Raw genomic sequence first — 72,089 nt, 5'->3', positions numbered from 1 at the left:
CATAAGATCAGAATGATATCACCTCAACATAGAGATGTGGAACACATCATGAATCCAGTCCAACTCTAGAGGCAACTCAAGTTGATAGGCAACCGGTCCCCCACGCTTCAATATACGGTAAGGCCCAATGAACCTAGGGCTTAACTTGCCCTTCTGACGAAACCTCACTATCTTTTTCCATGGCGAGACCTTGAGAAACACTAAATCCCCTACAGAATACTCAATCTCCTTACGCTTCAGATCCGCATATGACTTTTGTCTGTCAGATGCCGCCTTTAGTCGAGCCCGAATCAATCTAACTTTATCCTCAATATCAAAAATTAATTCAGGGCCCAGAACACACCATGCCCAACTCAGTCTAACACGTAGGAGTACGACCCGTACGACCATATAGTGCTTCATAAGGTGACATCTGTATGCTAGACTGGTAGCTATTATTGTACGCAAACTCTGCAAATAGTAAGTAGTCCTCCCAACTGCCTCAGAACTCAATCACACAACCCCTTAACATGTCCTCAAGTATCTGAATCACCCTCTCTAACTGACCATCAGTTAGAGGATGGAACGCAGTACTGAAGTCCAACCTCGTACCCAATGCCTCATGTAACTTCTTCTAGAATCGAGAGGTGAAATAAGGATCTCTATCAGATATTATGGAAATTGGTACCCCATATAGTCGTACTATCTCAGACAGATACAGCTTAGCTAGCTTCTACAACAAGCAATCAACACGAATAGGTATAAAATAGGAAGACTTGGTCAATCGATCCACGATGACCCATATCGAATCCTTCTTAGTAGGTGTTAGAGGCAGCCCACTAACGAAGCCCATAGTTATTCTCTCCCACTTTTGAATTGGAATCATAACTGGCTGAAGTAACCTTGAAAGTAACTAGTGTTCAGCCTTAACCTGCTGGCAAGTCAGACATTTGCTCACAAAATCAGTAACTTCACGCTTAAGGCCTAGCCACCAATACAACTCATGAAGGTCTCGGTACATCTTATTCCCGCCAGGATACATAGCATAAGGACTACTATGCGTCTCTTGCAGTATAGACTGTCTCAGATCTGTATCCTTCGGTACACAGATTCTCCCACGAAAATAGAGTACCCCTTCACTATTTAGTCCAAAATCTACAGTTTTCCCACTATCTATCTGTGAAATTGAGGACCCAGTGACTCATCCTCCAACTATTTACCCTTAATCTGTTCAACCCACCTCGGTTTTACTTAAAGTTTACCAATAGACTACCATCATCGAATAAGCTGTGTCGTGCAAACATCGCCCTTAGATCAGTCACAGCCCTACGGCTCAGTGCATCGGCTGCCACATTATCCTTACCAAGATGGTATTCAATCGAACAATCATAATCCTTAACCAGTTCAATCTACCTACGTTGCCTAAGGTTTAGCCCTTTCTGAGTGAGGAGATACTTTACGCTCTTATGATCTGTGTAAATGATACACTTCTCACCATACAAGTAATGCCTCCAAATTTTCAGTGCAAATATCATCACAGCCAACTCCAAGTCATGTGTTGGATAGTTCACCTCATTCATCTTAAGCTGACGAGACACATATGCCACTACATTTCCCACTTGCATCAGCACACATCCCAAGCCAACATGTGATGTATTATTGTAAACAGTGAATTCCTTCCCAGATTCTGGTTATATTAAGATAGGGGCTTCAGTCAGAACTTTCTTAAGCTTCTCAAAACTTTCCTGCTACTTATCAGTCCAGTTAAACGGTTCCCTTTTATACAACAACTTAGTTAGATGTACAGCAATCAATGAAAGCCCTCAACAAACCGTCTATAATATCCTGCTTGACCTAGAAAACTCCGAATCTCAGATACCAACGTAGGCTGCTTCCAATCCAAAGTAGCTTCAATTTTTCAAGGATCAACCCTAATCCCTTCGGTTGATACCACATCCCAGAAATGTTACCTTTCATAACCAAAATTCACACTGGCTAAACTTAGCATACAATTGTTTCGCCCTCAAAATCTTAGAACAAATCGAAGATGTGCATCATGTTCATCTCCAGTTCTTGAATACACTAGAATATCATTTATAAATACCACTACGAACCGATCCACATAAGGCTGGAACACTCAGTTCATCAAATCTATAAAAGCCGCTGGTGCATTCATCAGTCCAAACGGCATCACTAGGAACTCGTAATGACCTTAACGAGTCCTAAATGTTGTCTTGTAAACATCAGTCTCCTTGACCCTTAGTTGATGGTACCTTGATCGGAGATCAATCTTAGAGAAGATTGAAGCTCCTTGAAACTGGTCGAACAAACCGTCTATCCTCGGTAGAGGTACTTATTCTTAATATTCAATTTGTTCAGTTGCTGGTAATCAATGCACATACGCACGGTTACATCCTTCTTTTTCACAAATCAAACTGGTGCTCCCCACGGAGACACACTAGGGTGGATGAACCCTCGGTCCAGTAACTCTTGAATTTGAGCTTTAAGCTCCATAAGCTCCTTCGGTGCCATTCTATAAGGGGCGATAAACACCAGAGCTGTACCAGGCAAGAGCTCTATCCCAAACTCAACTTCATGGTTAGAAGGTAACCTACACAGTTCATTGGGAAAAATATTAGAAATATCTTTAACCGTTTTAATATCTTTGATAGAAGGAATCTCAGAACAGAATCGGAAACACTGATATAGGCTAGATATGCCTCACAACCCTTACGAACTAATTTCTCAATCCTAAGTGCAGAAATCACATTTGACAAATAATTCCAGTGCTCCCCAATCACAACTACCTTGTCACCATCCACAGTTTTCAGTATCACCCGTTTAGCAGTACAATCCAAATTCACTTGATGCTTAACTAGCCAGTCCATGCCTAGTATCAAGTCGAATTCTCCAAAAAGAAGTTCATTAAATCTACCAAAAAGATCTCTCCTTAAGCCTCTAAGGGTACATCCCTAAACAATTTATTCACTCTTACTGACTGCCCTAATGGACTTAACACAGTAACCTCAATCGTTGTATTTTAGCGATCACACCCAAAGTCTGAGATACAGTGTATGCTATATAAGAGTGTGTAGACCCTTCATCAATCAATGCAGTATAAGGTGCATTATGGATAAAGAATATACCCGTAATAACATCTGGAGCCTCTCCGTCCTTTCAGCTACGTGCAGCATAAAATAGAGCTGGCTGCCTCGCCTCTTTATGAATAGTACCTCTGCTCAGTGCTCTACAACCATGGCCCATACCATTTCCACCTTTGGCCTGACCACGGCCTCTTGGCGGCTGCTGAACACCTCTCGGCAGCTGAACAGTACCCATACCAGTAGCTTGCATCTAATCGGGCCTCTGTGGACAATCTTTGATACGATGCTCTATAGATCCGTACGTCAAACATGCCTCTAACATTTTCTAGTATTTTCCCTGATGGCGTCTACCACAATCAGCACAACACTGCGGTCCAATAACAACAACAGGTGCCCCAGCTCTAGCCGACTCATCAAATCTGGCCTTCTTTTTAGCCCCACAGCAGAACTTGAGGGCTCCCAAACCCTCTTGCTTCTTCCCTTATCCTTCTCACTATTCTGGCGCGCTTAGCGCACTTCACATCTTCGGTGCTCTTCGCCTTTTCCACTAACACAGTGAAATCTCGCTCCCTCTGTGGAGCTATCAGAACTCATAGATTATCTCTGAGGCCGTCCTCGAAATGAACACATTGCTCATATTCATTTTCTACCATCCCATGTGCATAGCGGCTCAGTCGCAAAAATTTCGCCTCGTATTCGAGCACAGACTTACCCCCTAGGTCAGATTCAGAAACTCCATCCTCCGAGCATCCACATAACTAGCGCCCACATATTTCCTTTAGAATACATTCTTAAAGAATTCCCAAGTCAACCAGTCAGACTGAGTGCCCTCTTTCATTGTAAGCCACCACTAATAGGCTTCATCTCGTAACAACGACACTGCACTTTTTAATTTCTGCTCTGAGGTGTAGTCAAGGTCATCCATGATCCTCTCTGTGCCCTCAATCATATATTCAGCCACATTAGGGGCAACCCCAGCGATACCCTAAAGATCTCTGCCCCATTAGACCTGAGTCATTTTGTCACCGACCCACGGCACACAGTACAAGTATTAGGCCCAGCGACCTTTTCCAAAATTCTCAACATAGCTTTGGACAGTGCGTCATCACCAGCTACACTATCGTGTGACCCAGTTTCAGTTACAGGTGAAGCCAGTGCCTCTCTAGCTTTATTGTTAGGCATATGGCTCGACGACAACGATCCAGCCCGAGCACCTCTACGGCCACCACCGCGGCCTCGTGTACCCCTTCCACGAGCACCTCTGGTGCTCATTATTGAATTACGTTTCATCTGTATTAACAGTTTTATGCATCAGTTTTACAATTCTAATGTTTATTACAGGATATTTTATGGAAAATATTATCAGTAATCTAGGATTTTGTTTTCGAAGATCAGAGTTTCACTACAGTTTCAGTTTTCCCTAAACAGAGTATTTTGGTACACCCTATTGCTCACAGTAGTATCACTATCAAACAAACAGTAGTTTTAGAGGACTTACAGAATCGGCGCCGGAGACTCGGTAGACCACACATTCAAAAAATAACACTTCAAAAATACTTTTCAACCATTTAAAACAGTTCTTTTGGAAATTTATATTTTTAGAAAATCCAAATCCACAACCGAGTTTTACAAACCCGGCTCTGAAACGACTAAATGTAACACCCTATACCCGGCCTAGACGTTATGGCCAAATCTACAATGTCCCATTGAAGTGTATTTTGAAAAGCGTCATTTTGTTCGAAAAGTCCGTACTATATAAAAATCCCTCATAGTGATCTTTTACAAAACTTTTAAGTGAAAAGCTCCAGTAGGTTTAGCAAAAGTTTAATCATTTTAGGTTATTACACTTTGAAGGCATTGTTTATTGTAGTAGCTTTTGAAATATATTGCAATGGCGTGGTGTTTTGAAAACATTTATCTTTTGAAAATTCGCATCTTACTACTAGCAGATATAAAACAAAGTGAATAATCCCAAATCAAAGAAAAAATTAAAGAGCCCTATTACATAACAAAAACCCAAATAAAATAGCTTAAAGATTAAATGTTTGAAATAGTAGCAAAAGCGGTTGTGTGGCCTCTATCGAGTCCCTTGCAGTACTGACCCACCTGACGATTACCTGTACAGGAAAACAGAAGGGTGAGTTTATGAAAACTCTGTATGTATTTCCTTTACAATAATCAGTCAAAACGTAGGCAAACACAGTTTGGGCCTCAGCCCATTTCAGTGACAGTCCAGTAAGAGTGTCGGCCTTAGTCCATTATAGTAACAGTATTAGTGTGGGCGTTAGCCCATTACAGCAATAGTAATAGAAATGTAAACAGAAGTCATAGCCATCCATCCTCTACACTCCACTCCGTCCAGTCCTACACTCTATGTGGGGATAAAATCAAGCCACCCATCCCTACACTCCAAATATAGCACTGGTTGCGGCATAAAATAGTATTTGTAGCAGAGCTTCCAGTACAATATACTTCCTCCAAATATATCAAACCCACCTCCATGCAGTGTGTTATGTCATAATATCATACGTGTATGCAAAATGTCACGCTCGAATATAGTTAAACATATCATAGAGGTATATCAGTCATTTTACCTCTAAGGGGTATAACAGTCATTTCATCAGTATGGGGTTTAAGTGTACTTACCGACCCAACAGTAAGTCCACAGTCATCTCAGGCGACCCGTGCAACCTTAACGATCAAACAGTAAAAATGGGCCCAAGGCCCATAACACGGCCCATGAGGGCCTACACGCCTGTGTGGCCCAATAAGCCCAGAAATGGTATTGGTCGTAGAACTAAACAACCTGGTCCAATAATCTCCACACGTCCGTGTGGTTTACCCGTGGGGGCCCACGAGCCCATGGGGCCCACACGGCCTATTTCGGCCCAACGTGGCTGAAAACGGGCTAAGCCCAATGAAATTGCTCATGGTGGCCTCTAACGTCAAACGCCTATGTTTTATTCGTTCGGATCACCACAGAGTGAGGGCACGCTCGTATAGCATCTGTGGACATGTTTTCCGGCTTTTTCCATTTAGTAGTTAGTGAGTGTGATTACACACCTGATTACGAAGAGTGCCAAAAGTCCACAAGCACCACAACCTACATTCATACATGACATACAATCAATGTTTTAAACACTAGGGTTAAAAACCCTCTGAATAACACTTAATCCCAACACGGTGATTATTACCTACCTTGATTGACAAAAGTGTTTCAGCCTACTTATCTCACTGACCAAGATTAACTTCAAGATCCTTAGCAAAAATCTACATTTAAACCTAATCTGTTAACTATAACTCTAAATGTAAACAACTTGAACCCAGTACGCAACTTACCAAAATGTAGAACTAAAAGTGGAGGGTAGCAGAAATTGACTTACACAAAGTACACCCTAAACTGAGGCACAAGATGGTGCAATCACCCCTGACAGACTGATAAATAGCAAATGTTAGAGGGGAAAGCTATTAACAAAGAACAAAGAGAACAAGCAACTATACTTACTCCGGCAATGGAAAGTTCGGCTAACCCTACAAAGTGAAAAGAGAAGAGAGCCGAAAGCAAGAAGTAAAGAACAGAGAAGTCAAGATTAAGAGGAAGAAGGAAGAGAGAACGACCAAAGTATACTAAACAAAAGAGGGAAGTAATAATCTTAAGAAAATTGGGAGGGGACAGAAGGCATTCGGCCAAAAGGGGTAGGAGAAAGATTGATGAAAAGAAAGGCAAGGGACCTCCAAACGCTAACCCGAAACGAACCAAAACACAGCCAATAAACCTTGCACTTGATGGTCTTCAACAAATAGGGAAGAATAAAAATAAAAATAAAAGTGATAAAAACGAATCAAAGAGTGAAAAACCCAAAACCAAATCCCAAAACTCCCCAAAATCAAACTCACAAGTCACTACATTCCCAATTCGGCTCCAACACTCTCTTTACTTCCCATCCCCTTGACTTTCTCCTAATATCTCTCCAAAAAACCCTCAAACCAAACACTACCCAAATCCCTCTTTTTCCTCCTAAATTTCGGCTACATGATCCCCTACTCCACTCAAACACCCCAACCATCCAAGCAATAGAGTACCACTAGCATACAACCATCCACTTGACAATTAGCAAAATAAAACACACTTGCACACAGCAAGACTCGAACCCCAGTCTCCTAGCAACAGTAACATGCCACTATCCCCTAAACCAATAGACTTTTTATGACTTGATTTCCCTGCAATTATTTTAAGAACCCACCATCTAGCAGTAAGGGTTTGATTCAATTAAAACAAAAATTTTGCTAAAGCCCAGGTTTGAACCCAGGACTTCCCACACTTCTCAGGACACTTAACCATTAATGTAAGCAGGCCAATATGAAACATAACACATATATTTACTCACTAGAGATTTGAGGCATTACAGCTTGATCTTACATTCTGAGTCTTAACTTTCTCATCTAGCTGAAGAAAATCCCAGATGAAATATTCATGCAAGCTACATCTAAAGCAGGCTTTATCATTCAATCTACACTGTCCAAAATGTTATTTTCCACATCGTCCACAGTCAGGTTTATTTGATCTAACATTACCTACACTGGCTATTGACACAGCTAGAGTTTTTAAACTCGTAATTTGCTCCCCACGATCTCTATTAGAGTATTACATTGGTGTATTTGATCAACTAAACAAATCTCAATATTTCTTTTATGAAGAGTGATACGGCTTACTCATTGATCTTTTTCTCGAGTCTCTAGCTTCTGAATCTGTTTTTCTTTTTTCTTTGCTAAGAACCTCGGCTCTACAAGCCCTTTCAACCAGAACTACAAATTCTTTCAACTCTAGAATTTCAACTAATAGTTTTATATATTTGTTCAGGTTGTCAACGAACCATTTACACATAATCTCCTCAGTAAAAACATACTCACGTGCATACTTGCTTAACCGTAAAAACTCTCTCATATTCAGTGATAGTCAAGCAGCTTTGTTTTAACTCTAAAAACTCTTTTTGTTTTTGATCAAGGAATCACTAGCTTATATATTTCTTTTGAAACTCCGTCTGTAAATATCCCCAGCTCACTCATTCCCTCGGTATTACAGACACCAAGGTATTCCACTATTGATCTGCAGTGTCTCTCAGCAAAGATACAACACATTTAATACATTCCTTAAAAGTACAAGACAATTCATCAAATACTCAAATCATATTTTTGAGCCAAAACTTGGCTTTTTTAGCATCATCATCAATAGTAGCCCGAAACTGTTCACCCCTATGTTTACGAATTTTATCCACTAGCAGCTTGTTCAATTGTATCAGATCTACAGCTTGAGAAACAACAAGAATTTGTTGAGGCATAGGTCAGGGTAGAGGTTGTTGAGCAGCCGGATTAGTATAAATATATTACGTGAAAATTTCATTCATCATTTGGAAAAAGGCTTATTTAGCCTCACCTCCGTGACTACTTGACATGGGTCTAGATTCAGTAGCCGCTGTCCCTTGAGCTGGAGCTAGCGCATTACTCTCTACGTCATCTGCTATAGCTCATTCGGGATCTATTACTATACGAAACACAATTTAAGTTGTCAGGAATCATCACACTATTGCAAAGTATATATGGCATGTATAGCTAAACTCTCACTCATGCTACATTATTCTTAGAATCAACTAATCCATAACTCTGATACCAATAAAATGTAACACCCTAACTCGTATCCATCGCTGAAATAGGCTTACAAGGTATTACCGATCAAAACATAACACATATATCATATATTTATCATCATAAAGCATTCATTCTCATTCATCATTCAATACAACCACATTGTCCCTTATAAGGACATACGAGGCCTTAAACAAGCATCAGAAGTGGTTCGGGACTAAACCGATAACATACGAAAAGTTTAAAAACTTTAGAAATTTTTTTCATCTATACAAGGGTCACACACCCGTGTGAGTAGGCCCTGAGCCTCACACAGCAAGCAGGCATACCCGTGCCTTAGGCCCTGTGAAAATAGGACATACATACTGACTTGGGTTACATGGCCAACCACACGCCCGTGTGCCAGGCCGTGTGAAATCTGGAGAGTATGCTAACTTGGGTTACATGGCCAACCACACGCCCGTGTGCTAGGCCGTGTGCCATTTAGGGGGGTATACTGACATATACCACACGACCATTCAAACGCCCAAGTGTGAGACTGTGTGGAGCATACTGAACTAAATTCAATTTCAACACCAGGGAACACACTGCCATGTAAGCTAACCATGTGTCGCACACGAATGAGACATATGCTCGTATCTCTGCCCGTGTGGACAAAAATAAGCCATTTGCAAAGCCAATTTGCCACCCATTTTACACATACCCTAGTAAACTCAATTGGTACCATTTTAAATCACAAATATTGATGGTCGTGAAACTAACTAAAAATTCGACTAAGGCAAGCACACTTATCGAACAGTAGTATAGTTATGGTGAGACCGGGAATATCGTCTCCACGAGGACTAAAAGTACTAGTAATTACTATCTTTTTATTATTTAGCCTTAGAATTAAAGGATGTTTTTAAACTAAAACTAATTATCTAATTAACTAAGATTACAACAGAGATTAAAGTTGGAAAATATTTTTTAGAAAACCAATGAAGAATGCAATACCCAAGGAAGAATTCATCTAGACTTCACTTATTACTTCTGAATTAGATGATTTATTCATTTGACTTAATCCGTAGAAATCCCTAGTTTATGTTATTATATCTCTCGAGACTGAAAACAACTGACTCTAGGTTGATTAATAGAAATCTCTTTCTAATTAAAACCTTTATTGTCACATTAACTCGGTCTATGGATTCCCTTATTAGATTTGATTCTAATCCGGCAGATTTATGTTGCCCTATCTTTAGGATTGCATGCAACTCCAATTAATTATTAACGATCTACTCTTAAACAGGGACTTTTGCTCCACTGAATAAACACATCAAAACCTAAATTAAAATCCTGAAATATTAAAACAAGGATCTCACAATTAAGAATAAGAACAAGTATTTATCATATAATTCAAATAGTAATAAGATCTGTCTTAGGTTTCATCTCCCTTACGTATTTAGGGAGTTTAGTTCATAGTAATGGAAAACATCTCAAAAATGGGAAAACAAAAAAACATAAAGAAACCCAAAGAACTTGAAATGAAATTGAATGGAGATCATTAGTCTTAAAGTAGATCCTACTTCCGAGCTGATTCTGATGATTGTCCTTGAGTATTTTCTCCTTTCTACTCCGCGTATCCACCTTGATCCTCTTCTAGGGTGTTTATATAGACTATAGAATGCCCAAAATAGCCCAAAATTAGCATTTTAAAAATAGAATTAGACTTTGGATCGACAGGGACACGGCTGTGTGCCACGCCCATGTGAAGGTCCTCAGGTCGTGTGACACGCCCATGTGAAGGTGCTCAGGCCGTGTGTAATTCTGGCTTGATTTAATATCGATACAGCCATGCCACATGGGCATGTGGCCTACCCGTGTGTCACACACGGGTGTGTGGATTACCCGTGTGGAAGTGCCTAGGCCGTGTGGAATACTGAGATAAGCCCATTTTGTCTTTTTTGGCCCATTTCTTTCTCTTTTCACCCTCATATGCTCACTTAAGTATAAAACAATAATTTAAAGGATTAGGAGCATCAAATTCTCTAAAACTTATGATAAATCATCCAAAAATATGCGAAGCATAGGATAAAAATATATATATTATGGTTTATCAAATATCCCCACACTTGAGCATTTGCTTGTCCTCAAGCAAAATCCTCAACTCATAATTAAAATAAATTCTTCTCAACTTATAATTCTCATTAATACTGTATCGAAGTAAACCACAAGTAATCATATATTGAGAATTCAACTAAAAGAACATCAAAGTTTCAAACAATACAAGTTGAGCATTTTAATCATAAAATCATAGGTATTCCCCTTTATCTAAGTAATTACCTTTAATTCCAAATTGACAAGGGTTGGCATCCTCACTAAAGATTCTCTCAAATCACTCAAAATGTTTAAGGTTCAATAATTAAGCGCTCAATAGTCAAACATGAAAAGTTATTACTATAGGCTTGCATGAAAATCAAATCTCCACCACTATGAATGAGATGATACACAGATCAAAAGGTCTTTAATAGGGTTGTAATGGGGCTTGGGTTAAAGGTGTGGATAAAGGCTGAAAAAGAGGGTTAGAATCGAGATTAATTTAATAAATTACCAAACTTAGAAAAATAAAGCTCATTACTGAGTTCAAACAGGTGCCAGAAGTAACACTATCCAAAACTAATGAAGTGAGCTTTCTTCTCAATATAATGACTTTAACTTATCCAAGCTCTTTAGAACAATATGTAATTGAATGAATATAAATATACATTTTTTTTAAGAATAAGAACAAGTACAATAATAGGTAGTACATAATAAAAAATAATTTAGAAATTGGAATGAACGAACATATTTAGGTAACTAATCAAATCAAATCTCAATAAAAATGAGTCAATGAAAAGGAAGAAATTCTTAACGAATCAAAAAGGTTAAGTTGTGGGTTAATATTAAAGGGAAAATCAAGAAACAATAGTTAAGGTTCAAAGGGATTCACTAGGGTTCAATTATGTGGGTAGGCTTTTTATGGGGTAAATGAGTTAAAACCTAAATGCCTTTATCATTTTAGTATATCAAATCAAAGGTGTGGTCTCGACATGTATAATCGATGCAAGTTCCAGAATAGAAAATCAATGTTGACTCACTCATAAAAAAAATCAGTGAGCAAAAAAGATATATGCTCTAAAAGGCTCAAAGTCTTATGAAAATTATGGGCATTTTAATTCAGGGTAACAACCTAGCAATTTTAATTCTCAAAAGTCAACTTATCATTGATTCTCTAATGCCTTTAAAGTTTGAACAATCAATGCATAATTCCCTATGGTTAAATTCAAAACATATTAATAAATATTATAAATCAATCAGAATTCGCTCTAATAATGGTATGAGGAAATTATTTGAGAATGAGATAGAGATTCAAGAGTTTTCTAATATATAAATAACCTCCCCACACTTAAGATGTACATTGTCCTCAATGTATGAAGATAGATAACGACAATATAGCCATAATATCATAGAATATGGGAAAAGTGAAACTGTCCTGAATTTGGATGTAGTCCTTGAAAGAGCAGAAGTGGGTTTAGAGATATTGGAAGTGATGTGTATGTGACATGTAGACAGAGGTGAAGGTGGTGGTAGAGGTTGGGTTCCATAATCATAGTGCCCAGCGAAGTGGTTATCGTGATGGTCGGTGTCATGGTGGCTATGATCTGGTCAAGCAGGTCATGGCAGTCGTGGGGGACTGTTTGTATATTCCTGATAGCGCCAATTGTCTGAACCTTTTGAAACCGCAATGCCATCAGTAATGTTTTAGGGAGTTATATCGATAGGGTTGTTATGGTTGGTAATAATGAAATAACTAGATAAAAGAAAATTCAAATTATACTAATAAAAGTTTTTGAAGAAAATGATAAATAAAGACAAAATAAAATGAAAAAATAAAAATAAAATAAAAAAGAAAACAAATTGATAAATAAATGGACTCAAAAGTCTTCATCGATAACTGGATCATTAGGTGGTGCTACTGGAGACGATATGTGAAAATGCTGGAAAATTTGTTGTAGAGTCGCCTCGATGCTGTCAAATCGCTGAGTGTAATATTGTTTAAAGTGATTAAGGTGGTTAGAAACTTCACACAATGAAGTAGTCGCATGAACTGCTCGGTGACTTTGTGGTGGCTGAGAAGGTGGGTCTTCCTGAAATGCAGGGATATCGTCAGAAATATCCTTGGAGTTATCCTCATCAGTAGCTCGTACAAGTCGGTATTGAGGAAGATCGAACCCACGACGACGTTCTATCTTTCTCATATGGAGCATACTTTGGATCCTCTGTAGGGACATCTGGCCGATGAGTGTGAGCGATGAGGATTGCGCAATGTATTTAGGAGCCCAAAGTATCGAGCTAGTCGAGTCAAGTACGGGCCGATGCTGTGACTCCTTTTTGGTGTTGCTCGGTTCGATGGCGGAAAGCAAGGACGATAAAGTATACGATATCAAAAACATGCCCTTGCCTCATGATCCATAAGAAGTATGCGTCGTGAGTGTTAACAACGTCGGTGCTCTCTCGTCTCCCTGTTAATGTGTGTGCCAAAAGGGCGCGGAGATATCACAGAGCTAGAGCTAGAGTCGATACCTTTGAGCGGTTGTAACAGTCCAGTTTTGACCCTAGTCGGAGTAGTTGTTTCGGGACCACATATTTGAGTCAGAAAAATATTTTAATATTATATTGTGTCTGTGATATGTGAATTTTTATCTGCGAAGTTTCTGTGATTTAATTTGTCTGTTTCTGTGCTTGATTTTACAAAAAAGATTTAATCGCGTAAAATACAAAAGTTGCATGCTAATTGTTAATGGGGTTATTTGGCGTTGGATTTTAAAATAAGGGTCCTTGCATGGTAAGTATACCATTGATAAAGTAAGTGGACAATATTGGACATGTGATAGGTGAATATAATGTTTTATAATAAAGGTTATTTTTGTAATTTGTAAATTACAGCTTAAATAAATAAAAACAAAACAAAAGGTGGCCTAATCATCTTCTTGTTTAGCCAAAACTTAAGAAAGAAATAGGGGTTTTGAGTTTTTGAAATTTTGACACTTTGGAAGCTTGATTCGGTTATGTGTTTTGCTCTGTTTTTGATAATTTTTATGTTTATATGATCGTTACTTTGTGTTCTTCAAAATCCATGTCTGAATTTCTGTTTTTGTTGAAGATTATGAAATGTGCCATTGATGATTATATGAGCTTTGTAATGTTTTTATATGGATTATGAAAGATATATGTGAGATTAACATGCTTTGTTCTTGAATTTTTGATGGAATAGAGCTATTTGGGCTAATTTGTGAAAATGAGGTTTTAAAGGACTAATTGTGAATTAAATATGTTTTTGGGCTTGTATGAAAACTATATATATTCGCCCAAGCTATAGTCTTGGTGAATTTTGCATATTTGTGATTTTGAGAAAATGGAGTAAATTGTCAAAGTGTGAAAATGTAAAGGCTAAAAATGCAAAATGTCCTAAATACGTGTTCATGGATTATTTTGAATGAAATGAATGATTGAATGGTTGAATTTGAATTGTATTAGATCAAGAACAAAGAAAATCAGACTTAGATTGAGGGAAATCCAAAATAGTCGAATAATCGACTCGTTTCTGTCTGAAATTCGTACGAGGTATGTCAAATTACAATTACGTGTTAAATTGACTAAATTCTGCGCATAAAAACTGTAATATGTATTAGACGGCCTTGAGAGCTTGAGGAATAAATTTCGAGTAAATTTCGATAATATGCTAGTATCTAAAAAGCTCTGTATGTTCTAAAGGAATGTTGACATTGATCTGAGATATCATGTAAGACCGTGTCTGGGACATAGGCCTTGTAACACCCCGTACCCGAGTCCGTTACCGGAGTCGAACACAAGGTGCACACAGACTTAACTATTTTCACAGTCCATTTAAAATTTTCCAGACAAGCTGGTTACTGCATCACTATTGCCTTAAAAATCATATCTTGAGTTTCAAAGCTCGAAAATCAGTTTCGTAATTTTTCCCTGAAATTAGACTCATATTTCCATCTACATAATTTTTTTCTAGAATTTTTGGTCGGGCCAATTAGTACAGTTTATTAGTTAAAGTCTCCCCTGTTACAGGGATCGACTACACCGACCTTCACGCATTACGACTTGGATATCTCCCTGTACAGGGCTTCAATACTGATGCCGTTTCTTTCTTTAGAAACTACACTCAAAGAGGAATCTATACATATATAGCACGACTCCTAATTATCTCTGATTAATTTATAATGAATTTCCAAAGTCGGAACAGGGGATCCAGAAACCGTTCTGGCCTGTTTCTCGAGAACTTTAATATATCTTAACATATAACTCATATGACTGTTTCGTTTCTTCCATATGAACGTAGATTCATCAAGGTTAATTTACATAATTTATTAACTATTTAATTCCATTCCTACAATTTTTAGTGATTTTTCAAATCTACACCACTGCTGCTGTCAGCATCTGTTTTCAAGGTAAACTTTACCTATTTCGTGGTTTCCATGGACCAACTAGAGTTTTGTCATACATAGGTCCACATATAATCATATTTAGCCATTCCAATGGCTGATCATTTGCTCAACACTTCCATTCCAGTCCATAGTCACATCATGAAACCATACATATATACATAAACACAAATGGTCTAATGCCATACTCCACTTTTACGAGCCATTTTCGCATGGCTGTACACACATACATCACAAAACGTACTTGAAAAAAAAAAAACAGCAAAGGGTAGTCCTATACATGCCATATCCAGAGTTCAACTAAAAGAGTACCAAAAAGGGCTTTGATAGTGTGGATGACTTCGACTTCGATGATCCCGAATCCGATAGCTAACGAGCAAAATCTATAAAACAGAGATTCAAAGAACGGAGTAAGCATTTAATGTTTAGTAAGTTTTAAGCAAAACAAAGTGTTCTCAATCACTATCATTGGTCATTCGTTTCATCTGTTCGATGAAGTTAATCTAGAGCTTCATCTCAATCTATAATATCATTAAACGCAACACTTGGCTGCCACATATATACTTTTGAATAATAATGACCTAGATGGTCAAATATTTCCAAAGCACATTCTTCATCGATTTTCAACTTTCAATAATCCATTCCACTTGTTCATAATCACATCCATACTTTTAAGTATTTCAACATGACAAGTACTAAATTACCATAGGCACATAAAGAACCAAACATATTCCTTATCACATATACGTAAGCTTACAAATCATAATCCTTACCTTGTACTGGCACATCTAGCTCAACCCAACCCATACTCAAATCATAAGGCTTTTGGGCAGAATATGCACTAATACATAAGAATATTTCATCGCATACTTTATTATACAAACATACCATTACCAATTAGAGAATTCTCATATTTGGAGTTATAATATTAATCACATTTACCTACCTCTTTGATACTGATAATTCACCTCGAAATCACTCCACCGATGAGTAAGTAATACGTACCTGAACATCTTAAATACATAATGCTTACTTGATGGTAACTTAATGCAGATACTCAATATCAAAGTCTTACTTGAATCCTAGCATTTAGCCGTCGGGTCTTTAAAGCTCGGTTATAGTACGATCATGAAGCCTACGGACATTAATCAGGATAATATTCTCGCATAAAGCCTGCGGGGTTTTAACCCGGATATAGTACTGACACAAATGCCCTTCGGGACTTATCACATTTATACACTTTCACATCCATCACATTGGCCACTCGGCCTTATCACATATATACACTTTCACATTCATCACATCGGCCATTAGGCCTTATCACATATATACACTTTCACATTCATCACATTGGCCATTCGGCCTTATCACACATATGCACTTTCACATTCATCACATGGGCCATTAGGCTTTATCACATATATACATATCACACATATATTTCACATTAGCCATTCGGCTTTACCACATATACATATCACACATATATTTCACATTAGCCATTCGGCTTTACCACATATACATATCACACATATATTTCACATCAGCCATTCGGCTTTACCACATATACATATCACACATATACTTATTTATCTTGTACATCAATTTCAGCCATAGCTTATAAGGAATTCAATTAGTTTGATCAATGTTTGCAACAAATTCACATATTCACCACAAGCTGTTTTCCTGAGCAATAGTCACTAAATTATTCATAACTGGAGCTACAAAACTCAAAATCAATTGTCGTTAATTTTCCCTGAATATAGACCCATATATCTTCCACCCATAAAATTTTCAGAATTTTAGGTGTGGCCAATCAATACCAGATTTTTCTTAAATTTTCCCCTGTTTCACTGTTTGACTAATCTGACCATTCTTCACTACGAATCAAATTTTTCATTGTACAGAATTCATAATGTGTTCTATTTGATTCCATTGGAAACTAGACTCATTAAGGAGTCTAAGCATATAAATCTTATCTTATAACAATTTTTGTACAAATTATAATGATTTTCCTAAAACAGAACAGTGGATTTCGGAGTCATTCTGACACTGTCCCGTACAACTTTAAATATCTCTTTATAGGAAATTTCTTTGCTTCCACGGTCTCTTTTATAAGAAACTAGACCAACTAAGCTTTGATTACATATTTTATTCAGCCTATAATTCCACACCAACAATTTATAGTGATTTTCTAAAATCACATTACTGCTGCTGTCCAAGCAATTTATTACAATTTGCTCTTAAATTTCCAAGTCCAAACACTTATGAACTTACTATTTGAGTTTAAGACATATCATGGCCACATCATATCTTATTAAACCAACTCATTATGTCCTATTATGATTGAATTTACTCAACGATTAATCACTTAAAACTTACCTCGGAAGTGGTGGACGATTAGGTATCCACGGCTATTCGTTTACATTCTCTTTTTTCCTTATCCGACTTTGATCCTTTTTGCTCTTAAGCTAAAGCCGCAGAGCACTTTCGAACACCATCACTCAGCTTGGATTGAAGCATCGGATACAAAAACTTCAACCTTCATGCACAATTAATTTCGGCATTCAATCCCCTTAAATTTCAGCTTGTAAAGCAAATAAATAGCAGTTTTAGATATCATAGTCTTCACCCATTTAGACAACATTCTTTAACATCTAAATAGCTCATTTATATCATCTACTTAATATTTCATAACTTATCATGCTAGCTGAATATTATTTATTCAAGTTCATCATCTTCATATTCGGCATTAGCATCAAATATAATAGCCCATTTCTTCCCACTTTGAATCTATGCATCCATTTAATCATAGTTTGTTCAAGCACTCATACAACAAAATTCATCCAATTTAACAAGAAACAAAACTTACTTCCTCCATAGTCACAATGGCGAAAGATCTAGACATCTCAATACCGAAATTTCTAACATGGGTTGCCTAAAGAATTTGGTAGGGAGTTCAAATTTATCCAACATTTCAAGTAACTTAACACATCCACATAGCTAACATGCTAGTAGTATCAAGGCATCAACTAAAATTTTGAAGCCTCTTAGCCGAATCCTAACTCTCCAACAACTCCAATTTCATCCATGAGATAAATAGAAGTAGGCTAACCCTCCAAAGGATGTGTAAACCTCCAAAAGCAACATTGAACATACCTTAATCTCAAGAACCACCTTGGCCGAACTTCCCCTCTTCTTCATCCTTCAATTCACGGCCAAGAAGAACCAATTTCTTCTTTTCTTTCTTTCTCAAGTCACGGCAATGGAGGGGGGGGGGGGAAACATGGATGAGACAACTTTGTTTTCATCACCCCTCCCTTTTCATTTCTTTATTACTAATCCTTTATTTCATTCTTTCTCCCATAACCCACTAACACAACATGTTTCCAACATGTTTCACCCCATAACATTTTGTCCATTCTCATGCTCATGGCGGCCACTACTAATTAGGGGAAATTGACATGCAAGTCCACCCTTTTATTTCATGCACTAATAGATCCTTATGTTTTGACCTATCACATTTCAAAAGTGTCACACATAAGTCCTATTGACTAAATTCACATGCAATTTACTAAATCAAAGCTTAAAACTTTCACACATTCGTATTCACATATAATAGTCATAAAATATGACGGCTAATTATTTTATGACTCGATTTTGTGGTCCCGAAACCACTTTTCGACTAGGGTCAAATTAGGGTGTCACAACTCTCCCCCCTTTAGGGATTTTCGTCCCGAAAATTTCTACCGATGCATAGTTTAGGATAACGTCCTCTTATTGAATTATATTCATATAAACATTAGCTCATCGACAACAATTGTAATTCATTATTGATTTCAGATCGATCTATAAAATCATTTTCTTATCTTAAAACAAATACATAAACATTTCTACAAGTATGCACATATATCTCATTTTCTTGATTTCATAAGCAATAATCACTTAATTTAATTCACAAATGCATTTCAAACACATATTAAGCACATATTAACATGTATAATTCACATCATCAACCCACATATTTGTAACCCACATTTTCATTCATGTATAAGTCAGAAACTGACCGAAAGTACACATATACTCAAACATCCCAATAAATATCCTTTATAACTCCACCATATCTCACTATTCAACTTAACCTATTTCCAACAGAAAATCACTTTCCACATACCTGAACATTGAATTCATTTAGCACATTTAATCACCGTTAACGATACCCGTATACAACCGATTTGGCATAAAGCCTCATATAGTATACCGGCATGGGATTTATTTTAGCACATAACCCATATATCCAAAATTATCAGCATTCATCAAAAATTCTTACAAACTTTCAAATGTCGAACTTAATCGAAAAAATCTCTTGAATATGATTAACAAAAATAGGGGTCATTTAGCAATAGCACATATGGCTCTTACAATGCCATATCCTAGATATAGTCCTACATATGCTCACATATCGAGCCGATGCCATGTCCCAGACATGGGCTTACACACTATCTCAAATCAATGCCTTCGTCCCAGACGAGGTCTTACATGAATTCCACTTCCCACACTTAGTGCTCTTATTCATTCGTTATTTCACATTGAAATGACTTAACCAAGTCTATAAACATCATGTATGTACACTTTTAAACATATCATCTCATTTAAATTTGAATTCGTATAGTAATGAATACTTAAAATTTGCTCAAATTATCGGCACGAAGCCTACTAGGCACGAAGGCTCGAATACACGTCACCAGCATGATTGCTCTTCGGGGTTTAGCATGGATACATCACTAGCACGAATGCTCTTCGGAACTTAGCTCGGATACATCACTAGCATGAATGCTCTTCGGGACCTAGCCCGGATACATCACTAGCATGAATGCTCTTCGGGACCTATCCCGGATACATCACTAGCATGAATGCTCTTCGGGACCTAGCCCGGATACATCACTAGCATGAATGCTCTTCGGGACCTAGCCCGGATACATCACTAGCATGAATGCTCTTCGGGACTTAGCCCGGATACATCGTCGAGACCTTTAGCTCGGATGAAATCTCCACACAAAGCCAGCAAATTTTAATCCGGACATAATCTCTGTACATAGCCATCGGGTCTTTACCCGGACATAATCTCTTCATATAGTCAGCGGGTCTTTAAACTTGAATTCACATCACTGAGTCTCATACATATTTATTCACATGTTATCATGTTTCACATGGCACAAATCACATTTATAATTTAATCAATTCATTCACATGTAAACATATAACATGATTCTTGACTTTAAGTCGTAAATATCATTCAAATCTAATACATGTATGCTTCTTTTACTAAACTTTCAGCTCAATAAGCAATCACACAAAAGCATATATCCCCAATCTCTTCCTTTGTTCATTTCTCTAATAACCTTATTATGATAAGGACAATGGGACATCATTCATCTGTCATGCATGTATATCATGGCATTTTAAATTAAATACCAAATTCAATTACTCAAAACTTACTTATGTTATACCCTTCTCAATATTGACACATCATAAGCATGTCTCAGTCCTCTCAATACCATCTGCTACAGCTCGATTGGGATCGGGATTCATTACAATAAATAAACACATTTTCAATTGTCAGAAATCACCACACTATCAAATAATCACATAATGGCATGTATAGCTAGACCCAAACGTATTACGGTAGTCCTAGAATCGACTAAACCGTGCTCTGATACCAATAAAATTGTAACACCCCGTACCCGAGTCCGTTACCGGAGTCGAACACAAGGTGCACACAGACTTAACTATTTTCACAGTCCATTTAAAATTTTCCAGACAAGCTGGTTACTGCGTCACTGTCGCCTTAAAAATCATATCTTGAGTTTCAAAGCTCGAAAATCGGTTTCGTAATTTTTCCCTGAAATTAGACTCATATTTCCATCTACATAATTTTTTATAGAATTTTTGGTTGGGCCAATTAGTACAGTTTATTAGTTAAAGTCTCCCCTGTTACAGGGATCGACTACACCGACCTTCGCGCATTACGACTTGGATATCTCCCTGTACAGGGCTTCAATACTGATGCCGTTTGTTTCTATAGAAACTAAACTCAAAGTGGAATCTATACATATATAGCACGACTCCTAATTATCTCTGATTAATTTATAATGAATTTCCAAAGTCGGAACAGGGGATCCAGAAACCGTTCTGGCCCTGTTTCTCGAGAACTTTAATATCTCTTAACATATAACTCATATGACCGTTTCGTTTCTTCCATATGAAAGTAGATTCATCAAGGTTCATTTACATAATTTATTCACTATTTAATTCCATTCCTACAATTTTTAGTGATTTTTCAAATCCACACCACTGCTGCTGTTAGCATCTGTTTTCAAGGTAAACTTTACCTATTTCGTGGTTTCCATGGACCAACTAGAGTTTTGTCATACATAGGTCCACATATAATCATATTTAGCCATTCCAATGGCTGATCATTTGCCCAACACTTCCATTCCAGTCCATAGTCACATCATGAAACCATACATATATACATAAACACAAATGGTCTAATGCCATACTCCACTTTTACGAGCCATTTTCGCATGGCTGTACACACATACATCACAAAACGTACTTGAAAAAAAAAAAACAGCAAAGGGTAGTCCTATACATGCCATATCCAGAGTTCAACTAAAAGAGTACCAAAAAGGGCTTTGTAACACCCCGAACCCGTGACCGTCGCCGGTGTCGGACACGAGGGGGTAATGGGCCAAATCTTCTCAAGGTACCAACCAATTTGGCATTTCCAGACAGGCTGGAAAACTGCATCACTGTCGCCATAAAAATCATATCTCGAGTTTCAAAACTTGGAAACTGATTCCGTAAATTTTCCCTGAATTTAGACTCATATATCTATCTATGGATTTATTTCTAGAATTTTTGGTTGGGCCAATTGGTACATTTTATTAGTTAAAGTCACCAATGTTACAGGAGTCGACTACACTGACCTTCGCGCGTTAAAACTTGAATATCTCTCTGTACAGGGCTTTAATACTGGTGCTGTTTGTTTCTAATGAAAATAGACTCAAAATGGAATCTGCACATATAAGGCATGACTTATAATTCTTTCTGGATAATTTATAGTAAATTTTCAAAGTCACGACAGGGGACCCAGAAACCGTTCTGGCCCTGTCTCACGAGAACTTTAATATCTCTCAATATACTGCTCATATGGTCGTTTCGTTCCATCCATATTAAATTAGATTCATCAAGGTTCAGTTGCATAATTTATTCACTATTTAATTCTACTTCTACTATTTTTAGTGATATTTCAATCTCACCTCACTGCTGCTGTCCGCAACAGTTACTGCAGTAGACTATGCCAATTTCATGAATTTTTCCTTGGCCTTAATCATCCATCAAACATGACACAAATTATGGCCACCTTATCAAAATTAAAGTTTCTAAGACTCGTGGCTATAGGTTCTAGCATCCCACTCGGCGACCACATAGGCCATTTTCACATGGCTTAAAGTTTACAACCCACAGTTCAACAAAATATAATAGCCTATACATGCCAAATGTTCTTTAACAACGAAGACAATACCAAAATATTTCAGCCGGTGTGATGACTTCAACGACGGTTCGAGCACGCAACAATACGAGTCCAAGAGACCTAAAATGGGTGACAAGAAAACACCGAGTGAGTTTATAACTCAGTAAGTCATAAGCACTTTACAATTATCCATTAGCTAAATTCATCACAAAGTGAAACAATGAAACAAGGCTAGGTACTTCATCCATATCGAACTATACCATAATTCCTCGGACCTTTCGGTTCAATCTCATACCAAGCCATACATCCACATTTCATATTTATACGATAAGATATTTGAGGCATTTTCACACACTAACTCATTTTCACCACAATCACACAATTGCAATCATCACATAGATTTAAAGCTTACCAAGCTCAACCCCGAGCATGAACATATTGCCTATTCGTCATGAGCTCAAGGTACTTACCCGATTCGCTGTCCGGGATTAACTCGATAATGTCGCACACTCAGTGCCAATTGTAATACAAGAGCATATAGTGAATCCGCACACTTAGTGCTATATATTTTCAGCTCGCACACTTAGTGCTATAGAATCAAGCTCGCACACTTAGTGCTGTACAATTTTAAACCCGCACACTTAGTGCCAATCTTGTCACCGTGTCCATTCATACCCGCACACTTAGTGCCGTGACCAATACCTTATGCATTTTGCTGCCTTTATACATTCAACAATGGCATCATTCCATACACATACATTTTCATTTACACATCAATTCATTAAACACAATTGCATATATATTATGATCATTTAAATCAATACCAAATATATGCTTAATGACTTACCTTGTTTTGGATGAAAACGATTCCCAATCACTACTCAATTGCCTTTGCTTTGCCCTTGTTTGATTCTCCTCCTTTGATTTCTTGGTCTAGAATAAACACATTTAGTAGTTTAATTTCCTTGCTGAATACTTATACGTATGATTTAAATGATTTTCATTTCATTTCATAACTATCCTTGTTCCAAACATTACAACCTTAACTAATGTTCGATTAGTGCTTCAAGGCTGAATGTATTACGACTACTAAGATAACTTAGTCTTAGGTTTATTAAATTCTTAATATACAAAATCATGAATCAACTCAACCTTATATGCCAACACTACTCCTTTAATAGATTATAGAGAGTTAGAGATAGTATCTCAAACATATACACCCATATGGCCGAATACACTAAGTTAAATTTATCATTACCTATGCAATTTCCTATAAATCCTTATACTTCAATTTCATACATTTAACCTTTTAATGCCTATTAATCACTCTTTTGATCTTAATCCTAAAACGGCAACTCCCACACTCAATATTCCAACTGAATCATTCCTATCACCAAGACAAAAATTCGCACCTTAAGCTTCCTACATTCTTTTCATGACCTTCATAGTTCATTCGGTCCTCCCTCAACACCATTTATCATACAAGGAAAAATAACCATAAAAAAATATAAAATCTTCCATCTAGATTCAATGTGACCGAATGTACAACGTGCCAACCACTTATTCCAAAATCTCTACTCCATTTTATCATCCCTTATTTGATACAACATGAAATTAACCCTAGTTCTAACACTTAGATTCACGGCATGATGCCTAAACCACCATGAAAGTTTCAACTTTCTTGACATTACTAATAGTGCATCCAATTATTAACTTAACATGTCATAAACTAAATCAACAAGTCAAAACTTACCTCTTGCTACCTAAGGTAGGATGCCGAATTGCTTTAGAGAAATTTCCCTATTTCTTCATCTTTGTTTCGCTTGAGGAAAGAGGAAGATGATGAACATCCTTTTCTCCCTTCTTTTCTTTTATCCCTTTTATTATAATTATTTTAAGCCATTTGTTAACTTAAAACCATATTAAATTAGAATAAGTGGAGCACCATCACCCCTTGGCGCCACTCTTCCTCTTTTGGGTAAATTGACATGCAAAACCACTCTTTTTGGTATATGCATTAATAGACCCTTTTAAGAATTTACCTATCACAATTTAAAGTATTTCATATAAGTCCTATTTAATAATTTCACATACAAAAGGCAAAATTAGAGAGTGAAACTTCCACATAAGCATTGTACTCATATAATAAGCATAAGATATAACAATTAATTAATTATTATTTTTTTTTTTGGCTCGGTTTTGTGGTCCCAAAACCACTTTTCGACTAGGGTCAAATTTGGACTGTCACAACTCTCCCCCACATAAGAAATTTTCGTCCCCGAAAATCTTACCAGTGAACAATTTAGGATATCGATCCTTCATAGAGCCCTCAAGTTCCCAAGTGGCTTCTTCAACTCCGTGTTTATGCCACAGTACCTTCACTAATGGGATTTTCTTATTTCGCAATTCTTTTGCTTCACGCATCAAAATGCGAACCGGTTCTTCTTCGTAACTCAAATTAGGTTGAATCTCGATCTCGGATGGAGTAATTACGTGCGATGGATCGGACTGATCGTCAAGCATCGAGACATGGAAAACGTTGTGAATCTTTTCAAGCTCAGGGGGCAAAATTAATCGGTAAGCGACTGGCCCAACTCGTTCGGATACTTCATACGGCCCGATGAACCTCGGACTCAATTTGCCCTTACGGCCAAATATAAGCACCTTCTTCCAGGGTGAAACTTTGAGAAATACTTTGTCTCCAACTTGATATTCAATGTCTTTTCTTTTCAAATCCGCATACGACTTTTGGCGATCCGAAGCAGCTTTCAAACTTTCACGAATTACTCGAACTTTTTGCTCGGCATCCTTAACCAAATCAACCCCGAAGAATTTACCTTCACTAAGTTCAGTCTATCGACAACGACCCAAATCGCATCCTTCTTACTCACTGACAATGGCAGTCCGGATACAAAGTCCATTGTGACTCGATCCCATTTCCACTCGGGTATCGTGATCGGCTAAAGTAATCCTGAAGGCACTTGATGTTCCGCTTTCACTTGTTGAGATATTAAACATCTCGAAACAAAATCAGAGATGTCTCGTTTCATACCATGCCACCAAAACCGACGTTTCAAATCGTTGTACATCTTCATACTCCCCGGGTGGATTGCCATTCGGCTACAATGGGCTTCGTTCAAAATTATTGGAATAAGTTCCGAATTCTTTGGAACACACAGACGACTTCTGAACCTCAAACAATCGTCATCATCGATTTGAAATTCCGAGTCCTTGTTCGGAACACACTCATCCCGTTTTGCAACCAACTCATCGTCGACTTTCTGAGCTTCACGAATTTGACGTATCAATAATAGTTTGGCTTTCAATTCAGCTACTAACACATTGTCGGGTAGGATAGACAAGTGTACATTCATCTCTCGCAAAGCAAACAGTGATTTCCGGCTTAAGGCATCCGCAACCACATTAGCCCTTCCCGGGTGATAATCAATGACGAGCTCATAATCTTTTAACAACTCGAGCCATCGCCTTTGTCGCAGATTTAAGTCTCTTTGGGTCATCAAATATTTGAGACTTTTGTGATCCGAATACACATGGCACTTCTCACCAAATAAGTAATGTCGCCATATCTTTAAGGCGAATACGATGGCAGCCAATTCGAGATCATGGGTCGGATAATTTTTCTCATGTGGCTTTAATTGTCTCGACGCATAGGCCACAACTCGCCCTTCTTGCATCAATACGCAACCCAACCCAAGTAGGGATGCGTCACTATAAATGACAAACTCTTTACCCGATTCGGGTTGCACTAGAATTGGGGCTTCAGTCAAATAAGCTTTCAATTGATCGAAACTTTTCTGACATTTCTCCGTCCATTCGAACTTAACATCCTTTTGGAGTAAGCCGTCATTGGCGTGGCTATCATCGAGAAACCTTTACAAATCGTCGGTAATAACCGCAAGCCCCAAAAGCTCCTAACCGGTAACATTCCCGGTGGTTTCCAATCGACTATGGCGAATTTTGTTCGGGTCCACCACGACACCGATCACGGACACCACGTGCCCCAAAAAGCTAACCTCTTTCAACCAAAATTCACATTTCTTGAACTTTGCGTATAATCGCTTATCTCGTAAGATTTGCAACACTAGCCTCGGTGTTCAAGATGTTCGGTTTCATCTCGAATAGACCAAAATGTCATCGATAAATACAACTACGAACCGATCCAAGTATGGCCTGAAAATTCTATTCATTAAATCCATAAACACCGCAGGGCATTAGTGAGCCCAAACGGCATCACCAAGAATTCGTAGTGACCGTACCTCGCTCTAAAAGCGGTTTTGGGTATGTCCAATTCTCGGACCCTCAACCGATAGTACCCGACCTCAAATCTATCTTTGAAAACACCGAGGCTCCTTTAATTGATCAAACAAATCGTCAATTCGTGGCAATGGATATTTATTCTTTATCGTCACTTTATTGAGTTGACGATAGTCGATGCACAACCTCATGGTTCCGTCCTTCTTCTTCACAAACAATACAAAAGCGCCTCACGGAGAAAAACTCGGTCGGCGAAACCTCTATCCGTCAATTCTTGCAATTGAACCTTCACTTCCTTTAATTCCGTTAATGCCATACGATACGGGGCTATTGAAATCGGCGTAGTATCTGTACAACCGATGCGAATTCCACTTCTCGAACCGGTGGCAATCCCAGTAACTCCTCGGGAAAACATCGAATACTCACAAACCACCGTACCGATTCGAGTTTCCTTTCCGTCTCTTTACTTCCAAACACATACGCAAGGTATGTTTCACACCCTTTTCACATACCTCCGAGCGGTCATAGAAGATATTATCATTGGCGCTCCTTTTAAATCGAGAGACTCGACTCGGACTACCTCATTATTTGCACTTCTCAAATCAATGGTTTTCCTTTGCGATCCACCTTGCATCATGTACGGTCACCAATCCATACCAAGAATAACATCAATTCATGAAATGGTAGAAGCATCGATCGGGCGGAAACAGATTCTCGAATTATTAGGGGCATCTCTTGCACACTTTATCAACGAGCACGTATTGACCCAAAGGGTTTGACACTGAATTACGAACTCGAGAGACTCAACAGTAGAGTCTTCTTGGATGCTAAGGTTTCACATACATATGAGTGAGTAGAGCGGGGTCAATCAATGCAATCACAATAGTATCAAAGAGAGTAAAAGTACCAATGATAACGTCGGGGAGGATGCCTCCTCTCGCGCGGATGGCATATGCTCTAGCAGAGAGCACGGGTCTCGGATCGGACAGCCGTATTAGAGGCTCCTCTCGATTACCACCCCTACCTCCAGAGATTCTCGGGGCCTACCTCCACCGTCGTTCCACTAGGTCTTGCACCTTGCGTCTTATTCCTCTCATCTAGCTCCGTGCAATCTCTAATGAAGTGGTCCTTGAATGCATCCATAACAGGCCCTATTAACAGACTTACCCCAACATTCACCTAGGTGTCGTCTTCCACATTGGGGGCATTCAGGTCTCTCTTGACGATTATTGCCCACACTAGCTCTGAAGTAGCTCGAGTCCGTCAATGGTCGGGCTCTAATGGAAATTCCTTGATCGTCCTCGACTTACTGGTGTTCTCCCTGAACCTCTTTACAGCCGAGAACGAAGCTTTACTCGTCGATCTTTTACGGTAATCTCTTGCTTCAAATTCAACCTTCTTCTTCTCCTTCCCAAGTTCTTCCGCCTTGCAGGCTCGTTCGACTAGTGTCACGAATTCCTTTATCTCTAAAATTCCCACTAGTAACTTTAACTCTTCATTCAATCCTTCCTCAAATCTTTTGCACATCGCAACCTCATCAGCCACACACTCCGAGCATACCGACTAAGTCTTACGAACTCATGTTCGTATTCGAGATCTGATCATCCGCCTTGCTTGAGTTCCAAGAATTCCTTACGCTTCGATCGATGAACTGTTGACTAATGTATTTCTTTCAAATTGGATTGAAAGAAATCCCAAGTAACTCGCTCATTTGGGACTATGGAAATTAAAGTCCTCCACCAATAGTAAGTCGAGTCTCGCAGCAAGGATATAGCACACTTAAGACATTCATCGGTGTGCATGAGTTCATCTAACACTCTAATGGTGTTATCGAGCGAACTTCGGCCTTTTCGGCATCATCAAGAACTATGGCCTTGAACTCCTCGCCCCACGCTTCCTAATCAAGTCCACAGGTGGTTTACTCAGCCTCACAGGATCAAGAATCGGAGGCATTGCGGGCTCTTGGGGTGGAGTATTTAAATTCGGGAATGGTTGGACAGTAGGGTTGGTTCGGGCATATTGCGCGACCCACTCATTCATCATGGTGAAGAAGGCTTGTTTCGCCCCTTCATTTTGATTATTCGCGGATGATCGAGGCTCAACGGCGGTGTCCCTTGCACAGAGCAGCCGCTACACTTTCAACGTCATCCCCAAGGGTCTCTCTACCCGGGTTCCATTGCTAATCAAAACAAAAATTTCAACCGTCAAGTCATCACATTATTAAGCACTAACAATTTGGCATGTATAGCTAGACTCACACGCGCTATGGTAGTCCTAGAACCGACTAAACCATAGCTCGATACCAATCAAATGTAACACCCGAACCGTGACCGTCGCCGATTGTCGGACACGAGGGGTTAATGGGCCAAATCTTCTCAAGGTACCAACCAATTTGGCATTTCCAGACAGCCTGGAAAACTGCATCACTGTCGCCATAAAAATCATATCTCGAGTTTCAAAACTCGGAAACTGATTCCGTAAATTTTCCCTGAATTTAGACTCATATATCTATCCATGTATTTATTTCTAGAATTTTTGGTTGGGCCAATTGGTACAGTTTATTAGTTAAAGTCACCAATGTTACAGGAGTCGACTACACTGACCTTCGTGCGTTAAAACTTCAATATCTCTCTGTACAGGGCTTTAATACTGGTGCCGTTTATTTCTAATGAAAATAGACTCAAAATGGAATCTTCACATATAAGGCATGACTTATAATTCTTTCTGGATAATTTATAGTAAATTTTCAAAGTCACGACAGGGGACCCAGAAACCGTTCTGGCCCTGTCTCACGAGAACTTTAATATCTCTCAATATACTGCTCATATGGTCGTTTCGTTCCATCCATATTAAATTAGATTCATCAAGGTTCAGTTGCATAATTTATTCACTATTTAATTCTACTTCTACTATTTTTAGTGATTTTTCAATCTCACCTCACTGCTGCTGTCCGCAACAGTTACTGCAGTAGACTATGCCAATTTCATGAATTTTTCCTTGGCCTTAATCATCCATCAAACATGACACAAATTATGGCCACCTTATCAAAATTAAAGTTTCTAAGACTCGTGGCTATAGGTTCTAGCATCCCACTCGACGACCACATAGGCCATTTTCACATGGCTTAAAGTTTACAACCCACAGTTCAACAAAATATAATAGCCTATACATGCCAAATGTTCTTTAACAACGAAGACAATACCAAAATATTTCAGCCGGTGTGATGACTTCAACGACGGTTCGAGCACGCAACAATACGAGTCCAAGAGACCTAAAATGGGTGACAAGAAAACACCGAGTGAGTTTATAACTCAGTAAGTCATAAGCACTTTACAATTATCCATTAGCTAAATTCATCACAAAGTGAAACAATGAAACAAGGCTAGGTACTTCATCCATATCGAACTATACCATAATTCCTCGGACCTTTCGGTTCAATCTCATACCAAGCCATACATCCACATTTCATATTTATACGATAAGATATTTGAGGCATTTTCACACACTAACTCATTTTCACCACAATCACACAATTGCAATCATCACATAGATTTAAAGCTTACCAAGCTCAACCCCGAGCATGAACATATTGCCTATTCGTCATGAGCTCAAGGTACTTACCCGATTCGCTGTCCGGGATTAACTCGATAATGTCGCACACTCAGTGCCAATTGTAATACAAGATCATATAGTGAATCCGCACACTTAGTGCTATATATTTTCAGCTCGCACACTTAGTGCTATAGAATCAAGCTCGCACACTTAGTGCTGTACAATTTTAAACCCGCACACTTAGTGCCAATCTTGTCACCGTGTCCATTCATACCCGCACACTTAGTGCCGTGACCAATACCTTATGCATTTTGCTGCCTTTATACATTCAACAATGGCATCATTCCATACACATACATTTTCATTTACACATCAATTCATTAAACACAATTGCATATATATTATGATCATTTAAATCAATACCAAATATATGCTTAATGACTTACCTTGTTTTGGATGAAAACGATTCCCAATCACTACTCAATTGCCTTTGCTTTGCCCTTGTTTGATTCTCCTCCTTTGATTTCTTGGTCTAGAATAAACACATTTAGTAGTTTAATTTCCTTGCTGAATGCTTATACGTATGATTTAAATGATTTTCATTTCATTTCATAACTATCCTTGTTCCAAACATTACAACCTTAACTAATGTTCGATTAGTGCTTCAAGGCGAATGTATTACGACTACTAAGATAACTTAGTCTTAGGTTTATTAAATTCTTAATATACAAAATCATGAATCAACTCAACCTTATATGCCAACACTACTCCTTTAATAGATTATAGAGAGTTAGAGATAGTATCTCAAACATATACACCCATATGGCGAATACACTAAGTTAAATTTATCATTACCTATGCAATTTCCTATAAATCCTTATACTTCAATTTCATACATTTAACCTTTTAATGCCTATTAATCACTCTTTTGATCTTAATCCTAAAACGGCAACTCCTCACTCAATATTCCAACCGAATCATTCCTATCACCAAGACAAAAATTCGCACCTTAAGCTTCCTACATTCTTTTCATGACCTTCATAGTTCATTCGGTCCTCCTCAACACCATTTATCATACAAGGAAAAATAACCATAAAAAATATAAAATCTTCCATCTAGATTCAATGTGACCGAATGTACAACGTACAACCACTTATTCCAAAATCTCTACTCCATTTTATCATCCCTTATTTGATACAACATGAAATTAACCCCTAGTTCTAACACTTAGATTCACGGCATGATGCCTAAACCACCATGAAAGTTTCAACTTTCTTGACATTACTAATAGTGCATCCAATTATTAACTTAACATGTCATAAACTAAATCAACAAGTCAAAACTTACCTCTTGCTACCTAAGGTAGGATGCCAATTGCTTTAGACAAATTTCCCTATTTCTTCATCTTTGTTTCGCTTGAGGAAAGATGAAGATGATGAACATCCTTTTCTCCTTCTTTTCTTTTATCCCTTTTATTATAATTATTTTAAGCCATTTGTTAACTTAAAACCATATTAAATTAGAATAAGTGGAGCACCATCACCCCTTGGCGGCCACTCTTCCTCTTTTGGGTAAATTGACATGCAAAACCACTCTTTTTGGTATATGCACTAATAGACCCTTTTAAGAATTTACCTATCACATTTCTAAAGTATTTCATATAAGTCCTATTTAATAATTTCACATACAAAAGGCAAAATTAGAGAGTGAAACTTCCACATATGCATTGTACTCATATAATAAGCATAAGATATAACAATTAATTAATTATTATTTTTTTTTTTGGCTCGGTTTTGTGGTCCCGAAACCACTTTTCGACTAGGGTCAAATTTGGACTGTCACAGGCTTTGATAGTGTGGATGACTTCGACTTCGATGATCCCGAATCCGATAGCTAACGGGCAAAATCTATAAAACAGAGATTCAAAGAACGGAGTAAGCATTTAATGCTTAGTAAGTTTTAAGCAAAACAAAGTGTTCTCAATCACTATCATTGGTCATTCATTTCATCTGTTCGATGAAGTTAATCTAGAGCTTCATCTCAATCTATAATATCATTAAATGCAACACTTGGCTGCCACATATATACTTTCGAATAATAATGACCTAGATGGTCAAATATTTCCAAAGCACATTCTTCATCGATTTTCAACTTTCAATAATCCATTCCACTTGTTCATAATCACATCCATACTTTTAAGTATTTCAACATGACAAGTACTAAATTACCATTGGCACATAAAGAACCAAACATATTCCTTATCACATATCGTAAGCTTACAAATCATAATCCTTACCTTGTCTTGGCACATCTAGCTCAACCCAACCCATACTCAAATCATAAGGCTTTTGGGCAGAATATGCACTAATACATAAGAATATTTCATCGCATACTTTATTATACAAACATACCATTACCAATTAGATCATTCTCATATTTGGAGTTATAATATTAATCACATTTACCTACCTCTTTGATCTCGATAATTCACCTCAAATCACTCCACCGATGAGTAAGTAATACGATACTGAACATCTTAAATACATAATGCTTACTTGATGGTAACTTAATGCAGATACTCAATATCAAAGTCTTACTTGAATCCTAGCATTTAGCCGTCGGGTCTTTAAAGCTCGGTTATAGTACGAGCATGAAGCCTACGGACATTAATCAGGATAATATTCTCGCGTAAAGCCTGCGGGGTTTTAACCCGGATATAGTACTGACACAAATGCCCTTCGGGACTTATCACATTTATACACTTTCACATCCATCACATTGGCCACTCGGCCTTATCACATATATACACTTTCATATTCATCACATCGGCCATTAGGCTTAATCACATATATACACTTTCACATTCATCACATTGGCCATTCGGCCTTATCACACATATGCACTTTCACATTCATCACATGGGCCATTAGGCTTTATCACATATATACATATCACACATATATTTCACATTAGCCATTCGGCTTTACCACATATACATATCACACATATATTTCACATTAGCCATTCGGCTTTACCACATATACATATCACACATATATTTCACATCAGCCATTCGGCTTTACCACATATACATATCACACATATACTTATTTATCTTGTACATCAATTTCAGCCATAGCTTATAAGCAACTCAATTAGTTTGATCAATGTTTGCAACAAATTCACATATTCACCACAAGCTGTTTTCCTGAACAATAGTCACTAAATTATTCATAACTGGAGCTACAAAACTCAAAATCCATTGTCGTTAATTTTCCCTGAATATAGACCCATATATCTTCCACCCATAAAATTTTCAGAATTTTAGGTGTGGCCAATCAATACCAGATTTTTCTTAAAATTTTCCCCTGTTTCACTGTTTGACTAATCTGACCATTCTTCACTACGAATCAAATTTTTCATTGTACAGAATTCATAATGTGTTCTATTTGATTCCATTGGAAACTAGACTCATTAAGGAGTCTAAGAATATAAATCTTATCTTATAACCATTTTTGTACAAATTATAATGATTTTCCAAAAACAGAACAGGGGATTTTGGAGTCATTCCGACACTGTCCCGTACAACTTTAAATATCTCTTTATAGGAAATTTCTTTGCTTCCACGGTCTCTTTTATAAGAAACTAGACCAACTAAGCTTTGATTACATATTTTATTCAGCCTATAATTCCACACCAACAATTTATAGTGATTTTCTAAAATCACATTACTGCTGCTGTCCAAGCAATTTATTACAATTTGCTCTTAAATTTCCAAGTCCAAACACTTATGAACTTACTATTTGAGTTTAAGACATATCATGGCCACATCATATCTTATTAAACCAACTCATTATGTCCTATTATGATTGAATTTACTCAACGATTAATCACTTAAAACTTACCTCGGAAGTGGTCGACGATTAGGTATCCACGGCTATTCGTTTACATTCTCTTTTTCCCTTATCCGACTTTGATCCTTTTTGCTCTTAAGCTAAAGCTGCAGAGCACTTTCGAACACCATCACTCAGCTTGGATTGAAGCATCGGATACAAAAACTTTAACCGTCATGTACAATTAATTTCGGCATTCAATCCCCTTAAATTTCAGCTTGTAAAGCAAATAAATAGCAGTTTTAGATATCATAGTCTTCACCCATTTAGACAACATTCTTTAACATCTAAATAGCTCATTTATATCATCTACTTAATATTTCATAACTTATCATGCTAGCTGAATATTATTTATTCAAGTTCATCATCTTCATATTCGGCATTAGCATCAAATATAATAGCCCATTTCTTCCCACTTTGAATCTATGCATCCATTTAATCATAGTTTGTTCAAGCACTCATACAACAAAATTCATCCAATTTAACAAGAAACAAAACTTACTTCCTCCATAGTCACAATGGCCGAAAGATCTAGACATCTCAATACCGAAATTTCTAACATGGGTTGCCTAAAGAATTTGGTAGGGAGTTCAAATTTATCCAACATTTCAAGTAACTTAACACATCCACATAGCTAACATGCTAGTAGTATCAAGGCATCAACTAAAATTTTGAAGCCTCTTAGCCGAATCCTAACTCTCCAACAACTCCAATTTCATCCATGAGATAAATAGAAGTAGGCTATCCCTCCAAAGGATGTGTAAACCTCCAAAAGCAACATTGAATATACCTTAATCTCAAGAACCACCTTGGCCGAACTTCCCCTCTTCTTCCTCCTTCAATTCACGGCCAAGAAGAACCAATTTCTTCTTTTCTTTCTTTCTCAAGTCACGGCAATGGGGGGGGGGGAACATGGATGAGACAACTTTGTTCTCATCACCCCTCCCTTTTCATTTCTTTATTACTAATCCTTTATTTCATTCTTTCTCTCATAACCCACTAACACAGCATGTTTCCAACATGTTTCACCCCATAACATTTTGTCCATTCTCATGCTTATGGCCGGCCACTACTAATTAGGGGGGAAATTGACATGCAAGTCCACCCTTTTTATTTCATGCACTAATAGATCCTTATGTTTTGACCTATCACATTTCAAAAGTGTCACACATAAGTCCTATTGACTAAATTCACATGCAATTTACTAAATCAAAGCTTAAAACTTTCACACATTCGTATTCATATATAATAGTCATAAAATATGACGGCTAATTATTTTTATGACTCGATTTTGTGGTCTCGAAACCACTTTTCGACTAGGGTCAAATTAGGGGTGTCACAGGCCTCGATTTGAGATTTACATTTAAGACCATGTCTGGGACATAGGCATCGTATCTGATTTCGTGTAAGACCCTGTCTGGGACAGAGGCATCGATACTGAATAACTTGTAAGATCACGTCCGGGATGTCGGTATTGTAGCCGTTTATAAGTATCTGTATCGTTTCTAAACGGTCTGATGATAGAGTACGAGATATGGGAATGAATATATAAAATGTATAATTTATACAGGTACGTTTGTATTGTACTAAATTTTTTAATATGAAAGACTCTGTTTCTGTGAAATAATAAATGCGAAGTATTATGAAATCATGGAAATGAAACATGACATGTATACAAGCAAATGAGCATGGTTAGGCTCATGAACTATTCTATGAAATGGCTATGAATTCTTGCTGTTGATTTGTACTTTATATACTTTAATAGTTATATTAATTGTATTTTGCTTACTAGATTCGTTATAGCTTACTCTGTGTGATTTCTGTCTATTTTACAGTTATTGTAGCTATTGAAGGCTCGGGGACAGTCAAGGATTGTCACCATACTATCGAACTTATTTTGGTACTTTTGAAAGTGTAAAAATTTTTAAGTACGGCATGTATAGGCTAGGATGTCTATGTATTTAAGCTTTGATATGTATTTATGTTATGCCATGTGAGTTGGGTAGCAAATGGTATGTGTGTGCTTAGTTTTGGTAAATGGTTTGTGATACCAAGTTGTGTATGCTTGTAATGGTTATATGGCCTTATATGTGGTGGTCATTTTAAAATATGCCAAATTGAGGAAAAGTTAAGTTTAAGCATGAGTTAGAAGGTGTCATAAGTAAGTTATGAATAAGCATTTTGGCATGTTGTTGTAATAAGGTTTTTAATGTGTTTTGGTATGGATTTGAATAGGTTATTGAATGATGATGATTAGTTATAATGAAGCATGTTTTGAGCATGGAATCGGCTGAAATTTTTAGTATAAATGTTTTTATTTATTACTTGTAGAAATGATCCAAAAAGGGGTGGCAAGTTGGCTTAAACGAAGCCTACATTGTGCCACACGGTCAGGGAACACGGGCGTGCCTTGTGGCCATGTATACAAAGTAGTAACCTCTTAAGATCACATGGTTAAGACACATAGGTGTGTCATATGGCTGTGGGCTTAAGTCAGTAGCCAGCTAAGTATCACACGGTCATGGCACATGGCCGTGTCTGTTGGCCGTGTGTAAAAGTTAGTATATATACTCTATTTTGGCACGGCCTGGTCACATAGGCGTGTGACCTCAACAGAATTGGAAAAAAATTTAAGTTCTGAAAGTTCTAAATGTGTTCGGTTTAGTTCCAACCTCTTCTAAAACTATGTCTTAGGTATTGGAGACCTCCATAAGAGATAAATTGTTGTTTTGCTTATGCATTAATATCATGTGATATTTGTGATTTTGTATTGCTCTGTAATGTTCTGTCTGTCTGATAATGCTCCTTACCTATTTCGACGACGATTACGGGATAGGGATGTTACATTTTATTGGTATTAGAGCTATGATTTTATCGGTTCTATGACTACCATAGCGTATGTGAGTCTAGCTATACTTGCCATATATCTGAATCTGCGATAGTGTGATGAATCCTGACATTGAAATGTGCTTTTATATAGAAAATGGATCCTGATAGAGCTGTAGTTGTCGATGTTGAAAGCAATGCGCCTGCTCCCACGCAAGGGACAGTACAAGCTGACTCTCGACCGGCTACGAGTAGTCGTGATGATTAGGCTAAACAAGCCTTCTATCATATGATGAAATATTGGTTTACTCAGTATATTAAATCAATCTAGCTATACAACAACCTCCACCCCCGATTAATTCTTTTCAAATTCCTGTTATGCCCCCAGTGAATCCGGTACAGATAAGTAGAGCACCAGTTGATAAGATTAGAAAGTATGGGGCTAAAGAGTTCCGAGCTACAACAAATAATGATGCTAAAAGAGCCAAATTCTGGTTAGAGATTACAATACGAGTATTTGATGAAATGTCTTTGAATCCTGAGGAATGTGTAAAATGTGCCATTTCACTTCTGAGAGATACGGTGCACCATTGGTGGAAAACTTTAATATCTGTGGTTTCGAGTGAACGGGTTACTTGGGATTTCTTCCAAGCTAAATTTTGGAAGAAATACATTAGTAAGAGATTCATCGATTAGAAACGTAAAGAGTTTCTCGATCTTAAACAACGCCGTATGTCTATTACTGAATACGAACGTGAATTTGTGAGATTGAGCCAGTATGCTCAGGAATGTGTATCAAATGAAGCAATAATGTGCATAAGGTTCGAAGATGGACTAAATGAAGATATTCGTCTGTTAGTTGGGATTTTGAAAATTAAAGAAATGGTAGTGCTCATTGAGCGAGCTTGTAAAGCTGAAGAATTAAGTAAAGAGAAAAGAAAAGTTGATTCTTAAGCTAGAGATGTTAGAAAGAGATCTTCGAGTAGATCGTTTCAGTCTGTCACAAAGAAATTCTGAGATGATCATAGCCGTTCAAAGGCTGATGTAAGACATTCGAATCGAGATCGAGCTAGATCACATTCGAATTTCAGAGCTCCTGCTACTTCTGTTGCAAGTGTCGGGAATGTCCGATCTGAGAAACCTGAATATAAACACTATGGTAAAAGACATCCAGGAAATTGTAGATTGAATGATCGAGCCTATTTCCGATGTGGATCTCTGGACCATTTTGTAAGAGACTGTTCTGAACCTGCTGAGCAAGAGAATGTATAGAATCTGAGACCGAGCAACACCATAGCTAGAGGTAGACCTTCTAGAAATACGGTAAATGAAAGTAGTGGTCAAAGAGCTACTAGGGATACTGTTGTTAGATTTGAGGCCAGAGCGCCTGCCAGAGCCTATGCTATCCGAGCTCGTGAGGAAGCCTTATCTCAAGATGTGATTACTGGTACTTTTACTTTTTATGATACTTCTGTGATTGCATTGATAGTGTGACAACCCGAATTAGGGCCTAATCGGAATAGTGGTTTCGTGACCACAAATCCGAGATAGAAATAATTGTTTTATAATTATTTTGGGGTTTATGATATGATTGCATTATTGTGTGAAAATTTCGTGATGAAATTCTATGCCTAAAGTGCTTAAATTGAAAGTAGGGACTAAATCGAATAAGTTGTAAAATTTGCATCCCGGAAGTTTTTAGTATGAAATTGTTTTGGAATATTAATTAGGAGGTCTTAAATAGCAATTTGACCAATTTTAAGTTCATGGACAAAACTAGGACATGGAAGGAATTTTTGAAAGTTTAGTAAGGAGGGGCATTTTGGTCATTTGGATATTAAATGAAATAAAATGGGAAAAATAACACAAAATTGATCATCATCCTCCTTAGTTGCTGCCGAATTCTCCCTCCCTCCATAGCTAGGGTTTCTTCAATTTTCAAGCTCCATAGTAAGTGATTCCAAGCCCGCTTTTAATGTTCTTTACGTTTTGGAATCCCTAAGCTCGATTAAGCTTATGCTAGTAATAATTTAACCTAGGGTTCATATTTGGAAAAATACCCATAGGTGAAATTTGTGTATTTTGATGTTTTATGATAGAATATGAGGTTTTAAATTATGTTAAATAACTTGTGCTACTCGGTTTTAAGTGAAAACGAGTAAAAGCAGATAATCGGTAAAAATACCTATTGTCCATAACTATATGATAAAGTGAGAATTTGATGTTGTTGTAGAAGAGAAAATGTTCAGCATATCATAAAATATAAGAATAAGGGCTGAAATTAAATTCCGAGCCTAGGGGCAAAATTGTAATTTTGTAAAGTTAGGGGCAAAATGTAATTTTTCCATGATGTGATTTTTGGATTGAAATAAATAGTATGAGTATTAAATGAGCTAAATGTGTTATTATAGATCAAGAAAGACGCGAATTGATCTCAAACGGGGAAGGAAAAAGTTTTGGACTAAATTGCAAAATTCCCATATTTTGCACCAAGGTAAGTTTGTATGTAAATATTACAATAATTTCATGTACATTCTTATATTTCAGCCTATTATATAAATATACTAGCTGATGTTAAAATATAAATCGACTATTGGAAGAATGGAAATAAATATAGAGAGAGATCCGGTTGAACATTGGAGAGATCGAATGAAATAGAGGAGCGTAGCTAGGTCACATGTATGATGCTGAGTGCACATCATGTGTACAAGAAAGCTACGAGACACCCCAGTAGTAGCTAGGTCACATGTGTGATACGAGATGTATCCCATGTAGACAAGAGAGCTACGTGAAAGATAAATGTAGCTAGGTCGCATGCGTGATTCCAAGTGAAGGACACCATGTAGACAAGAGAGCTACGTGAAAGATAAATGTAGCTAGGTCGCATGCGTGATTCCAAGTGAAGGACACCATGTAGACAAGAAAGCTATGAGACAAATCGGTTAGGTCGCATGAGTGGTACTAAGTGTTCACCATGTGTACAAGAGAGCCGAACTAAACGAAGTATGATGGTGGGCATTTGTTTCTTTGAAACCATTAAATATCGAGGATTGATCCGAATTGTTCAACGGGATGGTTTTGTGGTGATATTGTGGTTTGGACCTACACTTATGGTGAATGAAATGTGGTGAAAATGATTTCTGGTATATACATATATAAGATAAAATGAGGTTAGCATAAAGAATGTGTGAAAGAGTGAAATTAGCATTAAAACTGTTTTTAGATGGTAGGAGTGACGTGATTTTGAAAAATCATCAAAACTAGGAGGAATATAATTAGAGGTTGAATGAGATGTGAAATTAAATTTTAATGAGTCTACTTTCATATAAAAGAAACAGAGCAAGCAAAGGAATTCTATATTTTGAGATATTTACAGTTGTATGTGACTTGCTCAGGATGAATACGTGATCCCCTGTTCCAACTTTGAAAAATCATTAAAAATTGTACAAAGCAAATTAAGAAATATAGTTTACATTCCTAAATTCCTTATTGAGACTAGCTTTAAATGAAACAGACTTCAGGGTTGTTTGAATTGTGTACTGAGAGATATCCAATTCGTAGTGAACCGAGGTCAGATCAGTCGAGCTGTGTAACAGGGGAAACTTTAACTAATAAACTGTACTAATCGGCTGAACCAAAAATTATAGAAAAAGTTTATCAAAAAGCTTTATGAGTCTAGATTCAGGGAAATTTTACGGATTTGAATTTTGAGTTTTGTAACTCGAGTTATGATTTATTTAGTGAATATGACGTAGCAGAGACAGCTTAATCAAAATGGAATGAATAGTGAAGTTAAAGTAGATATACTTGAATTGTTGTGTAAACATGTTAGATTCTTTAATTAGCATTTACATACTTACTTACTAAGCTATAAGCTTACTTTGTTTCTCTCTTTTGTCTTATAGTGTCCTTCGGCTTGCTCAGGAGTTAAGGATCGTGAAGATCTACCCGCACTATCATACTTTAGGGTATTTGAACTAAACGTTTTGAATTATGGCATGTATAGTAGGCTTAATTATTTTGTTACGTGTCATATTTGTCTAGGTTTAAAATATTAGTTACAATACTCGACCATCTACTTTGTACAAGCCATTAAAGTTGGTTAATATTGTTCAAGACATATATTATACGATGCACTATCAAATTGGATGACATATTTATATCTCGGTTATGTTTAATGGTATGTGTTATGTTCTGGTAATACCTTGTATCCTGTTCCGGCGACGGTAACGGGTAAGGGGTGTTACATTTAGTGGTATCAGAGCTATGGTTTAGTCGGTTCTCGGACTAATAAAGTGCGTGTAAAAGTCTAGCTATACATGCCATAAAAATATTGTGATAGTGTGGTGACTCTCGATTATTCTAAACGTGTTTTGTTTTAATATAGTAATGGATCCTGAAGGAACTGCTACGATGATGATCTTTGTAATGCGCCGGCTCCCGCACAAGGGACCGCGCCTGTGGAAAGTAGACCTGAGACATTGAGACAAGGAGATGAGGCTCGGGATGCCTTTCTCCAAATGATGAACAATTGGTATCTTGAATTTATTCGAGCAAATCCAAATGCTCAACCTCCTCCACCCCTCCTATACCTCGGGCGATTCTGTAGTGCTCAAGGTATAGATTTGGTAAGAATGAACAAGCCTCCGGTTGACAAGATTCGAAAACAAGGGGCCAAGAGTTTAGAGCAAAGGTCAATGATGATCCCGAGAAAGCGGAATTCGGCTTGAAAATTCTACCCGTGTATTTGATGAGCTCTCATGTACACCCAAGGAATGCTTAAAGTGTCAGATCACTTTTGAGAGATTCGACTTACCACCGGTGGAAGACTTTGGTTGCAGTGGTGCCAAAAGAAAAGTTACTTGGGATTTCTTCCGGGAAGAATTTAGAAAGAAATACATAAGTCAACGATTTATTGATCAAAACGGAAGGAGTTCCTTGAATTGAAGCAGGGAAAATGTCGTAGCGAGTATGAACGCGAATTTGTAAGACTCGCAAGTATGCCTGAGAATGTGTGTCCACCGAGGCCATTATGTGTAGAAGATTTGAAGATGGGCTGAATGAGGACATTAAAGTGCTTGTAGGAATTTTGGAGTTGAAAGAATTTGTAGTATTGGTTGATCGAGCTCTTAAAGTCAAGAATTGAACAAAGAAAGAAGAAAAGTCGCTATTGAGGCCCGAGATGTCAGAAAAAGACAGATAAGCAAGCCATTTCAATCTCAACCAAAGAGGTCCAAAGAGACAAATCCTTGAATGATAGTTTCAATTGGGGATTCACACAGAGATCGTGGTAGAGTATATTCGGGGTCTAAAGCTCAAGCTACTTCGGTGGCAAGTGTGGGTAATGTGCGACCTAGAAAGCCCGAGTGTCAGCAATGTGGCAGGCAACATTATGGTGAGTGTTGGGGGACCGAGCGAGCTTGTTTCAGGTGCGGTTCTCGCGAGCATTTTATTAGAGATTGTCCGGAGAAAGTTAAAGAAGAAAGATTTCAGAGTGCTAGACAGAATACCACCGCTAGTAGAGGTAGACCACCGAGAAATACTGGAGGTGGGACTAGTAGTAAAACTGTGATGAAAGATTTAACGGCAAGATCAGAAGCTAGAGTTTATGCTATACGTGTCCGAGAAGATGCATCATCTCCCGATGTCATTACTGGTACATTTTCTCTCTATGATACTATTGTTATTGCATTGATTGATCCCGGGTCCACTCATTCCTATATTTGCATGAATTTAGTATCCAATAAAAGTTGCTGTTGAATTTATCGAGTTTACGATTAAAGTGTCGAACCCTTAGGCCAATATGTGCTAGTTGATAAGGTTTGCAAGAATTGCCCATTAATGATTCAAGGTCACTGTTTTCCGGCCAACTTGATGCTGTTTGTAACACCCCGAACCCGAGACCATTGCCGGTGTCGGACACGAGGGGTTAACAAGCCAAGTTCACATGGTTTGCCCACCAATTTGACATTTCCAATCAGGCTGGAAGACTGCATCACCGTCGCCTTAAAAATCATATCTCGAGTTTCAAAACTCGGAAACTGGTTTTGTAAATTTTCCCTGAATTTAGACTCATATATCCATCCATGGATTTATTTCTAGAATTTTTGGATGGGCCAATTGGTACAGTTTATTAGTTAAAGTCACCCATGTTACAGGGATCGACTGCTCTGACCTTCGCGCGGTATAACTTGAATATCTCTCTGTACAGGGCTTTAATGCTGGTGTCGTTTGTTTCTAATGAAACTAGACTCAAAATTGAATCTGTACATATAAGGTATATCGCCTAATTCTTTCTGGATAATTTATAGTAAATTTTAAAGTTGCGACAGGAATCCAGAAACCGTTCTGGCCCTGTCTCACAATAGCATTAATATCTCTTAACATGTAACTCCTATGACCATTTCGTTTCTTCCATATGAAAATAGACTCATCAAGGTTCATTTACATAGCTTATTCACTATTTAATTCCATTTCTACTAATTTTGGTGATTTTTCAGCATTCACGTCACTGCAGCTGGCAGCATCTGTTTTTAAGGTAGGTCTTACCTATTTGGTAGTCTCCATAAACCAACTAGTCTTTGCCATACATAGGTTCATATATGATCATTTTAACCATGCCAATGGCTGATCATATGACCAACATTCCCATTTCCAAGCCATAGCCACATCATGACACCAAATATATACATACAAACCACAATTATTCTAAGTTCATGTTCCTTTTCGAGCCATTTTCGCATGGCCGTACATACTTACATCACCACATATTTAACAAACAAGGGTAGTCCTATACATGCCATTTCAAGTTCAACCAAGAATTTATACCAAAATGGGGGCTTGATAGTGTGGATGACTTCGACTTCAACGATCCCGAATCCGATTGCTATCGGCGAAATCTAGAAAACCGAGAGCCAAAGCGGCGGAGTAAGCATTTTTATGCTTAGTAAGTCTCAAGGAATATAATCAACTCTAATTACAGCAATACATTCACATAGTTAAATGCATCATTTCATTAATGCGCATTCACATAATCATACTTACTTTACCATCCCAACTCTTATGTTCATACACAAATAACGGCTTCATTAAGGCCGATAACTCGCTCCATCATAGGAGCGGATATTCATACGCTCTTACTCCTAGCGCAGCAAAGCACACACCGCACTTACCTTATCATTGGGAAATTTCACAAGTGCATTAGCTGAAATTTTCCAGCAAACTCATAATTTTCAAATCACATACCTTCGGAGTTTATCCGGATGTCGGTACTCGTTCAATCGCCTTGGGACATAGCCCGGTTATGGTAACCCGCACCAAGGCCAACGGACTTTACCGATATCACGATTTGCACAAATGCCTTGGTCTTAGCCCGGATTTAACAACTTGCACGAATGCCTTGGTCTTAGCCCGGATATAGCTACTAGCACAATTGCCTTGGTCTTAACCGGATATAAATTTCAGCATAATTGTCTTGGGCTTAGCCCGGATATCATTCAATTTCTCATGCACACATACATCAATAATCATTGGACATACATATTTCATTTTTAGTTACTAAGGCTCAAACACAATTATAATCATTAGCATATTCGCCTTCGGGACTTAGCCCGGTGGAATTCAAATACTCATACACACATGATCAATAATCATACACATCCATGTTTCATCTTACATAATTCAAGTAAGATCACTTCTTGAGGACTTACCTCGGATGTTGTCGAGCGGCTTTTTCGCTATTCGATCACCTTTTCCTTCCCTTGTCCAATTGTGGCCCTCTTAGCTCTTGAGCTAATTCAAACAAATTCAATTTATTAAAACCTCATTGTGCTTGCTTATGGCGAATATGACAAGGATTTTAAATGGTCATATGGCCACTCTTTAGCTTGAATACACAATGGTCATGCACATTTTATACTACATCAAGCAATTCAATACAATTTATTTGAGCATCAAGGAAATGCTAAGGCCTTCAATAGGCTACCCAAGGCCGAATATTCATGTACATGTTGAGGCCAATTATGCACTTAACACCTCACAAAAACAGCATGCATTTTACTAGTTAATGCTTTGCATATTGTGGCTCAAAACTTATAATATAGCATCAAGCACTTATATGTGTGCTAGGCGAATTGTGCTTGAAATTTCACAATTATTCTTCAACATCTTCTTCTTTAAACCAACTTATTCATCACTTACTTCATAGCCAAAACATCATGTGCAAACATATATATACAATATGAGCATGGCGAATTTTCAAGGTGTCCATAGCCATCCAAAAATACAAATTTTAACTAACATGCAAGAAGCATGAACCATGCTCATGAATGGCGAATATGACAATCATGCTCCTTTTCAACTTCAATCATGATAAATCAAAAGAAGGCTCAAAATCTTGCTCAAGAGTAGACAATCCATCATTGCATGCATCATCATCAAGCTTCACACTTAGCATGCAATGGCTTTATCACCATAACAACTTTGGCCAAATACCATTTCCATGGCTTAACAAAGATTTGAGCCATGGCTAACATGCACATCAAGTTAGCAACCAAAACATGCATGAAACTCCTAACACAACCTCATACATACCTTAATCTTGATGCAAACTTGGCCAAATCTCCTTCTAGATCTCTTCCAAACCAAGCATGAAGCAAAATCCTCCTTCTTCCTTAGTTTTGGCTCAAAGAAAGGATGAACAAAATTTTTTCTTTCCTTCTCTACAACTCACGGCAATGGGGGATTACCACACTCACACATTTTTTTTTCATTTTTTATCACCCATACACCTTTGTTTATTATTTCACCCTAATGCACCAACAAAACATGTTTCATGACATGTTTAGCCCATCCTCCTTGTCATGGCCGGCCACCACCTATAAAGGGGAATTTGACATGCAAGTCCATTATTTTGCATGCATGCTTTAATTAGTCATCACACATTTCCCTATCATACTTTCAAAGTTCATTACTAAGTCCTTTCTTGTGGAATTCACCCTTATAACACTAAATCAATCATCATAAAATGTCATACATGAGCACACACATATTATAGGCATCAAAATAAATTTTTAATTATTTTTATGCCTCGGTTTTGTGGTCCCGAGACCACCTTCCGACTAGGGTCAATTTTGGGCTGTCACAACTCTCCCCCACTTAAGAAATTTTCGTCCCCGAAAATCTTACCAGTAAATAGGTTTGGATATCGCTCTTTCATAGAGTTCTCGGTCTCCCAAGTAGCTTCTTCTATCCCGTGCTTGAGCCATAACACTTTTACTAGCGGAACCCGCTTGTTTCACAACTCTTTCACTTCTCGTGATAGGATACGGATCGGTTCTTCCTCATAACTCATATTAGCTTGAATTTCAATTTCTGATGGACTAATCACGTGCGATGGATCGGATCTATAGCGTCAAGCATCGAAACGTGAAAGACATCGTGAACCTTTTCGAGTTCAGGGGCAAAGTCAAACGATATGCCACTTGGATCGACTCGCTTTCGGATATCTCATATGGCCCAACGAACCTCGGGCTCAACTTGCCCTTACGGCCGAATCGAGTATCTTTTTCCAAGGCGATACCTTGAGGAACACTTTATCACCCACGATACTCGATATCCTTACGCTTCAGATCCGTCGACTTCTAACGATCGGAGGTTATCTTGAGACTTTCACGGATTACTTTCACTTCTGTTCAGCATCCCTAATCAAATCCACCCGAAAATCTTGCTTTCACCGAGCTCGGTCCAAAACAATGGTGTACGGCATTTACGACCGCATAAGGCCTCGTAGGGTGCCATTTTAATACTTGATTGAAAGTCGTTGTTGTAAGCGAATTCAATTAACGGCAAATACCGCTCCCATGAACCACTAAACTCGAGGACGCAACATCTTAACATATCCTCAAGTATCCGAATTATCCGCCGGATTGACCATCGGTTTGGGGGTGAAAGGCGGTCTTGAAATGCAACTTGGTACCCAAAGCTTCTTGCAACTTTTTCCAAAATCGCGAGGTAAATCTCGGATCTCTATCCCACACGATGGAAATAGGCACCCCATGTAATCTCACAATCGAGAAACGTACAATTCCGCTAATTTGTCCATTGAAAAATCCGACACGGGGACAAAGTGGGCCGACTTAGTCAATCGATCTACCACGACCCAAACCGCATCCTTCTTACTTGCTGACAATGGCAGTCCGGATACAAAGTCCATTGTGACTCGATCCCATTTCCACTCGGGTATCGTGATTGGCTGAAGTAATCTCAAGGCACCGATGTTCCGCTTTCACTTGTTGACATATTAAACATCTTGAAACAAAGTCGGAGATGTCTCGCTTCATACCATGCCACCAAAACCGACGTTTCAAATCATTGTACATCTTCGTACTCCCCGGGTGGATTGCCATTCGGCTACAATGGGCTTCATTCAGAATTATCGAAATGAGTTCCGAATTCTTTGGGACACACCGACGACTTTTGAACCTCAAACAATCGTCATCGTCGATTTGAAACTCCGAGTCCTTGTTCGAACACACGCAGCCCGCTTTTGCAACCAACTCGTCGTCGACTTTTCGAGCTTCTCGAATTTGGTGTGTCAATAATGGTTTGGCTTTCAATTCAGCCACTAACACACCGTCGGATCGGACGGACATAAGTGCACATTCATCGTCGTAAAGTGAATAACGATTTACGACTCAAGGCATCCGCAACCATATTCGCCTTTCCCGAGTGATAGTCAATGATCACTCATAATCCTTTAACAGCTCGAGCCAACGTCTTTGTCGCAGATTTAAGTCTCTTTGGGTCATCAAATACTTGAGACTTTTGTGATCCGAGTATACATGGCACCTTTCACCAAATAAGTAATGTCGCCAAATCTTTAAGGCGAATACGATGGCGGCCACTCGAGATCATGAGTCGGATAATTTTTCTCATGTGGCTTTAATTGCCTCGACGATAGGCCACAACTCGACCTTCTTGCATTAATACGCAACCTAACCCAAGTAGAGAGGCGTCGCTATAGATGACAAACTCCTTGCCGGACTCGGGTTGCACTAGAATTGGGGCTTCAGTCAAATAAGTTTTCAGTTGATCGAAACTTTTTTAGCATTTCTCCGTCCATTCGAACTTAACGTCCTTTTGGAGTAGCTTCGTCATCGGCGTGGCTATCGTTGAGAAGCCTTTTACAAATCGTCGGTAATAACCGGCAAGCCCCAAAAAGCTCCGTAGACTTAACCCGAATTATCTCGTTATTCGCGCACCTCAAATCGATAGTCTTGCTTTTGCAATTTACGACCGCATCGTGCATGGTCAACCCATCCAAACCAAGAATAACGTCAATTCATCGAACGGCAAAAGCATCAAGTCCGCGGAAACAAGAACCTCGGAACACTAGGAGACTTTTCTTGCACACTTTGTTGACAAGCACGTAATGACCCAAGGGTTTGACACCGAATTACAAACTCAAGAGACTCAATAGGAAAAGTCTTCTATGGATGCTAAGGTTTCACATATATAAGATTGAGTAGAACTAGGGTCAATCAACGCAATCACTTTAGTATTGAAAAGGGTGAAAGCACCGTAATGACATCCGGAGAGGCAGCATCCTCGGCGCTTGGCAGATGGCATAAGTCCTCGCAGAGCACGAGCCTCGGATCCGATGGTAGCATCTCTAGATCCTCTCGACCGCCACCGACATTGCCCATATTTCTAGGTGGCCTACCTCGGCGATGGTAGCACCCGAGTTTCCACTCGACTCACATTCATTCAAGCTTCCTCGGGCAATCCTTCCTAAAGTGGTCGGCCGATCCACACTTATAGCAGGAGTGATCACGAAACCAACAGCTCCCGAATGCCATTTGCCACAATGTTGACACTCCGCCTCTCTCGCGATCATTTCCACCATCTGGCGATCAAGTGACTCGTGTGGTCACAGGGGTCGATCGCGTCCTCGTCTAAAAAGCCCAAAGCGCCTCTAGACCGGTTCACATCATCTCGAAATCTCTTGATTGCTGTTGAAGAGACTTTCCGAGGACCTCTTTCGAATTCTCCGGTTCCACATCACTTTTTGTTTCTCCTTTCTCGGCTCTTCGACTTTACAAGCTCGCTCAACAAGTACTACGATCTCGTATTTCGAGAATGCCAACGAACATCCTTATATCATCATTCAGCCCATCCTCGAAGAATTTACACATAATAGCCGGACAAAATGCATTCTCGCGTGTATCGGCTAAGCCTCACAAATTTTCGTTCATAGTCGGTAACCGACATAGAACCTTGCTTAAGATCAAGAAATTCCCAAGTCACTTGCTCTCTAGGTACCACAGAAGTCGAGTACTCCACCAATAGTAGGTGGAATCACGTAGCAAGGAGATGGTACACTTTAAGCATTCATCGGTGTACAAGATAGCTCATCGAGCACCGGATAGTGTTGTCCAACCGAAATTCAGCTCGTTCGCATCATCATCATCCGTAGCTTTAAATTCAGTGGCCCCATGTTTTCGAATCCTATCGATCGGGGCTTACTTGACCTTATTTGGTCATTATCGGAGGTATTGTAGGTCTTGAGGTTGCATTTTTCGGGAATGGAGGTCGTGGGACAGCCGTGTTAGTTCGAATGTATTGATTAAACCATTCGCTCATCACACTATAAAAGGCTTGCCTAGCCTCATCATTCGGATTGCTGGGCATAGGTTGAGAGTCCGCCGGCGCTGTCCCTTGTCTGGGAGCAGCGCCACACTCTCCACATCATCAGCTATTGCTCGGTTGGGATCGGGACCCATTGCTATAAACAAACTCAAAGTCAAATTGTCGAAATCACCACACTATCGATTCATCATTTAATGGCATGTATAGCTAGACCCCAAACACCTCACGGTAGTCCTAGAATCGACTAAACCGTGGCTCGATACCATAAAATTGTAACACCCGAACCCGAGACCATTGCTTGGTGTCGGACACGAGGGGTTAACAAGCCAAGTTCACATGGTTTGCCCACCAATTTGACATTTCCAGTCAGGCTGGAAGACTGCATCACCGTCGCTTAAAAATCATATCTCGAGTTTCAAAACTCGAAACTGGTTTCGTAAATTTTCCTGAATTTAGACTCATATATCCATCCATGGATTTATTTCTAGAATTTTGGATGGGCCAATTGGTACAGTTTATTAGTTAAAGTCACCCATGTTACAGGGATCGACTGCTCTGACCTTCGCGCGGTATAACTTGAATATCTCTCTGTACAGGGCTTTAATGCTGGTGTCGTTTGTTTCTAATGAAACTAGACTCAAAATTGAATCTGTACATATAAGGTATATCGCCTAATTCTTTCTGGATAATTTATAGTAAATTTTAAAGTTGCGACAGGGAACCCAGAAACCGTTCTGGCCCTGTCTCACAATAGCATTAATATCTCTTAACATGTAACTCCTATGACCATTTCGTTTCTTCCATATGAAAATAGACTCATCAAGGTTCATTTACATAGCTTATTCACTATTTAATTCCATTTCTACTAATTTTGGTGATTTTTCACATTCACGTCACTGCAGCTGGCAGCATCTGTTTTAAGGTAGGTCTTACCTATTTGGTAGTCTCCATAAACCAACTAGTCTTTGCCATACATAGGTTCATATATGATCATTTTAACCATGCCAATGGCTGATCATATGACCAACATTCCCATTTCCAAGCCATAGCCACATCATGACACCAAATATATACATACAAACCACAATTATTCTAAGTTCATGTTCCTTTTCGAGCCATTTTAGCATGGCCGTACATACTTACATCACCACATATTTAACAAACAAGGGTAGTCCTATACATGCCATTTCAAGTTCAACCAAGAATTTATACCAAAATGGGGGCTTGATAGTGTGGATGACTTCGACTTCAACGATCCCGAATCCGATTGCTATCGGCGAAATCTAGAAAACCGAGAGCCAAAGCGGTGAGTAAGCATTTTATGCTTAGTAAGTCTCAAGGAATATAATCAACTCTAATTACAGCAATACATTCACATAGTTAAATGCATCATTTCATTAATGCGCATTCACATAATCATACTTACTTTACCATCCCAACTCTTATGTTCATACACAAATAACGGCTTCATTAAGGCCGATAACTCGCTCCATCATAGGAGCGGATATTCATACGCTCTTACTCCTAGCGCAAAGCACACACCGCACTTACCTTATCAATGGGAAATTTCACAAGTGCATTAGCTGAAATTTTCCAGCAAGCTCATAATTTTCAAATCACATACCTTCGGAGTTTATCCGGATGTCGGTACTCGTTCAATCGCCTTGGGACATAGCCCGGTTATGGTAACCCGCACCAAGGCCAACGGACTTTACCCGGATATCACGATTTGCACAAATGCCTTGGTCTTAGCCCGGATTTAACAACTTGCACGAATGCCTTGGTCTTAGCCCGGATATAGCTACTAGCACAATTGCCTTGGTCTTAACCCGGATATAAATTTCAGCATAATTGTCTTCGGGGCTTAGCCCGGATATCATTCAATTTCTCATGCACACATACATCAATAATCATTGGACATACATATTTCATTTTCGTTACTAAGGCTCAAACACAATTATAATCATTAGCATATTCGCCTTGGGACTTAGCCCGGTGGAATTCAAATACTCATACACACATGATCAATAATCATACACATCCATGTTTCATCTTACATAATTCAAGTAAGATCACTTCTTGAGGACTTACCTCGGATGTTGTCGAACGGCTTTTTCGGCTATTCGATCACCTTTTCCTTCCCCTTGTCCAATTGTGGCCCTCTTAGCTCTTGAGCTAATTCAAACAAATTCAATTTATTAAAACCTCATTGTGCTTGCTTATGGCGAATATGACAAGGATTTTAAATGGTCATATGGCCACTCTTTAGCTTGAATACACAATGGTCATGCACATTTTATACTACATCAAGCAATTCAATACAATTTATTTGAGCATCAAGGAAATGCTAAGGCCTTCAATAGGCTACCCAAGGCGAATATTCATGTACATGTTGAGGCCAATTATGCACTTAACACCTCACAAAAACAGCATGCATTTTACTAGTTAATGCTTTGCATATTGTGGCTCAAAACTTATAATATAGCATCAAGCACTTATATGTGTGCTAGGCGAATTGTGCTTGAAATTTCACAATTATTCTTCAACATCTTCTTCTTTAAACCAACTTATTCATCACTTACTTCATAGCCAAAACATCATGTGCAAACATATATATACAATATGAGCATGGCCGAATTTTCAAGGTGTCCATAGCCATCCAAAATACAAATTTTAACTAACATGCAAGAAGCATGAACCATGCTCATGAATGGCTGAATATGACAATCATGCTCCTTTTCAACTTCAATCATGATAAATCAAAAGAAGGCTCAAAATCTTGCTCAAGAGTAGACAATCCATCATTGCATGCATCATCATCAAGCTTCACACTTAGCATGCAATGGCTTTATCACCATAACAACTTTGGCCAAATACCATTTCCATGGCTTAACAAAGATTTGAGCCATGGCTAACATGCACATCAAGTTAGCAACCAAAACATGCATGAAACTCCTAACACAACCTCATACATACCTTAATCTTGATGCAAACTTGGCCAAATCTCCTTCTAGATCTCTTCCAAACCAAGCATGAAGCAAAAATCCTCCTTCTTCCTTAGTTTTGGCTCAAAGAAAGGATGAACAAAATTTTTTCTTTCCTTCTCTACAACTCACGGCAATGGGGGATTACCACACTCACACACATTTTTTTTCATTTTTTATCACCCATACACCTTTGTTTATTATTTCACCCTAATGCACCAACAAAACATGTTTCATGACATGTTTAGCCCATCCTCCCTTGTCATGGCCGCCACCACCTATAAAAGGGGAATTTGACATGCAAGTCCATTATTTTGCATGCATGCTTTAATTAGTCATCACACATTTCCTATCATACTTTCAAAGTTCATTACTAAGTCCTTTCTTGTGGAATTCACCCTTATAACACTAAATCAATCATCATAAAATGTCATACATGAGCACACACATATTATAGGCATCAAAATAAATTTTTAATTATTTTTATGCCTCGGTTTTGTGGTCCCGAGACCACCTTCCGACTAGGGTCAATTTTGGGCTGTCACACTGTTACCATTTGGTGAGTTTGACGTTATCTTGGGAGTGGACTGGTTAACATTGTATGATGCTAAGGTAGATTGTAAACAAAAGACACTAGAGTTGAAATGTGAAAATGGAGAAATTCTGTGGGTTGAAACAGATGAATCAAATAAATTGCCTATGGTGATTTCGCACATGTCCGCATGTAAATACATGAGAAAAGGGTGTGAAGCTTATCCGCTTATGTAATGAATATTGAGTTGCCTCAACTGAAATTTGAATCGCACCGATAGTCTGTGAGTTTCGGATGTATTTCCGAGGAATTGCCGGTTGCCTCCAACAGAGAGATAGATTTTGCCATTGATTTGTTGCGGCATCGCACCGATCTCGGTTGCTCCATATAGAATGGCTCGATGAATTAAAAGAATTGAAGGCTCGATTCAGGGAGTTAATGGACAAGGGATTTGTGAGACCGAAGTTTCTCTCCCTGGGTGCTCTGTATTATTCAGAAGAAGAAGGATGGTTCAATGAGACTTTGCATTGATTACCGTCAGCTTAATAAGGTGACTATAAAGAACAAGTACCCATTACCGAGGATTGATGATTTATTCGATCAGTTAAAAGGGGCCACAGTGTTTTCAAAGATTGATTTGAGGTCCGGTTACTAATTTGAGAGTTAAGGAGTCGATGTGCGAAAACCGCCTTTAGGACAAGGTATGGACATTATGAGTTTCTTGTGATGCCTTTCGCTTAACAAATTCTCCACTATATTTATGGACTTAATGAATCGGATCTTCCGGCCATATTTGGATAAGTTTGTAGTAGTGTTTATAGATGACATTTTAATTTATTCTCGAGATGAGTCTGAACATGCCGAACACTTGAGAACTATATTGCAGATCTTGAGAGAAAAGAAACTGTTTGCCAAGTTTAGTAAAAGTGAGTTCTGGCTTCGTGAAGTCGGATTTTTGGGGCATATAGTCTCGGTGATGGTATTGGTGGATCCAAGCAAGATTTGCGATCGTTGATTGAAACCGCCAAGAATGTATCCGAGGTTAGAAGCTTTTTAGGCTTAACCGGTATTATAGACGTTTTGTTGAAGGATTTTCGATGATTGCCTCTCCTATGACTAAGTTGTTGCAAAAGAATGTTAAGTTTGAATGGACTGATAAATGTCAACAAAGTTTTGAAAGGTTGAAAGCACAATTGATCAAGCACCAATTTTAGTACACCCGAAGTCGGGAAAGGAGTTCGTAATTTATAGTGATGCATCATTGATGTGCCTTGGATGTGTGTTGATGCAAGAGGGTAAAGTGGTAGCTTATGCTTGAGACAGTTAAAACCGCATGAGAAGAACTATCCTACACATGATTTGGAATCGGCATTTGTTGTTTTTGCCTTGAAGATTTGGCGACATTATTTGTACGGTGAAAATGCCGAATTTTTACCGATCACAAAAGTTTGAAGTACTTGATGAATCAAAAGGATCCGAATCATGACGGTCAAGATGGCTTGAATTATTAAAGGATTATGATCTAGTGATTGATTATCATCCGGAAAAGCAAATGAAGTTGTTGACGCCTTGAGCGTAAAATTTCTTTTACTTTGAGAGCCATGAACACGGGTTAGCATTGTCGATGATGGGTCAATCTTAGCAGAGATGAGAGCTAAACCGTTATTTCTCCGATTGATTTGTGATGCTCAAAAGAATGATAGTGAGTTGCGGATCAAGAGAACTCAATGCGAATCGAGTTACGACTCGATTTTGAGTTGGACCGAGACTGCTTGATGTTTTGAGACAGATATGTGTGCCGAAAACGATAAATTGATTCGAAAATATTACATGAGGCGCACAATGGCTGTTTATCAGTTCATCCTGGTAGCACAAAATGTATAATAATTTAAAGAAGTCAGATTGGTGGCGGTATGAAAAGGACATTTCGAATTTGTAACCAAGTGTTTGATCGTCAACAAGTAAAAGTTGAACATCAAGTACCTTCAGATTACTTCAACCAGTAATGGTGCTCGAGTGGAAATGGGACAAGATTACCATGGATTTTGTAACCGGTTTGCCTTTAACTCCTAAAAGAAGGATCTTTGTTTGCGTAGTGGTTGATAGATTAACAAAGTCAGCCCACTTTATACCAAGACGCACTGATTACTCACTTGATAAATTAGCCAATTATATATTGCTGAAATTGTGAAGTTGCACGAGTACCTATGTCTATAACATCGATAGAGATCCAAGATTTACCTTGAGATTTTGGAAAAAGTTACAAGAAGCTTTGGGTACAAAATTGAACTTTAGTACCGCATTTCATCCACAAACAGATGGTCAAACGGAAAGAGTAATCCGTGTACTCAAGATATGCTTAGATGTTGTGTTTTAGAATTTGGAGGTAGTTGGGAGAAATATCTATCTTTGATTGAGTTTGCCTACAATAAGCTTATCAATCAAGTATACAAATGGCACCGTACGAAGCCTTGTATGGTCGTAAGTGTCGAACTCCTTTATATTGGACCGAGCTTAGTGAGAAACAGATTCATGGAGTTGATCTAGTTAAAGAAACCGAAGAGAAAATAAAAGTAATTGGGATTGCTTGAAAGTCGCTTCAGATCGACAAAAGTCATATGCGATTTAAAAAGAAAAGAGATTGAATTTCGTGGGTGATAAAGTGTTCTTGAAGGTGTCACCATGGAAAAGATTCGAGATTTAGTCGAAAAGGCAAGTTGAGTCCGTTTTATTGGGCCGCACGAGATTTCGAGAGAATTGGACCAATGGCATATCGGTTGGCCTTACCGGTAGAGTTAGAAAGAATTCATAACGTGTTTCATGTATCAATGTTATGACGTTATCGTTCGATCCTTCACATGTGATTTCCCAACGAAATTGAGATTCGATCGGATATGACCTATGAGGAGAAACCAATAAAGATTTTGGCTCGAGAGGTTAAACAGTTAAGAAATAAAAGTATAGCTTTAGTGAAAGTATTGTGGCACAGACATGGGAAAGAAGAGGCTACGTGGGAACCCGAGGAAGCTATGAGGAAACAAGACCCAAACCTCTTTACGGTAAGATTTTCGGGGACGAAAATCTCAAAGGGGGGAGAATTGTGACAACCCGAATTAGGGCCTAATCGAATAGTGGTTTCGTGACCACAAATCCGAGATAGAAATAATTGTTTTATAATTATTTTGGGGTTTATGATATGATTGCATGATTGTGTGAAAATTTCGTGATGAAATTCTATGCCTAAAGTGCTTAAATTGAAAGTAGGGACTAAATCGAATAAGTTGCAAAATTTGCATCCCGGAAGTTTTAGTATGAAATTGTTTTGGAATATTAATTAGGAGGTCTTAAATAGCAATTTGACCAATTTTAAGTTCATGGACAAAATTAGGACATGGAAGGAATTTTTGAAAGTTTAGTAAGGAGGGCATTTTGGTCATTTGGATATTAAATGAAATAAAATGGGAAAAATAACACAAAATTGATCATCATCCTCCTTAGTCGCTGCCGAATTCTCCTCTCTCCATAGCTAGGGTTTCTTCAATTTTCAAGCTCCATAGTAAGTGATTCCAAGCCCGCTTTTAATGTTTTTACGTTTTGGAATCCCCTAAGCTCGATTAAGCTTATGCTAGTAATAATTTAACCTAGGCTTCATATTTGGAAAAATACCCATAGGTGAAATTTGTGTATTTTGATGTTTTATGATAGAATATGAGGTTTTAAATTATGTTAAATAACTTGTGCTACTCGGTTTTAAGTGAAAACGAGTAAAAGCAAGATAATCAGTAAAAATACCTATTGTTCATAACTATATGATAGAGTGAGAATTTGATGTTGTTGTAGAAGAGAAAATGTTCAGCATATCATAAAATATAAGAATAAGGGCTGAAATTAAATTTCGAGCCTAGGGGCAAAATTGTAATTTTGTAAAGTTAGGGGCAAAATGTAATTTTTCCATGATGTGATTTTTGGATTGAAATAAATAGTATGAGTATTAAATGAGCTAAATGTGTTATTATAGATCAAGAAAGACGCGAATTGATCTCGAAGCGGGAAGGAAAAGTTTTGGACTAAATTGCAAAATTCCACATTTTGCACCAAGGTAAGTTTGTATGTAAATATTACAATAATTTCATGTACATTCTTATATTTCAGCCTATTAAATAAATATACTAGCTGATGTTAAAATATAAATCGACTATTGGAAGAATAGAAATAAATATAGAGAGAGATCCGGTTGAACATTTGGAGAGATCGAATGAAATAGAGGAGCGTAGCTAGGTCACATGTATGATCTTGAGTGCACATCATGTGTACAAGAAAGCTACGAGACACCCAGTAGTAGCTAGGTCACATGTGTGATACGAGATGTATCCCATGTAGACAAGAGAGATACGTGAAAGATAAATGTAGCTAGGTCGCATGCGTGATTCCAAGTGAAGGACACCATGTAGACAAGAGAGCTACGTGAAAGATAAATGTAGCTAGGTCGCATGCGTGATTCCAAGTGAAGGACACCATGTAGACAAGAGAGCTACGAGACAAATCGGTTAGGTCGCATGAGTGGTACTAAGTGTTCACCATGTGTACAAGAGAGCCGAACTAAACGAAGTATGATGGTGGGTGTGTGTTTGAAACCATTAAATATCGAGGATTGATCCGAATTGTTCAACGGGATGGTTTTGTGGTGATATTGTGGTTTGGACCTACACTTATGGTGAATGAAATGTGGTGAAAATGATTTGTGGTATATACATATATAAGATAAAATGAGGTTAGCATAAAGAATGTGTGAAAGAGTGAAATTAGCATTAAAACTGTTTTTAGATGGTAGCAGTGACGTGATTTTGAAAATCACCAAAAATAGGAGGAATATAATTAGAGGTTGAATGAGATGTGAAATTAAAGTTTAATGAGTCTACTTTCATATAAAAGAAACAGAGCAAGCAAAGGAATTCTATATTTTGAGATATTTACAATTGTATGTGACTTGCTCAGGATGAATACGTGATCCCCTGTTCCAACTTTGAAAAATCATTAAAAATTGTACAAAGCAAATTAAGAAATATAGTTTACATGCATAAATTCCTTATTGAGACTAGCTTTAAATGAAACAGACTTCAGGGTTGTTTGAATTGTGTACTGAGAGAAATTCAATTCGTAGTGAATAGAGATCAGATCAGTCGAGCTGTGTAACAGGGGAACTTTAACTAATAAACTGTACTAATCGGCTGAACCAAAAATTATAGAAAATATTTATCAAAAATATTTATGAGTCTAGATTCAGGGAAATTTTATGGATTTGAATTTTAAGTTTTGTAACTCGAGTTATGATTTATTTAGTGAATATGACGCAGTAGAGACAGCTTAATCAAAGTGGAATGAATAGTGAAGTTAAAGTAGATATACTTGAATTGTTGTGTAAACATGTTAGATTCTTTAATTAGCATTTACATACTTACTTACTAAGCTATAAGCTTACTTTGTTTCGCTCTTTTGTCTTATAGTGTCCTTCGGCTTGCTCAGGAGTTAAGGATCGTGAAGATCTACCCGCACTATCATACTTTAGGGTATTTGAACTAAACGTTTTGAATTATGGCATGTATAGTAGGCTTAATTATTTTGTTACGTGTCATATTTGTCTAGGTTTAAAATATTAGTTACAATACTCGACCAGCTACTTTGTACAAGCCATTAAAGTTGGCTAATATTGTTCAAGACATATATTATACGATGCACTATCAAATTGGATGACATATTTATATCTCGGTTATGTTTAATGGTATGTGTTATGTTCTGGTAATACCTTGTATCCTGTTCCGGCGACGGTAACGGGTAAGGGGTGTTACAGATAGACCCTGGATCAACGCATTCTTATATCTATATGAATTTAGTGCACAGTAAGACTTTGCCTATAAGAATTGTCCGTTATTGATTCGAAATATCTATTTTCCTGCTAATCTGATGCTTTTTCCTTTCGACAAATTTGATATAATTCTGGGAATGGACTGGTTAACTTTGGACGATGCTATTGTGAATTACAAACGAAAAGTCATTGATTTAAGGTGTAAGAATGATAAGATAATTTGAATTGAGTCTAGTGATCTGAACGGACTACCAACTACGATATCTGTAATGAAAGCACAGAAATATGTGAAGAAAGGTTGTGAAGCTTACTTAGCTTATGTGTTAGAATCGAAAGTGAATGAGAAGAAAGTTGAATCTGTACCTGTTGTCTGTGAGTTCCCTGATGTGTTTCCAGAAGAACTTTCGAGATTACCTCCAATTAGAGAAGTAGAATTTGGCATTGAATTGGTACCTGGTACTACTCCAATTTCGATAGCTCCATACAGAAAGGCTCCGACCGGACTAAAAGAACTAAAGTCTCAGTTACAAGAATTGACCGATCGAGGATTTGCTAGACCGAGCTTTTCACCATGGGGTGCTCCTATTCTGTTTATGAAAAAGAAAGATGGCACAATGAGAATGTGTATTGATTACCGTCAGCTTAACAAAGTGACTATAAAGAACAAATATCCTCTACCTAGAATTGATGACTTATTTGATCAGTTGAAAGGTGCTACTGTGTTTTCCAAGATAGATCTGAGATCGGGTTAATATCAGTTGCAAGTAAAGGACTCTGACATTCTAAAAACTGCTTTTAGAATGAGGTACGGGGATTATGAATTTCTAGTTATGCCTTTTGGATTAACGAACGCACATACTGTCTTTATGGATTTAATGAATAGAATTTTCAGACCATATCTAGATCAAATTGTTGTGGTATTCGTTGATGACATATTGATTTATTCACGTGATGAAACTGATCATACTGAGCATTTGAGAGTTGTGCTTCAGATTTTGTGTGATGAGCATCTGTTTGTAAAGTTCAGTAAATGTGAGTTTTGGTTGCGAGAAGTTGGTTTCTTGGGTCATATTGTATCAGCCTCTGGTATCCGAGTTGATCCGAGAAAAATTTCAGCTATTTTCGATTGGAAACCTTCCAAGAATGTATCTGAAGTCCGTAGTTTTCTGGGACCTGCTGGTTACTACAGAAGATTCATAAAAGGTTTCTTGATGATTGCGACTCCGTTGACAAAATTGCTCCAGAAAGATGTGAAGTTTGAGTGGTCTGAAAAGTGTCAAAATAGCTTTGATCAGTTTAAAGCTTTATTGACTGAAGCTCCAGTTTTAATACAACCTGAATCGGGTAAAGAATTTGTGATTTATAGTGATGCTTCATAGATTGGTCTGGGATGTGTTCTAATGCAAGAAGGAAAAGTTATAGCTTATGCCTCGAGACAACTAAAACCGCATGAAAAGAACTATCCGACTCACAGCCTCGAGTTAGCTTCTATTGTGTTTGCCATGAAGATTTGACGTCACTATGTATTTGGTGAGAAATGTCACGTGTTTTCTGATCATAAAAGTCTGAAGTATTTAATGAAACAAAAAGATTTGAATCTGGGACAGAGAAGATGGCTTGAATTACTAAAGGACTACGGACTTGTGACAGATTATCATCCGGGTAAAGCAAATGTTCTTGTTGATTCCTTGAGTCGAAAATCGTTGTTTGCTTTGCATGCGATGAATGCTCATTTGGTTCTGTCTGATGATGGTTCAGTTTTAGCTGAATTAAAAGCAAGACCCTTGTTCTTACAACAGATTATCGAAGCTCAGAAGTCTGATAATAAATTAATAGCAAAACGAGCTCAGTGTGATTCTAATTTCTGAGTTGATGTTGATGATTGTTTAAGATTCAGAAATAGACTTTGTGTTCTGAGAAATCCAGATTTAGTTCAAACGATTTTGAGTGAAGCTCACAGTAGTAGATTTTCTGTACATCCAGGAAGTACGAAAATGTATAACGATTTGAAACAACTATACTGGTGGCAGGGAATGAAAAGAGATATTTCTGACTTTGTTTCAAGATGTTTAATCTGTCAGCAAGTTAAAGCTGACCATCAGGTGCCATCTGGTTTGTTGCAACCGATTATGATTCCTAAATGGAAGTGGGATCGAGTAGCCATGGATATTGTTTCAGGTTTGTCCCTGTCTCCGAGAAAGAAAGATGCAATTTGGGTTGTAGTTGATTGTTTCACAAAATTAGCTCATTTTATTCCGATTCGATCTGATTTCTCACTCAATAAATTAGCTGAGTTATATATTTCTGATATCGTGAGATTGCATGGTGTGCCATTGTCTTTTGCGTCTAATAGAGATCTGCGATTCACTTCGCGTTTCAGGAAGAAATTGAAAGAGGCTTTGGGCACAAAATTGCACTTCAATACTGCTTTCCATCCGTAGACGGATGGTCAATCCTAGTGGATTATTCAGATACTCGAGGATATGTTGAGATGTTGCATTCTTGAGTTTGAAGATACGTGGGAACAATACTTACCTTTGATTTAATTTGCTTATAATAATAGCTTTCAATCGAGCATTAAAATGGCACCGTACGAAGCCTTATACCGTAGAAAGTGGAGAACTCCGTTATACTAGTCTAAGCTAAGTGAGAATAAGATTTACGGTATTGATTTGATAAAAGAAACAAAACTTGAAAGTAATCTGAGATAGTTTGAAAGTTGCCTCTGATCGTCAAAAATCTTATCCAGATTTAAAATGAAAAGATATCGAATTTGAGATCGGTGATAAAGTGTTTCTGAAAGTATCTCTGTAGAAGAAACTGTTCCGATTTGGTAAAAAGGGCAAGTTTAGTCCAAGGTTCATCGGACCGTATGAAATCATTGAGTGAGTTGGGCCGGTTGCTTATAGATTGAGGCTACCATCTGAGTTAGAAAAGATACATAATGTATTTCACGTATCGATGCTTCGATAATACAGATCTGATCCTTCGCATGTAATTTCACCGTATGAGATTGAAATTCAGCCTGATATGACTTACGAAGAAAAGCCGATCCGTATTGTAGCTCACAAGGTTAAAGAGTTGCGAAATAAGAAAATTCCATTAGTTAAGGTGATGTGGCATCGACACGGTGTTGAAGAGGCCACGTGGGAGTCTAAAGATGCTATGAGACAACAATATCAAAATCTGTTTAACGGTAAGATTTTTGGGGACAAAAATCCCTAAGGGGGAAAATTGTAACAGTCCGATTTTGACCCTAGTTGGAATAGTAGTTTCGGGACCACATATCCGAGTTAGAAAAATATTTTAATATTATTTTCTATGTCTGTGATATGTGAATTTTTATCTGGGAAGCTTCTGTATTTAATTTTTCTGTTTCTGTGCTCAATTTTTCAAAAAGGACTTAATCGCGTAAAATGCAAAAGTTGCATGCTAATTGTTAATGGAGTTATTTGGCCTTGGCTTTTAAAATAAGGATCCTTGCATGGTAATTATACCATTGATAAAGTAAGTGGACAATATTGGACATGTGTTTGATAATTTCTACGTTTCTGTGATCGTTGCTTTGTGTTCTTCAAAATCCATGTCTGAATTTCTGTTTTTGTTGAAGATTATGAAATGTGCCATTGATGATTATATGAGCTTTGTAATGTTTTTATATGGTTTATGAAAGATATATGTGAGATTAACATGCTTTGTTCTTGAATTTTTGATGGAATAGAGCTATTTGGGCTAATTTGTGAAAATGAGGTTTTGAAGGACTAATTGTGAATTAAATATGCTATTTGGGCTTGTATGGAAGCTATATATATTCGGCCAAGCTATAGTCTTGGTGAATTTTGCATATTTGTGATTTTGAAAAAATGGAGTAAATTGTCAAAGTGTGAAAATGTAAGGGCTAAAAATGCAAAGTGTCCTAAATATGTGTTCATGGATTATTTTGAATGAAATGAATGATTGAATGGTTGAATTTGAATTGAATTAGATCAAGAATAAAGAAAATCGGACTTAGATTGAGGGAAATCCAAAATTGTCGAATAGTCAACTCGTTTCCGTCCGAAATTCGTACGAGGTAAGTCAAATTAGAATTACGTGTTAAATTGACTAAATTATGCGCATACAAACTGTAATCTGTATTGGACGGCCTTGAGAGCCTGAGGAATAAATTTTGAATAAATTCCGATAATATGCTAGTATCTAAAAGGCTCTGTATGTTCTAAAGGAATGTTGACATTGATCTGAGATATCATGTAAAACTGTGTCTGGGACACAGGCCTCGATTTGAGATTTACGTCTAAGACCATGTCTGGGACATAGGCATCATTTTTGATTTTTTGTAAGACCTTGTCTGGGATAGAGGCATGATACTGAATTACATGTAAGACCACGTCCGGGACGTCGGCATTGTACCCGTTTGAGTATCTATATCGTTTTTGAACTGTCTGATGATAGAGTATGAGATATGGGAATGAATATATGAAATGTATAATTTATACAGGTACGTTTGTATTGTACTAAATTTTTGAATATGAAAGACTCTGTTTCTGTGAAATAATGAATGTGAAGTATGTATGAAATCATCAAAATAAAACATGACATGTATACAAGAAAATGAGCATGGTTAGGCTCATGAACTATTTTGTGAAATGGCTATGAATTCTTGCTGTTGATTTGTACTTTATATGCTTTAATAGTTATATCAATTGTATTTGGCTTACTAGGCTCATTAGAGCTTACTCTATGTGATTTCTATCTGTTTTACAGTTATTGTAGCTACTGAAGGCTCGGGGACAGTCGAGGATTGTTACCATACTATCGAACTTATTTTGGTACTTTTGAAAGTGTAAATATTTTTAAGTATGGCATGTATAGGCTAGAATGTCTATGTATTTAAGCTTTGATATGTATATATGTTATACCATGAGAGTTGGCTAGCAAATGGTATGTTTGTGCTTAGTTTTGGTAAATGGTTTGTGATGCCAAGTTGTGTATGCTTGTAATGGTTATATGGCCTTGTATGTTGTGGTCATTTTGAAATATGCCAAATTGAGGAAATGGTAAGTTTAAGCATAAGTTAGAAGGTGTCATAAGTGAGTTATGAAATGAGCATTTTGGCATGTTGTTGTAATAAGATTTTTAATGTGTTTTGGTATGGATATGAATAGGTTATTTAATGATGATGATTAGTATAATGAAGCATGTTTTGAGCATGAAATTGGCTGAAAATTTTAGTATAAACGTTGTTATTTATTACTTGTAGAAATGACCCAAAAGGGGTGGCAAGTTGGCTTAAACGAAGCCTGGATGGTGCCATACGGTCAGGGAACACGGGCGTGCCTTGTGGTCGTGTATGCAAAGCAGTAACCTCTTAAGATCACACGGCCATGGCACATGGCCGTGTCTATTGGCCGTGTGTAAAAGTCAATATATATACTCTATTTTGGCACAGCCTGGTCACACGGGCGTGTGACCTCGACAGAATTGGAAAAAAAAAATTTAAGTTCTGAAAGTTCTGAATTTGTTCGGTTTAGTTCCAACCTCTTCTAAAAGTATGTCTTAGGTCTTGGAGACCTCCATAAGAGATAAATTGTTTTCTTGCTTATGCATTAATATCATGTGATATTTGTGATTCTGTATTGATCTGTAATGTTCATGCTCATTCTGTAATACCCTTACCTATTCCTATGACGCGGTTATGGGATAGGGTGTTAAAGAATGGGGTCATAGATGCTCAGCAGGCATCATGGCTAACCAACATGATGAAGGTGCATAATGGATGTGACGATGGAGGTGTGGAAAATTGTCAGCCTCCATAAACTCGTCTGTATAAATTCATAAGGCGACGCCGAATTCTGGGACACTCAGCTGTTGTACTAGACTACCAAGGCAGAATTGGACTATTCCTGGGTCGTCGTACTCCGCCATATCTGTTTGCAACTGGAACGTTGAGCATAATTCCAAAGTGAACTCTAGATACGTCGGCTCGACGATATCAAAGAAGCGGTCCCACGGAGCGGTGGCGAGGAGGGCCCAAACTAAATCATGTAACATCCTAATTTTGTGCTTAGTCGGAACAGTGGTTTTGGGACAAAAAATCCGATGAGGAAAATTTCATTTTTATTATATTTTTATGATCTAGAATTTTACGAATTGATTTCGTGAAAATTTTGTTTGAAAATTTCGACGTTTGGGCACTCAATTTTGTAAAAGGGACTAAATTGTAAAAAGTGCAAAAGTTGAGTTCTACATGTTAAAGGTATCAAATTGTTATGAAATTTTAAATGAGAGGTCCTTAAATGATAATTAAACCATTGCATAACTTTTTGGACAAAAATAGCCTTGGTTGGGTAAAATTTGAAAGAATAGTAAAAAGGGCATTTTGGTCAATTTAGGGGTAAAATAAATTAAAAGACAAATTTTAAACTCCAAATGTGTCCCTTTCTTCTTGCTACAGCAGAATGTACCAAGAGCAGCCATGGTTAGGGTTTGGCCAAGCTTCCAAGCTTAATAGTAAGTGATTCCGAGCTCTATTTTTAATGTTCTATGTATTTTTGAAATCTCAGTAACATGATTTGCTCATTTCTACCATTATTTTGAGCTAGGATTTATGTTTAAAAATTTACCCATTAATGATATGCATGTATTTTGATGTTTAATGGTAGAATATGAGGCTTGAAATTGTGTTAAACAACTTTTACTAAGCGATTTTACGTGAAAACGACTAAAACGGTATAATCAGTAAAAATACCTAATGTTCATAAGTACATGTTAGAGTGAGAATTTGTTGTTTCCATAGAAGGGAAAAATGATCAACATGTCACAAAACATAAGAAAATAGGAAGAAGTTTAATTTTCGAACCTTGGGGAAAAAGTGCAAATATACAAAAGTTTAGGGGTCAAAATGAAAATTTGTAACTGTAAGTTTTTTAGACCCATATGAATAGTGTGACTAATTAGTAGGCTAAATATTATATTATAGATCAAGGAAATCGAGATTTGAGCTTAAATCGGGAAAATACAAGGTTATGGACTAGAATGGTAAATTGCCATTTCTGGATCCGAGGTAAGTTTGTACGTAAATAATTTATCGATTCTTTTTATTTTATTATATTTTGCTATCATATGAAATGTGGCTGCCTATAGAATGATTATTTGTTGTAAATTGCAAATTGAAAAAGGACTATGAATAAATTGTAACATGTTGGAAAGTGAGGAATTTCCCGGTTAAGCGTTCGGAATAGAAACGATACGAATGATCTATTTTGAGGTCATGTGTGTAGTACTAAGTGCAGGCTACTACGTGTACTGGATAATTGGTCGCATGTGTAGTACCAAGTGCAGGTTACTATGCATACCCGATAACTTCGATCACGTGTATAGTACTAAGTGCAGGCTACTACGTGTATCAGATGGTTAGGTCACGTGTGTAGTACTAAGTGCAAGCTACTACGTGTACCGGATAATTGGTCACATGTGTAATACTAAGTGCAAGCTACTATGCGTACCAGATAACTTTGGCTACAAGTGTGAAAATATGTGCAGGCAACTGAGTATCAGTTAGTATTCCGAAGAGTTCAACGGGAAAATCGATTAAGTAAATATACATGCGAACATGATTATATGATGAATAAGTGCAGGTCTATGTTTAAGAAAATTTTGAGCAATATGCTCGATATGTGAGTGAACTTCGATAAGATAAAATGGATTAAGTGAAATTATGTAAGAGTGAATTTTAGTAGTAAAATAGTGTTGGACGGAAATAGTTATGTTACTTTGAAAATTCACCAAATATTGTGTAATTTGAATTAAATTTCATATAAATTATGGAATTAAATATTTATGAGTCTACTTTCATGAAAAAGAAACAGGGGGAGCAAAAGAGTTGTATATTATGTGATATTCTAATTTTTGCGAGACAGTGTCAGAATGAATTTGAGATCCCCTATTCTGAATTGGAAAAATTGTTAAAATTTTTTAGAAACATAATTATGGGTTATTATTTATATGCTTAGAATATTTGATGAGTATACTTTTAAGAGAATCAAACAAAAACATTATCCGAGTCTTATACTATGAGATAAATAAATTTTAGTGAAGAAAGGTCGAAGTTGTCAAATAGCAAAACAGGGGAGACTTTGAATAATAAACTGTGCTTATTGGCTAAACCAAAAATTCTGAAAATTTTGTGGTGGAAATATATATGAGTCTAGCTTCTGGAAAAATTTACGGATCTTAATTTTTAGTTTTTTAACTCCAGATATAAATGATTTAGTGACTATGACTCAAGAAACCAGCATAACCAGAACATGTGTAAATGTACAATTGAGTTAGTTTTACTGTGGAAAGCATGTTAGTAAATTGCTTATTATTATTTCATGCAAGCTTACTAAGCGTAAAGCTTACCCCCTCCTTTCCATTTCTTTTAGTGTTGTTAGGTTAGTTCAGGGTTGGAGATCGTCGGAGGCAGCATCACACTATCAAGCCAACACCTTGATAGTATAAACACATATGCTAGAATTATCAAGTGAGTGGCATGTATAGGGACCTAGTTTTATAACATGTGTTATTATAATTTGGCCAAACATATTGGTCTTTAGTGAGCTAATGATCCTTACTTATAAATCTAGCTATTTATGTTATGTTTGATATTGGTGATGTGCATATGCTTGTTTGCCATGCATGGTTGGTAATATGTTATGTGTTGTTGTGAATGTTTAAGTCCATTAACGCCTCGAACCCTGTCCCGACGTTGGATACGGGTGAGGGGTGTTATAAATAAGCTAGGTGGACCTGCTCTAATGCAGACCAATCGATGCAACGGCCCACACCAAGGGGTCGGGCACGTAGAATCTAAAATAATTCTTCCTAGGGCCCTGGTGGAAATTAAAGGAATGGATGGCGGATCTTAGTGGTGGCACTCGAAGAGGTCGCACCTGGTCCCTTTCATTTTTTTAGAAGTGGGGACGAAAGTTTTCTTGCCTCTAGTGTTTGTCATGGTGTGCCTGAAAAATAAAATAATGTATTAGTAAAGGGCATCACTACATATGTAAACTAAGGCTTGAGATAGTAGAATTCAAATAGTCCAATGAACCAAAAATGTGTACGACTATCCAATCATGCATAATTCATATAGGAAATGGAAGAACGAAATAAGACAAGACAAAAGTAGATAATAACGATGAAATAAGAACAAGTATACTGAATAAACTAAGCAAAAATCAAGAATTCCTAACTAAATAACTAAACCTATTGAATAATTAGTCTAAGACAGTAACAATCTAGCCATAAAGAAATACTAAAAGATAATGTTGATCATTAGTAAATGACTAATAATAATAACAATAAAAATAAGGAATTAAATAAGTAAGGAATTATAAAATAAAAAATAAATGAAACAAAATAAAAAGAATTAAATAAAATAATGTAAAAATAATGCTAAGGTAGAGGTATAGGGTAAACTGACGGCGTTAAGGGTGGTGGTCGGAGTAGGGATGGCGGTGGAGGGGGTAGTAGTGGCAAAAGGTGGCCAGAGTATGGGCAAGGTAGGAGCGGTGGCTGAGGTTTGTGTGAGGGAAGAAGAAAAAGAGGGTGTTATAGGTTTGAGCAAGGATGGAGAAAGGAAAGAGAGGAAGAAATAAAGGGAAGGAAAGTAGGGTGTTGGTCGCCGGAGGTTCGTCGAAGAGTGGTGGCCGGAGTGGAGGGAATGGATAGTGGGGAAGATTAATAGTGGTAGAGAGTCTTTAAATAGGAAAGAGGGAAAAATTAGGGTTAAGGAAGGGGAATAAATGGGGGCCACGATCGTGTAAGCCCTGTTTTGGGCAACACGGCCGTGGCCCACGCCCGTGTGGTGTGCTCGTAGCCCATGTTTTTCGTGAAATATTAGTGTGTGTCGCACATGGTCCCTTTGACACCCCCATGGTCCCAGGCAGTGTGGTGCACATGGCCGCGTCGCACGGCTGTGTGCACATTCGTTCACTTCTCCTATGCCCGTGTTCATGACTTGTGCTTATGGTCTGATGATTTAAGTCAGTATTGCACACGACCTGTGGACACGCCCGTGTTCATAGACCATGTGGCCCACACAGCCGCATCACACGGCCATGTGGTGATTTATTCGTTTCCCCCACGCCCGTGGTAGGTCCAACATGCCCGTTTCTATTAATCAGGATTGCGCATGGCTTTCGAGCACGGCGGGCATCAGCCTGTGTTCTATTCTGACTTATTGAACATTTTGATCTTTGAGCAAGTTCCCACACGGCTTCAAGCACGCCCGTGTTAATGATCGTGTGGCATCCAGGGCTACCTCGTATGGCCTTGGTGATTTAACATATGCCGTGTCTCTGTTGATTTATTTGGGAAATTAAAGTGCAGTTTCACCTCGGTTTGGGACACGCTGGTGTCCGTAGCCGTGTGGTGCACATGGCTGTGTTACAAGGCCGTGGATATTTATCGTAGCCCGTATGTCATCCTATCTTTGGAAAAATGCTTGTCCTATTTTAGCACGGCCATGGACACACCTGTGTCTCCTACCCGTGGCGATCCTACAGCCTTGAGCACGCCCATGTGCTAGGCCATGTGTCCCAAGAATACCTGCTGTTAGATTGTAAAACAAATGGAAAAAAAAACTAAAGTTACTTAGTGGGGTTAGTGCTTGATTTGCCTCCTAAAAAGCGCTTATTTAGAGTCTAAGCTCAACTTTACCTTGTGGATATGTTAGTGTGACAGCCCAAAATTGACCCTAGTCGGAAGGTGGTCTCGGGACCACAAAACCGAGGCATAAAAATAATTAAAAATTTATTTTGATGCCTATAATATGTGTGTGCTCATGTATGACATTTTATGATGATTGATTTAGTGTTATAAGGGTGAATTCCACAAGAAAGGACTTAGTAATGAACTTTGAAAGTATGATAGGAAATGTGTGATGACTAATTAAAGCATGCATGCAAAATAATGGACTTGCATGTCAAATTCCCCTTTATAGGTGGTGGCCGGCCATGACAAGGAGGATGGGCTAAACATGTCATGAAACATGTTTTGTTGGTGCATTAGGGTGAAATAATAAACAAAGGTGTATGGGTGATAAAAAATGAAAAAAAATGTGTGTGAGTGTGGTAATCCCCCCATTGCCGTGAGTTGTAGAGAAGGAAAGAAAAAATTTTGTTCATCCTTTCTTTGAGCCAAAACTAAGGAAGAAGGAGGATTTTTGCTTCATGCTTGGTTTGGAAGAGATCTAGAAGGAGATTTGGCCAAGTTTGCATCAAGATTAAGGTATGTATGAGGTTGTGTTAGGAGTTTCATGCATGTTTTGGTTGCTAACTTGATGTGCATGTTAGCCATGGCTCAAATCTTTGTTAAGCCATGGAAATGGTATTTGGCCAAAGTTGTTATGGTGATAAAGCCATTGCATGCTAAGTGTGAAGCTTGATGATGATGCATGCAATGATGGATTGTCTACTCTTGAGCAAGATTTTGAGCCTTCTTTTGATTTATCATGATTGAAGTTGAAAAGGAGCATGATTGTCATATTCGCCATTCATGAGCATGGTTCATGCTTCTTGCATGTTAGTTAAAATTTGTATTTTGGATGGCTATGGACACCTTGAAAATTCGCCATGCTCATATTGTATATATATGTTTGCACATGATGTTTTGGCTATGAAGTAAGTGATGAATAAGTTGGTTTAAAGAAGAAGATGTTGAAGAATAATTGTGAAATTTCAAGCACAATTCGCCTAGCACACATATAAGTGCTTGATGCTATATTATAAGTTTTGAGCCACAATATGCAAAGCATTAACTAGTAAAATGCATGCTGTTTTTGTGAGGTATTAAGTGCATAATTGGCCTCAACATGTACATGAATATTCGCCTTGGGTAGCCTATTGAAGGCCTTAGCATTTCCTTGATGCTCAAATAAATTGTATTGAATTGCTTGATGTAGTATAAAATGTGCATGACCATTGTGTATTCAAGCTAAAGAGTGGCCATATGACCATTTAAAATCCTTGTCATATTCGCCATAAGCAAGCACAATGAGGTTTTAATAAATTGAATTTGTTTGAATTAGCTTAAGAGCTAAGAGGGCCACAATTGGACAAGGGAAGGAAAAGGTGATCGAATAGCCGAAAAAGCCGTTCGACAACATCCGAGGTAAGTCCTCAAGAAGTGATCTTACTTGAATTATGTAAGATGAAACATGGATGTGTATGATTATTGATCATGTGTGTATGAGTATTTGAATTCCACCGGCTAAGTCCCAAGGCGAATATGCTAATGATTATAATTGTGTTTGAGCCTTAGTAACTGAAAATGAAATATGTATGTCCAATGATTATTGATGTATGTGTGCATGAGAAATTGAATGATATCCTGCTAAGCCCCAAGACAATTATGCTGAAATTTATATCCGGTTAAGACCAAGGCAATTGTGCTAGTAGCTATATCCGGCTAAGACCCAAGGCATTCGTGCAAGTTGTTAAATCCGGCTAAGACCAAGGCATTTGTGCAAATCGTGATATCCGGGTAAAGTCCCGCTGGCCTTGGTGCGGGTTACCATAACCGGGCTATGTCCCAAGGCGATTGAACGAGTACCGAAATCCGGATAAACTCCGAAGGTATGTGATTTGAAAATTATGAGCTTGCTGGAAAATTTCAGCTAATGCACTTGTGAAATTTCCCAATGATAAGGTAAGTGCGGTGTGTGCTTTATGCGCTAGGAGTAAGAGTTTATGAATATCCGCTCCTATGATGGAGCGA

This window comes from Gossypium arboreum, chromosome 4, assembly GCF_025698485.1.
Source record: "Gossypium arboreum isolate Shixiya-1 chromosome 4, ASM2569848v2, whole genome shotgun sequence".
In the NCBI taxonomy this organism is placed as follows: Eukaryota; Viridiplantae; Streptophyta; class Magnoliopsida; order Malvales; family Malvaceae; genus Gossypium; species Gossypium arboreum.
This window is presented reverse-complemented; position numbering follows the sequence as displayed.